This window comes from Natrix helvetica (assembly GCF_964273705.1).
Source record: "Natrix helvetica genome assembly, chromosome: 2".
Taxonomy (NCBI): domain Eukaryota; kingdom Metazoa; phylum Chordata; class Lepidosauria; order Squamata; family Natricidae; genus Natrix; species Natrix helvetica.
Genome location: NC_138552.1, coordinates 92,723,853 through 92,795,941, shown reverse-complemented (window position 1 = coordinate 92,795,941; position 72,089 = coordinate 92,723,853). Strand labels below are relative to the sequence as shown.

The 72,089-nt window shown below is 40.6% G+C and overlaps 1 protein-coding gene across 1 annotated transcript; it reads right to left on the bottom strand.

The window, feature by feature from the left end:
• Positions 1-11,673: 11,673 nt before the first annotated feature.
• On the bottom strand, positions 11,674-69,009 carry UGCG (UDP-glucose ceramide glucosyltransferase). Its single transcript, XM_081940915.1, has 9 exons — positions 68,325-69,009; positions 48,280-48,421; positions 36,859-36,961; positions 34,717-34,818; positions 33,425-33,537; positions 23,562-23,740; positions 17,652-17,738; positions 16,111-16,300; positions 11,674-14,225 (listed from the first exon to the last, which is right to left on the bottom strand). Exons 1-9 carry the CDS (start codon positions 68,420-68,422, stop codon positions 14,055-14,057), a joined length of 1,185 nt encoding a protein of 394 aa, XP_081797041.1. The 5' UTR covers positions 68,423-69,009; the 3' UTR covers positions 11,674-14,054.
• Positions 69,010-72,089: the final 3,080 nt, after the last annotated feature.

Sequence of the window (72,089 nt, the reverse complement as noted above, 5' to 3'; positions counted from 1 at the left end):
GGCAGTGGCTTGTTGATCATGTGACTGGGCAGGCGTAGCTTCATGGTCATGTGACTGGTTGGTCATGTGATTGGGTGGGCGTAGCTGGTTGGTCGTGTGACTGGATGGGCATGGCCAACTTGATATCACTCAGTCAAGAAAGCCCTAACTGGCCTCTCCTCGCCTCAAAAGCCTCAAAGAGATACAATTTCTCTGTTTATTTTTTTACTTCTTTTGAACATCCAAAATATACTATTTAATCCTGTGCCATATGTGTATATATATATTAGATAGCATAGAGTGTGTATAGGCACACAAAAATATATATTATCTACTCTATATAGATTACATCTACTCTATATATCTACTCTACTCTATACAGAGAGAGAGCTCTTCTAACACTACACACATTCAACCTCACTTACTGCATTACACATTCAGAGTCCACTTTCTGCCACACATTTAACTGTAACTTCTGTACATTAGAACATTACATATGCCTTCAGATGTTCTTCCCTAGCCTGCACATGATTGTTAGATCCAGGAGATGTCATTGACTGAGTAAAATGTGGTGAAACTCACTTAACAACGCTCCTGCTTAGCAACCATAATGTTGGGCTCAATGGTGGTCATAAATCAAGGATTACCTCTGCCTTCCTCTGCATGGCAGCCTTTCCTAGTAAACTCCTCCTCCTTTCTGGCATTTCCTCTCTGTTAGAGGAACCAAAATAATCCAGACAATATAACGTTTACCGCTGGAGCAGGGGATTAGACTAGATAGCCTCTAAAGTCCCTGCTAAGCTTGCTATTCTATGATTCTGTAAGGATCTTCTGCTGGAACAGGGGCTTGGACTAAATCAGTGGTGGCAGCCTTTTTGGCACCAAGTGTTAGATTGGGTAATGGATAGGCACACACAGGCTTAATGGTAACAATAGCTCTTCATTAAGTACAACAACTAAGAACAATCCAGCGAAGGTTGAGTCTGACAGCAGCCCTTTTATAGGGAGTTGTCAGACCCTTTGACCAATGGGATTAAACCTCTGTTCCCGCCAGAACAGAGGACCTTGGTGGAAACCACTGTAGTTAGAACAAGCATCTAACACCGAGTGTCCAAACTGCAACCCAAAACCCACTTATTTATCGCAAAGTGCCAACATGTCAATGTAACCTGAATAATGTTTTACTACCTAAAATGATGATAAGAAAGGCAAACAAAGGAGACAAACCAGGACATCATTGTGTATGTTGCTCAAGAGTGTCCTCAAAGGTATGGTAAAAAAGATTCAAGATGATCTCCATGACAATATGACAGAAGCCTTGCCCCTTATTTTTTTATGTGAATATACATAACATACATTTAAAAATGGGTGGAATTTCAATTGCACCATCTTTATTTTTTTTTTAAACCATACCCCTGTGGACACCTCTGTTTCTGAGTTGCACATTTTTGTTTAATATGTCAGACCAAAAACGTAGGCATAATGGCATTTACATGTGCATTTTTTTTGTCTCTCCCAGCAACTAACCTAAAAAAGACACTTTGTTCTCCTTAGATAATGCAAACAGGAAGTTAAGGAGACAGGGATAGAAATACTCTCATCCTAATAGTGCATATTCAGGACTTTCAATGCATATACAATTCAGATTCTGTATGTGCTCTGCATTAGTTGAATTAAAAGCAGTTGTCCACATAAGGGATGTACAAGCAAAGCAAATTTCAGGGGTGGTGGTGGAATGAGTCATGTTTTAAACCTCTAGGTCACAATCCCTGTCAAACAGGTCAAAAAATGATCCCGTTTAAAGCCCTGGTCCATTTCATTATTCCAATTCATTAAATACAGTCCATTTACAGTAAGTAAAAAAAGCCCATTATGACTCCAGGAAATTTCCTCCTCTGTGTAGGAATCTTGTGAAACTCCAAGGTGTCTGAAAGCATCACACATTTTCAAGTGTGTGCTCCTTTGTCTTCTTGTCGCACTGTTTTTCCCTCCAGAGCCGAACTCCATAACCAGAGCTTTCCTCTTTTCTCACAGTATTACCTTTCAGGTTTGTTGCTCAAAGCTGGAACTTCAGTCCAAGTGAAATGTTCAGGGCTCCACTGATTTAGATAATATCTGTTTTAGTGGGATTCCCCAGCTGCTCAGAGAAATCAAGGATCTACTTAAGGCTAGCCTGCAGAGAGCTTCGATCCTGGGTTCAGTAGCCCAACATTTGGGTACCAACTTTTGCATGCTGTTCATAGATTCAGGAAGGCCTACGCCGTGCAATTGGAAACTTGCACAACAGCTACCAAGAATTCTTGACTTTGAGCCAACCTGTTTTTCCTTTCCTACACAGCTTTTTGCTTGCAGCTGGCAACATTAGAGTATTCCAGTAGCTTCTCTCCAATATCTTCACTTCCAATTTCCTTCCTTCCTTCCTTCTCATTTTGCACAATGCATAGTTCTAATTTTTATTAATCTAGCTGGAAGGCAAGTTCATGGGTTTGTTTCATGTATATTCTGTACACACACATTCTCATTCTCTCTCTCTCTCTCTCTCTCTCTCTCTCTCTCTCTCTCTCTCTCTCTCTCACACACACACACACACACACACACACACACTCTCTCTCTCTCACACACACACACACACTCTTATTCTTTTCCCCATCATCTTTGTATTTTTTAATCCCCAAATCAAGAATTCATCAATTCTATCTTTTCTTCTTTCAACAAAATCCATATATGGTTTCCAGTCTTATGTGCTTTTTCTTCTCTGACCGGACTTGTCAGCTTAGCCATTTCTGCAACTTCAGTTAATTTTGTAATCCAATCTTCTACTGTATTTCATTGCCTTTCCAACTTTTTGCATATGGTAATCTTTCCAGTTTCCACATACAATATGAATTTCCCCTATTTCTTTTCTAATTCCATTCCATAAAACCCAATGGAAATAATTGTAGTTTCATTGTGATGTTCAGAGGTGGGTTACTGTCGGTTTGGCTTGGATCGGGCGAACCGGTAGTAGCGGCAACGGGAGGCTCCGTCCACCTGCCCGGACACTTTTGTGCATGCACGCAAGCAAGCATGGGTCCACAAGCGAACTGGTAGTAAAAACAATAGAAACCACCACTGGTGATGTTAAATCACAATATCTTTTGGATCGTTGTATGGATTGGAAGGCAGATCCATGGTTTAAAGTGAAGGGCTGTGGGCTTGACATAGTAAAAGAGAAATGGATGGGATAAAAGCAGGAAATGGTCTTTGCAGTAATGTTCTTCCTCACCTTCCAAATTGAGAAATAATTATAGATTGGCGTTATTCTCAGACTGTACTGCTGAAATGGCCTTTATACAGGGGTGGGATTCTACCGGTTCGGACCGGTTTGGGTGAACCGGTAGCTCCGACAATCAGCTGGGAGTGAACCGGTTCCCGCCAACAATCAGATCGACCCGCCTGCCCTCCCACACTATTTTCCTACCTTTATCTTCTCAGCTGATTCACGCGGCAGACCAGATTGCTGCATGAATCAGCTGTGTTACTCCTCCGAAGAAACCTGGAAGTGAAGATTTCTTCAAACTGCACACACGTGTGAAATCATGCAATCACCGAACCGGTTATTAAACTGGGAGGATCCCACCACTGCCTTTATAGTCCTAACACATCTGGAGGACACCAGTTTGGAGAAGAGTGGAAGTTTACATTTGTTAGGAAAACAAAAAAGTGAAATCATGTGGCAATGTGGCAATTCACGCAGAATTTGAGACATGCCAATATTCATAAAACATTCAACAAAAAGCAACATTTAACCTCAGAAAAAAATTATGTTCAGTGAACATTTTAGGGAACATTGTTTTAAACGGAACTGTTCCATTTGAGAAAGAAGTGGTTTTCCACAGGAAAGAAGAAATGACTAACATTCCAGTCTTCACTTGTCAGAGGTTTACATACTTCTGCCCCTGAAAATAAATACATTTTCCCAACCTCTTAGATGTGAAGAGCCCTGAAGAGGCAGTGACTTTCCAGTCTATGCACAGCTGATGCTTCAAACAGCATCCATGACTAAACACAAACATTTGCTCTACACAGCTGCTATAAGACTGGAGAAACCCAGGAAGCAGAATTACAGAAGGGAGAGAGAAGCTGCTTGTATTCCAAACAAACATCAAAATTTGTGAGACAAAAATCAGAGATAAACTTGTTGATCTCCCAATTCCCTCATTCCAAATTATATAGGTTTTGCTGGCTCTATATTTGATCATCAGTGCCTGAATTGTTCCTACAAGTACTACAAAGCTTTCATAGAAGAAAAGGTTATATGTATGAGTTGTCCCATGAAATGTAACTGCTAGTTTCAGCCAGTCGATTAAATCAAGGTACCCAGTGTTGACTGTAAGGATACACCTGAATTGTGACCTTGACACCCAAGGCCTAATCTCAATCAACATAGGTTTAATCTCCTGCCTCTGTAGTTTGTTCATTTTTGCAGGGAGGGGGAAGGGTGTTGGTATCTACCTGATATGCCTCTTCTAGTAGAGTGGAGATAGCATCCATGTATGGATTAACACTGTCCGTTCTCTAATTGGACTGAGTCTGATTAATAATTAATTAACAACCTTTATAAACTGCCCCTGTGAGTGACTCCACCCAGCTTTTGGCAAAGAAAGACAGACTCCTCGTGATATCCAAACTCCAACTTTAGCAATCAACAATTTGCCTTGTCAAACCAGAATAACAAGAAGAACTATGTACACATTTCGATAGGGCAACACCCCCACCCCCCTGATTTGGCAAAGAGGGCTAGTCTCCCTACAGGGAGGAGCTGGATGCTATCTCCACTCTATTAGAAGAGGCGTATCAGGTAGGTACCAACGCCTTTTTTCAATAGAGGTGGAGATAGCATCCATGCATGGGACATACCCAAGCTAGTCCCCGTCGGGAGGGGGGGAGACTGGTTGCTCTACCAGTCCGAATGCACCGCTTGTAGCACTCTACGGCCAAAGGTTGCATCCGCCGAAGCAAACTTGTCCAGTTTATAATTGCTGATAAAGGGTGAGGGCCCTGCATACCTCTCCCAAGGAAGCCTGTGTATTCCATGCTGTAATGGTGGCTGAGCTCCTGGTTGAGTGGGCCATGACCCCCTGGGGGACTGGCTCCTGAATGGAAGAGTAGGCCGTGGCGATGCACTTCTTTACCCACCTGCCTATGGTAGTGACCGACACCTTCTACCCCAGGGATGAGGGCTGGAAGGAAACAAAGAGACTTTTGGTCTTCTGGAACTCCAATGTCCGGTGAATATAGATTTTAAGGGCATGCCTGACATTGAGTTTATGCCACTGTTTCTCCAATGGCCTGGTTGGGGACGGGCAGAAGTCCAGCAATACAATCTCTTGTGCCCAATGGAACCATGTGCTGACCTTGGGCCTAAACGAGGGGTCCAGCCTAAGCACCACTCTGTCCCCATGAAAGGTACACAAGTCCTCTCTAACCGATAAGGCCTGAATTTCTGATATCCTCCTGGAGGAGATGGCAACCAAGAAAGACACTTTTAGGGTGAGGAATTGTAGTGGAATCTTACAAAGGGGTTCGAACGGTGACCTGGTTAGGGCTATGAGAACCTTTGACAGATCCCACATGGGGTACCTGTGCACTGTAGGCAGTTTGAGGTTGGTAGCCCCCTTCAAAAACGTCCGGACCACCAGGTGTTGAGATAGTGATTTATCCCCTCCCCAGGACAATAGGGTAGTCAACCTGCCTCCTAAGTGTATTGGGCAACAACCCTTTGTCTAAACCGTCCTGAAGAAACTCTAGGACCTGGGGGATCAATGAAGAGGTAGGTGTCCCTATCAGAGCACCAGGCAACAAAAATTCACCAGGTCACATTGTAAATATGGTCCATAGAAGGCCGTCTGGATGCCTGTATAATGTCAATGATCCTGGCCAAAAATCTGTCAAGTCTTAGATTGTCCCACTCAATCGCCAGGCAGTCAACTGGAGCCATTGAGGGCCTGGGTGCTCCAGTGACCCCTGATTGAGGGATACCCTGTCCGGTGGGATTTTCCAGGGTCTCTCCATGGACAATGTCTGGAGGTCTGCAAACCATGGCTGGCGTGGCTAGTGCAGGGCAATGAGAATGACTTCTGCTTTGGATGAGATGATCTTGTGCACGACCTTTGTTAACAGTGGAAGTGGTGAAAAGGCGTATAGGAGACCCTGGGGCCAGGGCCAGCAAAGGGCATCCATCCCCTCTGCACCTGTTGTGGGAAACCTCATAAGGTATCTGGGCAGCTATGAATTGGCTGGAGAGGCCAACAGGCCCTTGACCAGAACCCCGAATCGACGTGTGATCTCCTGGAAGAGAGAAGGGTGAAGTCTCCATTCTGCCTGGTCAAGGGTGGACCAGCTGAGCCAGTCTGCTCTGATGTTTTCAACCCAGAGATGTGCTCAGCTGAGATGGAAAGGAGGTTATCCTCTGCTCAGCGGCCCAGTTCGCTTGCCTCCCTCATCAGCTGCCTTGACCTGATGCCCCCCTGCCTGTTCACATGTGTCTTGGCTGTTATATTATCGGTCAGAACTAGGACATGCCGCCCACTTGATGAAGTGGCCGAAGTGCTGGAGGGCGAGGCGTATGGCCCTGAGTGCCAGGAGGTTAATACTTTGTGTAGCTTCCTCAGTGGTCCACCGGCCCTGTGCAATATGTGTGTCGAGGTGGGCACCCCAACCATAGGGACTCACGTCTGTGGTGATCATCCACGTCTGTGGTGAGTCTATCTTCCACCCTAAAGTGGCACCCTTTATCGATTGCAGGAGACTTCCACCAACACAAGGATTGAATAACCTCCCTTGGCAAGGTGACTCTAGCCAGAGAAGTGCTTCTCTGCTTCTTTTGGAAGGGTAGGAGGAACCATTGTATGTCCCTGGTGTGTAGTCTAGCCCAGGGCACAATGGAGATGGTTGAGACCATCTTTTCCAGCAGCTTAGATAGAGTAGCCAGTGATACCCTACTCTCCAGCTCTGAGTCACCAGGTGGCGTAGACTGTCCCACCTCTCTTCAGAGAGGAAAACCTGTTCCGCCCTCATGTCAATCCAAGCCTCCAGGTGCATGATCCGAGTGGTGGGAGTAAAGTGACTCTTGGCTCTATTAATGGAAAATCCATGGGATTGGAGCATCTGAATAGTGGTGTCTAGATCGAACCTGGCCCTATCCACCGAACATGATAGCAATAAAATACCATCAAGATAAGACAGTATCCAGATGGGGACAGTCCTTAAATGCGCTGTCAGGAGGATAGGAACATGCAAGTACGCCTCCATTAAGTCAATGGACGTAAGGTAGTCCCCTTGTCTGACCCCCTCCAAAATTGATTGCAATGAGTGCATTTTAAACCTTCGGCATTTCAAGTATTTAATGACACGTTTCAAATCCAAAATAGCCCTCCAACCCCCTGAGGACTTGGGGATAATGAACAAAACTGAATAGAACCCTTCATGACATTGGTCATCCGGCACCGCTTGGATGGCCTCGATCTCCAAGAGATGCCGAATGGCTGAGCTCATCAAGAGCTGTTGTTGCCTATTGCTTGAAACTGGGGATCAAATGGAGAGGAGAGGAACTCAAGGGCTAACCCAGCTCTAACTGTGGAACTGACCCAATGGTTCAATGTAGTGGACTCCCACTAGTCTGCAAAGTGCAGTAATCTCCCGCCAATGGGAAACTGATCCTGAGAATGATCATGGTTTACGGTAGTATCGGTTCCCCTACCTTGAAAGGGCTGTTTGGTCTGATTGCCCTTCTGCTGATGGTAGGGTTGCTGCCACTGGCCGAAACTCCCTTGTGATCTGAAACAGGGGGAGGTATAATTTTGAATTTGGAAGGAACCCTCCTATTCCTGCTGCCTAAAGGGCTGTCTCCTGGGGTAGGGACCAGAGCGGTTAGACCCTCTCTTGTAATTAATGGGTAAAACCTTATGCTTATCCTTTCCTTCTATTAGTAATGGTGTGAGGGAATCCCCGAATAGATCCCCCCTTTGTACAGTTCGGATGCAAGCTGCCACTTGTATCTCAGGTCAGTCTGCCACTGGCGTAACTACAGGAGTCTGCATGAAGCCACGGAGGACGCCATGGCCCATGAGGCGAATCTTGTGGCACTCAGGGTTGCACCGGCAGAAAATTGTACCGCAGCCACAATCTTATTTTTCTGCTGGGGTGCCACCGCTTCCACAACTCCTTTGAAGTTGTCAGGCTGTAAGACGTCGGGAGGCAGTGCCGGCTGGGCACCCTGTAGCCTCGCAGACTAAGCTGCGGAAAAAATGGCTGTCAGAAGCAGGTGGAGGTTTTCACTCTAGGGACCGTGGCACTCGAGGAAGGATCAATCTGAGCTGGTAAGAAAGGTCAATGACCGTCCCCCTCCACCTGCAGCTCGAGGCTAAATGGTAACACTCAGCAAGCTTCTCTCAGATAGCTCCCACGCCCCTAAGGGTCAGATATTTTGGCTCTGCTGTCACCAGCCCACTATATCTTCTTCCACAACTACTTACAGTCAATCTCAAAATCAATGCTGATTAATTCGATTTTAACTAATTCCAAGTACAGGAGATACTAGATAACACAATTGTCCAGAGTGGACTGAGTCGAAAACTGGATGGAGGGGCAGGTTATAAAGGTTGTTAACTAATTATTAATCAGACTCAGTCCAATCAGAGAACGGACAGTGTTAACCCATACATGGATGCTATCTCCACCTCTATTGATTGTAGTTTCAGGTTGCCAATTAGAGTTTACTACAGGCAGCAGCAAGTGGATAGACATTCTTCTGAGAAGGGGAAGCTGTTGTGGCCCACCAGCTGCCGGCAGAGCTGGCGGCAGACTCAGACGGTGACGCGGTTGGGGAGAAACTTGGGCCAGTCCTGGAGTCTGGGGAAGGCTCTGATGAGTGCTCTGCATCGGAGGCAGAGATGGGGTCAGGGCCATCCAACATTTATCAGCTGCCTTTGGAGTCAGACAAAAGTGGAGAAGAACAACTGGAGCCTGCTCCAGATGTCTGTACGTGCAGAGCTGTAAGGAGAAGGGAGCAACTAAGGAACAGGGGTAGACTCAGAAGTAAAGGCACAAGTGGATGCTGAATGGCCCCTCATATAGGAAATAAAGGGGAGTGGTGTTTGCAGGAGATAATTAGTTTGCTTATTATTGTGAAGATTTGCTTATCTGAGTTCATGCCTCACAGAGGCTCCTTGTCAGGTATTTCATTGTACAGAGTTGCGACTGGAAGCTCTAGGCCTGGCAACTATCCAAGGACTGATAAGGTCTGTTTTTGCAATTAAACCTTAAAAGGCTTATTGCCAGGACTTTTCTGGATGTGAATCCCAGGAATTCACATTAAACAAATAAAAAGGGTTTTTGGGGGGACAAAGAGTCTGTTTAATGATTCTGTTAAACCTGGGTCAGAACAAAAGCAAAGAGAGATGACAGAATACGGAGTAGGCTTTGCAATCAAAACCTCAGCTGAAGAACATCTCTACTCTACTCACTGGAATAAACAAACATACAGGAAAGTTCTCGACTTAAAACACTTTGCTTTGTGACCATTCAAAGTTACAATGGCACTGAAAAAAGTGACCTATGAACATTCTTCAGAGTGAAGACCTTTGAAACATCTGCATAACCATGTAATCAAAATTGAGGTGCTTGGCACCTGGCTCATGCTTATGACTGTTGCTGTGTTCCAAGGTCATGTGATCATCTTCTGCGACCTTCTGACAAGCAAAGTCAACGGGCAAGCCAGATTCACTTGGCAACTGAATTATTAACATCAACTGCAGTGATTCCCTTAACAATTGTGGCAAGAAAGATCATAAAATGGGACAAAACCAATGTCTCATTGGTCTGTACACAAGTCTCATGGGTCCACATGAAGACTAAGATGATTTCTACGAAGGCCTGGACCAGAATATTCAAACCATCAACAACAAACTCATTAATTTGGATAAGTTCAATGCTAGAATGGAGACCGACATTGACAATTATGATGGAGTTCTTGGAAAGCATGGGATGGGAAAACTAAACAGCAATGGCTTGCTGCTTCTGAGCAAGTGTACTGAGCACAATCTGTGCATTGCTAACATATGTTCAGATTTGCAAATAAGTGCAAAACAATCCCAGGTCCATGTATCACCACCTACTTGACTATGTCACAGTATGTCAGCATATCCTTAAAGGTGTCACTTAGCCCATGCATGGTGCTGAGTACTGGACATATCCCAGGCTGGTCTGTTCAGTCTTCAACCTGTGTACATAGTCCCATTACGCCATAGGGAACCAAAGGCTGTCAGAACATCATTCAACATCAGCAGACTGCAAGATGCAGGCCACGTCTAAAGTTTTCAAGTTGCATTTAATGGAAAACCCTCTGACAATCTACCACTTGTAAGGTCTGTTCTGAAAAGTGGAGAGAGTTTAAAGATGTCATCATGCAGACTACATCAAGTGTACTCAATTTGAAAAGCCAGATGCCCCACGAATAGTTTCATGGAAACCACGAGACCATTACAGTAGCCCTCTGGAGCAAGAATGTACAGACTGGCCATCATATATCTCAAAGAAAGATATGTTTAAACATCTACAGTCCAAAGAATAGGTGGAACTGTGAGAAATGCAGGACTAGTAGTGGCAGAGGAAGGCAGAGCAGGTGAAATGCTATGAAGAGATGCATCTGATTAGAGAGTTTTTCAGCACTGAAGTTCTGCAGTCTGGAGTGCAAAATTCCATGCCTTAAGGAACTAAAATGTGCATATCATGTATAACATCCATGGCCAGGAAGATCTTTCATCAGCATGAACTAACAAACTGTGTGTCCATACTTAGAGAAGAGATATTTATCTTCCACAACTCATGCACTGATAACCTGGACAATTGCAACATATTCATATTCAAAAATGTATCAGGAATTGCAAGTGGTCCGAATGTACCTCTTTAAGGCCCTAAATTATTTCTATGTTGAAAAAGCCCCATTTGTCTTCCAAGCCCAATTCAAAGTGTTCACAATGTTGTATGAATCCATTCATGACTTAGGTACAAAAATAGGTTGGCCTCCTTCTGCCCTGTCATACAGTATCTACACTCATGAATGGTGTACCTCTTTCTGGTCTTGGTGCTGTAGATAAAATTTGACCAAAATGACTCTTTCTGTTTTGTTCCATGGTGGAGTCTATATTATGGAACAAACTGCCACTCAGGTTGAAGTAAGCCCTATCCTCGTTAGCAGTTTTTTAAAAACTTGAAACATTTATTTAACCAAGCCTTTTGGTTTAACCCTGTATGCTTTACATCTAATATGCTTTTAATACTGTACTGACATGTTATTTTTGTAGGTCATGCAGAGCCATTAACACACTGGAAGTATAAAAAAGTATAAAACAAACAAGTAGCTTACACATTTCCAATGATTGGAAATAACATTGACACATCTCCAACTGTAAATGTTTGTCTATATTTTAGGGACACCGTGTGTGTGTGTGTGTGTGTGTGTGTGTGTGTGTGTACACACACGCATGCACAAACATATACAGATAAACTTTAAGATAGATCATATTTGATGTAATTATTGAGTGCATTTTTATAGAAATGAGAATGATAACGTCACAAGATGAAAAGCACTGATCTCCATATGAGAAGCATTCACAGGATATTAAATGAAAATAAAAGCAATAAATAAAAGCATTTTTTCAAACCATGTGATTGTATTCAAAATTTATTTTTAAACAAAACAAGACAGTCTTAAATAAACATGGTATTCTTAACATGTTGACAGACAATTCTAGATTAAGTATTTTGAACCATTGCTCTGTTCTGTCAGTGCCCTCCTACAATATTTGAAGGTTTTTTTTTCAAAATCAACCCAGATTTCTTATACAAGAAATTAAGTTGTTTATTAAGGTGAAGCATCAGTTTCCTTTAAATCATAAAGGTTTCACTAATGCGCGCGCACACACACACACACACATTCATACTTCTCTTACATAGTTCTTCATAGGTCTCTCACACAGACATATGTGCACACACATACATACACTGAATTCTGCCCAGCCTTTTTGGTTTTTGTATTACACTGCACATGCTGATCAGCATCAAGCCAAGTCAGCTAAGCTTCACTTTAACGGTGCAATGGATGGCGTCAACCAAACTTCATAGAACAAACAGAAATATATCAATATCATAAGCAAAATTAAGCTAGGTATCAGTGATAACAACCAACATGATAAAAACACAACTGGAATGGCTCATAACCAGACTAGTTTGCAATATGCAACCTTCCTCAGGAAGCAGCTCTTCCTGATTCACATGTAAAGAATGAAACATGCATTAAAAGCCTTTGTTCAAGGGAAAAGATGCCCTTCAAAACAATTTCTGTAATGTCATAAGGCAAACAAAGCTCTGGGGAATGTTTCATAGGATTTGTCTGCACACAAAAATGTGCGTGCTCAAACACGCACTCTATTACTTTACAGTGTGTGTATACCAGACAATTAAATGCACTGGCTCAGTAAATTGGAAAAAGATCCAATTCCATAAATACTCATAATTATTGCTAAATTGCTACAAATTATGCTCTTTATCACAGAAGTGTTACAACCAAGGACCTAAAGCTGTCTTACTGGTAACGCATTTTGCAAATGTCCTTTATGGTGATAACATGCCATGCCCACATTTTTGAGGGGGAGGGGGAGGAGAAGCAACATAAGTACAAATACAAAAGAAAAACAAAAGGCTTAATGCAGTGCCCCTCTTAATTTGCTTTGTGATCAAAGTCACATTTAAACAAGTCCAGTTCACCATGTTAAGAGCAATCCAATAATAGGTGGGAGAACAAACGGAATTAAAAGGGGTGGGGGGTGAGGAGAGAGAAACAGCATGCATTTACAAATTGGTTATTATCTAGTCTTTTTTCTTTTAGCAATTACAGCTTGAATACAAAAACCCAATTGAAAGACCAGATTTAATAGAAGGAAAAATTCCAAAAGAAGATCCAGTTGATAATTAAAGCTTACAAGTTCAAATCAGTAACAGCAAATTCACTTTGCCTTTTAATATACTGACATCTATTGCAATTTGATACTTAAGGATGACTAGTGTAGACAGAAAGATGCCCACTTTAAAAAAAGATAATAAATACCTGCTTCATGAAGTTACATTCTTAAGACAGTAAGAAAATAGGTCATATGTGAAATGTTTCTGAAATGCATTCCCTCTCCCCATAACTATCAAATGTTCACTTACAGAGAAACAAAACACCCCTTTAAAAAGTCAGAATGGGAATGGAGAAGATTAGCTAGGCTAATTACAGCACAGTGATTAAAATGGTTCGAGACAGAACCAGTTAGAGTTGGCCAAAAGATGCCCCCCATTGAAGCACTAATTCTTCCCACGTTCCATATCAAACTTCTGGCTCACTGCAGAGAGACCAAAATAATTTAATCTGTATATACCCAGACAGAGATACACATTTTGCTATTCCTAAAGCCAAGTTATCTATTCATATTTGCTCTGCAGCAACCACAAGAGGTAGGCATAGATCATCTAAAAAGCTTCTCTCCTTGTGCCCTACCACTTGTGCTTTCCAAAGCTAACCATTCTTGTATTTACATGGTTAGCCTTTTAATGGATGCAGTCCAATGACCAGAAGACCATTTGGGACAAACGCATAGCTGTGCTTGGTATACATCCCATAGATTTTTCAGTGGATCTATGCAGAATTTATTCCCAGTGAATTATGTCCTTTGATTAATAGAGAGTAGCTTTTGCTATACTGAAAGATGCTGTTTGTAGAACTTGCTGCAGAACATTCCTAAGAAAAATGAATCCTGGAACCAATCCTCTTGATTTGATTTTGTACATAAAAACAAGGTACCATTTGGCCAAGACTATAGATGTATTTTTTTTCACAGATGCAAGTGCCATGCAAAATAAATTAGAGAACAGATATGAAAACATACAGGTAATAAAACTATTGAAGGTAGATCTTTTAAAAGCATATATATAAACATAATTTGTAATATTTTCTCTTTTCTTTTTTCTTGAAATACACAGTCACAAAGCTGTGGCTATACATCAAGGATCTCTTCTGCAGTGCCTCCACAGCGTAATCTGTAGCGTCCTGTCCTCCAGCTAATAGTAGGATCCCACAAAGCTGAGAGGAAAATGTATATCGTCATGGATTCTCTGATGAACCATGCTACTGCATAGTCAAGTTTTGAAAAACACAGAGCACTGCCCTGGGGGATTATATTAACAGAAGTTCATAATTAGTAACAATTTCACCAACCAAATTAAATATTTACTTAATAAGCTTAAATTAAAAAAGATTACTATAAGAGGCAGAAAAAATAAGTAGCTTAGGAGTTACATTTTAACTATTATTTCTAATACTCCAGGCAAATCCGTAACTCATATTTTTAAGAAACAACAATTCTAAATCAAGTTAATTAGGAACTAAAGACTCTATTAGAATCTTTAATAAAAGTATGTATGACAACAGTTTTAGTTTTACATAGACTAATTAGTATCCTGAAAACATTGCATAGATCATTCAACATGGTGCTTTCACAAGAACTGCTCTACATTTGTGGTACAGAGGGGCCAAATACAGGTAGTTCTTGACTCATGACCATAACTGGGACCAAACTTTCCATTGCTAAGCAAGGCAGTTGTTAAATGAGTCATGCCTGATTCTACTACCTTTTTGCCATGGTTGTTAAGCAAATCATTGCATTTGTTAAGAGAATCTGGCTTCTTCTGTTGACTTAGCTTCTCAGAAACTAGCTCCAATGATTGCAAATGATGATTATGCTGGTTGCTAAGTGTCTGAGTTTTAATCATGTGACGGTGGTGGTGGTGGTGCTTTGTGACTGTTAAGTGTGAGAACCAGTTGTAAGTCACTTTTTATAGTATCACTGATTAGTCATAAACAAATGATTGTAAGTTGAGGACTACCTGTAACTGCAGCCAAAAAGCACACTCCTCCCCCAAAGTCTTCTGGGTACATAAATGAATCACCAGAAGACAATTCTACTATACCAGCTTCATGTTATGGACTCAAAGGGACATGCTGAAGGACTACATAGTCCTGTTTCTACAATGTAATCAATAGAGGTAGTCCTCAACTTATGACCACAATTCAGCCCAAAACTCATGTTGTTAAGTGATAAATTTGTTAAGTGAGTTTTTTCCCAATTTACAACTTTTCTCGCCACATTTTGTTAAGTAAATCACTGCAGTTCTTAAATTAGGAATAGGGTTGTTAATTGAATCTGGTTTCCCCATTTACTTTGCTTGACGGAAGGTCGCAAAAGGGGATCACATGAGCCCCGGAGATTGCAACAATCATAAATGTGAGTCAGTTGTCAAGCAGCCAAATGTCAAACATGTGACCATAGGGATGCTGCAACAGTCATAAGTGTGAAAAATGGTCATAAATCACTTTTTTCAGTGCGGTTATAATTTTGAATAGTCACTAAATGAACAGTTTTAAGTTAAGGACTATGTATACATGCATAATTAATCATTGTGGCATTATTTGCTTAAATTCCCCACCCAGATTTCAGATACCTAACCCCCAGTATCAGCTTTTATGACATTCCTTCTCTGTTCCAGAGATTTTTAACTCTCCAGATTTTGTGAAGGAGGAGGGGGAACAGACAGCATAAGAAAGAAAAGGAATTAAGCAAAAATTTAGGTGTCTTCAACAGAAGATCTTTCCACTTAGATAATATCCCCATTGATTACAGTCCAAATACCCCTTACATTAGATGCTCACTATTACTCTTAATAACAGAAATTATCCAATTTTATATAGGACAGATTGCTAACTCAAATTTCTGGCTCATTTAATTCAAAAATGTTAGATGATGTGTTTGAGAATATTTGTGAACCTCAATCCTTCATATCAATCAAATGGTTAAATGTTTTAAAATTGCATGAAACTGTGCTATTAAAGACACAAAAATACATTAGTATTTGCATTTTGCATAGTCTTCATTCTAAATTTACAGATACACTTAAAATGTTATATTAATTTTAAAATATTCATGCAAAAAAGCGTGGTAATTAATTTACAAAAGAAATTCTATTATATCTGAGTCTCCATTCAGTATAACCTACCTGGACAGCCCTGAGTTGAATGTAGTCAAATATAAACCATGCCAAACAATGACACATAAAAAACACCATTATGTCCCATCTGAACATATGATGAACTGCCCATCCAATAATCAAACTTGCAACAAAGCATTCTGAGATTGGCTCACAGATTATTGTGGCTGGAAGCATGTTAATCCGTAGTTTGGCCCACCTATATTTAAGAAATTAAAAAAAAATTAAACAGGGGAAAGTAATATCTATTACTGCATTCAGAAATTGATAAATGAAAGTTCATTTTAAAAGACTTCTGCTGATCTGTGGGAAATCTGATACAAAATGGATTTTTTCAAAGCTGGGTGTTCTTTCTTTATTAAGCATTAAAGATAAGACTGCAATTTTATTTATTCTTACTTAGGAGAGGACACTACAGAATACTCTGGATCTCAGTGCTGGACTATAAGAATTGGAGTTAGAGTAACACTGGATTAAAAGGCAAATGAGATTAGAATCCCTTAAAGGGTAACATTTTCAGTCTGACAACTAGTTAACTCATTTTATTTTATGGATTACATTGTACTAATAGTTGGATTTTAACAGGTTGCAGCATTTTTTCTTAAATAAAATATATGATTAGATAAAACTAGATTGATGTAGATCTAATAAATGTTACATCAGTAGATGAATTTGAGGAAAAAGGGGGGACTATAATAGAGTGACAGATCTATAAACAATAATTCATCTGCTGAAAATCTAACTCAAATCCTAACATCAAGGAAAATCTGCTGAAACCAGACTTTTCTAAGACAAATATCACATCCAGATACAATCAAAATCATTATGCTATGACTCATACATGATTGCTTTTTAAATGTTCAAAAATTAAAATGCATACGTAGTAAAAACCAACTTAGAACATAGGAGTCATTGCTTTGATGTAATTGTGTCCACACACACCACCATCAAACCTTTTCATTTATGAGTTCACATAATACCAACAAAATTCAACATAATACAGTATGTGTTTATCTTACAATGCAGAAGGTACTTGATTTTGTCTTCTGAATGGACATTTTGTATCTCGTTTCATTCCCAGCATAATTTTGTGTCTGCCTTTACTTGGTGAATCTCAAAGTTTTAGTTACAAAAAAATAAAATAAAAGAATAGATATCCTTCACGCCTAAACTGCTTGTACATTTCTCTATATGAAACAAAGGTGATTCGCCTAAGCTAGTTATGACTGGCATGCAGCTGGCCATTGCATTAGTAGTGCATATAAAGACCAGTTTCATCTGACCTGACTTGAAAGCCAAACTCTCGAGTCTAGATATTAATTACAAAATCAAACAAAATAGAGAACATTTCAAAAAAATTGAAATATTTATTAATACATGGCTGCCACAATTTTAGGCATACATTAACAAAAATAAAATCACAATAAGCTTCCAAAAATGAATAGAATTATATATTTTATTAGTTTTGAATGGAACTTCTTTGACCTAAATCATACACAAAATTGAAGGTGTCAATAAATGAAATAATAAAAAGTCGGATCTTTTTTTACCTTATCATTCTGGACTGAAACTGTGAAATTGAATAAGAGCCAGAGTTTTGCATTGCAACTTGTGAAGCCATTTGAAATTTCCAACCTCTGAAAAAAGGAATATAACCAAAGTAAATAATCTCATCATTGAAGGATGTTGGTTAGTCTTTTTTTCTTCAAACATTGGAAAGGTACTGTCACAGTGCTATAGATTTGACCCTAAAAGCCATGCTATACAAACAAACTAGAATGGTGGTGTGTGTCATACATTTCTAATGCTCTTAGAAGAGCAGCTCTAAGAAAAAAAACAAAAACATAAAACCATAGGCACAGTTTAAATATTCCTTAAATACAAGTTTTCTGTTTAACATGTAACTTTTCTATATTTCACATAGTTTATATGTGAGTGGCCATATAAACTTGTTTAATGAATAAAACAAATAAATATAATCAAAATATAAAGATACTGTGTGATAAAACACAGGACCAGTATCATGCTTATTTCTTCCAATCATCCTGTTAACTAGAAAAACCTAAATAAAGTTTCAGATTTCTTTGAAAAATAAATGAGACAAATTCCTCTCAAATGCACGAGAGCTTTAGCTAGGTGCTGTAAATAATTATGTGAATGACCATTGGCTTACCTGAAGGGTCCTTTTCTGGGTGCTGCGGAGGAGAGTCCAAACATGGGTTAAATACAGCCAATCTGCCCAGGACTGAATTGAAACTTTAAGCCACGCCTCTGGTGCTGACTAATCCTCAGATTTCTTTCAATGAAGGCGTGGACAATGAGCGCTGAGAAGTTCAGGAACCAAGTCAATGAAGACCGTAAAAAAATATCCACAAGTCCAGAAGAAATCATATGACAAATGGCGGAGCAGACCCCAGGTGGGGTTGGACTCTGCTTCGCAGCACCCAGAAAAGGACCTTTCAGGTAAGCCAATGGTCATTTTCCCGGGTGCTGCTCTGGAGAGTCCAAGCATGGGACGTACCCAAGCTAAATGTCACTAGGGCGGGAAGTGGAAGCATCCAGGGTCTCTCCGCTGGTATGAATGCCCTGGAGAACTTGCCTCCCAAATGCCCCCTCCACAGAAGCAAATTTGTCCAGACTGTAGTCTCGAACAAAGGGAGACAAAGAAGTCCACATGGCAGCCTTGCAAATCTCCTCTATTGGTGCCTGGGTAACCCAGGCCACCGTGGTGGCGGCGCTTCTGGTAGAATGTACGGTGATATGGTGTGGTACCAGAATAGATTGAAGAACGCGAGCCGAGGTAATACAGATGTGTAGCCAATGTCTGATGGTCTGAGAAGAAACTTTGCGGCCTGGGATGCAGGTTGAAATGAGACAAAGGTGATTCAGAGCAACGGAAGGAAGCCGTACATTTGATGTACTTATGTAACGCTCTATGAACATCAAGCATGTGCCACTTTTTCTCTTTGGGATGTTTGGGGTGCAGACAAAAATCAATGACCTCCTGGGCCCGGTGAAACCAAGAGTTGATCTTGGGTATAAATGCTGGGTCCAAACGGAGGATTAGTCTGTCAGGTTATATCAAGCATATGTCCTCGCGAATTGACAGTACTGCCAGTTCAGAAATTTGCCGTGCCGACGTGATGGCAATCAAAAAGTCTGTCTTAAATGTCAGATGTTTGAGGCTGGCCGATTGGAGAGGTTCAAAGGGCAGGCCAAGAGAGCCCGTAACACCACAATGAGATCCCGTGAGGAGTACCTGTAAACGACCGGAGACTCAGGTTCCCACCTTCCCAGGCGCTCTCTCTCTTCCATCAGGGACCTGGAGCGAGTGCCCCCCTGGCGGTTTATGTGTGCCTGAGTGGCTACATTGTCCGTTAGGATTCTCACGTGATGCCCCTTGATGTTGTCTTGGAAGTGAGCTAGTGCGAGCTACACCACTCTCAATTCTAACCAGTTGATGCTGTGGGACGCTTCAGGCATTGACCATCTGCCTTGCGCAATCTGGTTATGGAGATGAGTGCCCCAGCCATAGACTGGCATCCGTCATGATGGTGAGATGGTCTGGCTCTTTGAAGAGGGTGCCCTTCGACAGCGCGGGGGACAGCCACCACTGGAGGGACTGACGTACCTTTGGTGAGACCCAAACTAGCTGTTAAGAGTCGCTCATGTTGGCCCTCTGGTAGGGCAGGAGGAGCTATTGTAGGTGTCGAAGGCGTGCCCAAGATATTATTGACAGGCATAAAATCATCTTGCCGAGGAGTTGTGACAGCTGCACGATCAATGCCTGTGATGACTGTAGTACCTGCAACAACTGGCTTCTGATGCTTGCCAACCGCTCTGGCGACAGGAAGACCTGGCAACTGGTGATGTCGATGATGGCGCCCAGGTGCTACAGCCTGGTGGTCAGATGCAGATGACTCTTTTCCTTGTTGATGGAGAACCTGTGATGTTGGAGGGTTCGCAGTGTGTATTGCAAGTCTTGTACCGCTTGTTGCCGTGATGTTGACTGGACGAGGACGTCGTCCAGGTAGCAATGCAGGCGCACTGGGCGAGATCTCAGGAAGGCCGCCACCGCAGCTAGGTTCGAGGTGCCAAGGAAAAGCTGAATGGCAGAGCCCTGTACTGATAGTGGCGGCCTGCATAAAAGAATCTCAGGAACCTGCAGTGAGCTTTGCGAATGGGGATGTGGAGGTAGGCCTCCTTGAGATCTATGGATTTTAAGAGAACTCCCAGTCTGATGCAATCCAGAATTGACTGAAGGGACTGCATCTTGAACCTCCATTATGCTATTTGATGGTTTAGCTTTGTTAGATCGAGGATCCCCCTCCACCCCCTGGAGTTCTTTGGGACAAGGAAGACTATTGAATAAGACCCTGTCCTTTCCTGACCTGGTGGAACTGATTCTATGGCGTTTACGTCTCTGAGGTGAAGGATCTCCAGTTCCATGAGAGCCCTCTTGACCGGACAGGAGGGAGTTGGACACCAAACGAAGTGTTGGGGGGGGGGGAATGAATTCTAAGGTTAAACCTATGCGTATCGTCTGAAGGACCCACTCATCCGATGTGATCCGCTCCCATTGGGCGTGGAACAGCTGGGGACACCCTCCTATGGGAGCCATCCGCTGATGGTCACTTATAACGTCTGAAGGGTCTGGAACTGGACCCTCCACGATAGGGATGTTTAGAGAAGGACTATTGACGATTTCTGCCATGAAGGGGCTGAGAGTCCTGGGACCTATCCCGTTGGAAGGAACTGGAGGTAGATGGCTGCTCCAAGTTCCAAAAGGGCTGCCTCCTTTTGTCTGGGAATGCTTGCGGTCAGATTTTTTATTGACCGAAGGCATGACCTTCTTTTTTGTCCTTATTTCCAACAAGGACAGGATCTAGGGCCTCTCCAAAAAGCTTGCCGCCCTTAAAGGGAGCTGAGGCAACTTCCACTTGGAGCGCATATCCGCGTTCCAATGCCTGAGCCATAAGAGGCACCTGGTGGTGACATTAGAGGCCAGGGATCTAGAGGCAACTTAGCAGCATTCAGGGTGGCGTAGCAGTGTACTCTGTCACTGCGATAATTTTGTTAACATCCTGCCTTAATTTGGCATCTTCAGCCGGGAGCTTGGGCAGGAGCTATCTTAGCCAGAAAACCCCGCCCTGGACAGAAAAAACGCAGAAGCGGAAGTTTTAATGGCCCAAGCCATCACCTAATGAGTCTTCTGGCAGGCGTTCTCGGCCCTTTTGTCCTCCCCTTTGAGCCCTTCTAATAGTTCAGGAGGTGCACTGAATTGGAAGTGAGTGCCGCCACAGGCATGCCCACGGGAGGCAATTTCAGTAAGTCTTTCAGACTTGGATCAACCGTGTACAATTTGTTGTCATTGCCACTAGGAGTAGCAAGGGTGTCTGGCTGCGCCCACTGTTTTTGCACTACATTGAGAAACAATTTTGGACCCGGCACAATTTCCTGAGTAGGTTCTGGCTCCTCAGAGAGTCCCTCACTGAGGTCCTCCAGTGCAGGAGCAGCCGGTGCCAGGGTGCTAGTACCCAAGGTGGTCGAGGCTTTAGCCTTGTTCAAAATAGTCTTGAAATGAGCATATTTGAACAAGCCAGAAAAGCCCGGCATGTCGGGAACAGCAGCCTCATCCCTGGAGATTCTGGTTCTAGCCCCGGACCGAGGTCCTCCTCCCAGTCAGAGTCCTCACTGGCCAGGGATGAGTGCAATGACTGAGGGAGCTGGGCCTGAGCAACATCTTGTGCAGGCCCTGGGGTCAGGGGTGGGTGGGATTTGCGCGGGCGCTTGGCCCGTTGCAACATGCCAGCTTCTATCCCTTGGGAAACGGCCCTGGCAATGACATCCTGCATTTCTACAGAAAGATTGGGTCCCCTATCTTCCGGGGAGTGAGCTCCTGGTGGGGGCTGAATGGCCAGTTGTTGGGGTGCAAGGAACCCCACTGTGACCAGCTCCTCTTCAGGATCAGAAGGACATGCAAATAGGTCTGCTCGATCAGCCATAGAAGGCCCAGGGGAGCCTGCCATTGCAATGGAATCTGCAGAGGAGAATTCCTGGCCTTCATCCTCACTCTCCAACATTGGAGGATCCTGACCAGGCTGAACCCCGGGCGAGTGATCCCCATGGGAAACAGGCCCGGAAGGCTGGGCCTGTAGTTGAGTAGTAGAAAATTTCTAAAGCCTTTTGGCGTCTGATGGCATCTCTGTCTAAGCCCGAACTCTGCTTAGTCCCCTGCCTAGAGTAAGGCTTGCTTGCTCTGATGGCCTCCCTGGCTGCCTTGCCAGCCTGTCTGGTACAGGCCCTGCTGGTGGAGGGACCGCACGTCCCTGCGGATGTCCCAGCAGGGCTACAATCACAGCGGGATCGCTGCGATCGTGCTGGCATCGGCACTCCGACCCACGAGCCTTTCCCAACAGCAGCCTGCAGCCTCATGGCGCCCGAGCGAACCCAGGACATCTGAGATGCTAAAATTGGTGAGAACTAGGGAATTAGGGTAAAAGGAAAACTCACCAAGCCTGCTCCAATAATCAGGAAGAAGAAGATAAATTTGGTAGTAAAATAGAAAAATAGAGAGTCCAAGCAATCACTTAGCAATTAAGAGAAACTGGAAGCGCGTCCACTGGGCTAGCTGAATTGAAAAAATCTGAGGATTAGTCAGCACCAGAGTTGTGGCTTAAAGTTTCAATTCAGTCCTGGGCAGATTGGCTGTATTTAACCCATGCTTGGACTCTCCAGAGAAGCACCCAGGAAAAAATAATGTAACTGTACAGAAAATAAATTATGATAGCTTGGCCTTAGTGTCAGAAAAAAAGGAACTTCCTATTTGCAACTTCATTTTGATGAAAAAAATTCTAAACATGATTGGAGAAGAATCAGTTTAATTGGTATAATTTCCCCTCTGGGAAGGAAACAATACATATTTTTAAGGTTATAGAATAATTCATAAATGATTTCTGAGTTGGGAGGAGAACATCTAAATAATTCTCCAACATCCCTTATTGCAATAGTTTACGCCAGAGGTCTCAAAATTGCATTCCGAGAGCCACTCTGTAATTTACTCATACACATATTGCCAAGAGACCAGCATTAAATATAAGAAAAATATTTGTTTTGCAGTAATTTAATTTAATAAATTTATTTTTACATGCACGCAGTTGTATTTTTGAAATTTATTTACTCAAAACTTTGATATTACTATATGAAAAAGCTTTAGTGTTGCAGCCTTTGGACTAGCAAATGAGTGCTCAGGTAGCACTCATAACAATTTAAATTTGAAATCCTTAGTTCATAGACTAGTTTACTGTTTTAATGGCATAGTGACATGGGTAAGTGACAATTTTTACTTTTTTTAAACCCTTAATAATATGTTCTAAACTCTACTGTACAAACAAGTAAAAACATGGCAGATTATGATAAACACTAAAGGCGAACTTTTCCTGAGAACATTAACGTCATACCTGTCAGCTATTGCTTTAGCCATAAAGTAATCTTCAGCAATATACTGTGCAAAAGCTATAAGTCCTCCAGCTTGGTCCAAAACATCTTTTCTCATCAAGCAAGACATCCCTGTTACACATTTAAAGCCAGTTATATGAGCAGAAATGTATGTCCTTGGATGGGAAGTACCAAAATATACCTTTAAAAAAAAACATGCCTTGGTCATGGTTCTATAGTGTCCTTTATTTATTACATTTAACATTTGCCATAGACTTTTAAATATCTACTTGCACAAACATACAGAGGTAGCACAGTCTTGTAAAGATATGTAGTAAATGTTTGAGCTTCCTTGGATTTTACTAGCCATTTGTAACATCTTGCTCATCTTGTTTACAAAAGAACTTTCTCATTATGCAGTCATTCTTATTTAATGCAAATTGCAATATCCAAATAAAGATTGCCATTGCTTCTGTATTGATATGAAAGTAGATTATCTTAAAACTGATGTTCTGAAGAGTATTTTGTCACTACTTCTGTTAGTGAACATACACTATATTGCCAAAAGTATTCGCTCACCTGCCTTTACTCACATATGAACTTACTGTGACATCCCATTCCTAATCCATAGGGTTCAATATGACATCGGTCCACCCTTTGCAGCTATAACAGCTTCAACTCTTCTTGGAAGGCTGTCCACAAGGTTCAGGAGTGTGTTTATGGGAATTTTTGACCATTCTTCCAGAAGCGCATTTGTGAGGTCACACACTGATGTTGGATGAGTTTACGTGGTCTACCACTTCGTGGCTGAGTTGCTGTTGTTCCCAAACACTTCCACATTCTTATAATACAGCTGACAGTTGACTGTGGAATATTTAGGAGCGAGGAAATTTCACGATTGGATTTGTTGCACAGGTGGCATCCTATCACAGTTCCACGCTGGAATTCACTGAGCTCCTGAGAGCGACCCATTCTTTCACAAATGTTTGTAAAAACAGTCTGCATGCCTAGGTATTTGATTTTATACACCTGTGATTGGAACACCTGATTCTGATTATTTGGATGGGTGAGCAAATACTTTTGGCAATATAGTGTATATAAATGGATGATTATTCATCTACCTACTTCACACAAAGTGAGCCCATAACATAAAACAGTTGTATGAATTTATCTACATTGCCACTTTTCAGTTTTTCTGTTCATCTAGAAGTCTCCCCCCCCCCCCTTGGTATTAGTTAAATGACTACAAGGTCAATGTAAGTACAATAGAAATTATGGGTACAGCAGTAAAAGGGAAAAAAACAGGAGAAAGACAACACGAATGCAATAAACAGTATTACAAATATTTTGCTTCAATACTATTTTTTTCTAATCCAATAACAATAAACTATTTCTTTGCATTATATATGATGTTTCTACTTGAATTAGCAAACAAAAATGTTGTGGCAGTAAGCACTATTCAATTCAGCATTAAGGCGTAAAATTAACAAAGCAAAAAAGACTGAAATTTCAAATCAAGAAAGCAATATCTGCTCAGGAATTAACTACAAACAATTGATTCCTTTATTGTCAATATGCCATTGTATATGAATTAAGGCTGCTATATGTGCCACTTAGGAAATGGGCATTGGTTCGTACCTGATGAGCTCATTTTCTGGTAGAGAAGAGACAGCAGCCAGACTGGTATGCTCTGTCCATTAACCAATCGGACTGAGTCTACACTTATGATGTCATTGGGTCCTTGTGGCTCCTCCCCAGTTTCAGATGAAGGAAAACTGTAGACTCAAGTGAGAATTGTGAGCAAAAAGTGAAAGTCCAACTTGTAATGATGTATGAAGACTGTGGGAGATGCCCAGGTGGCCGCCCAGCAGACTTCTTCCAAGGTGGCTTGAGTGGTTCAAGCTGCAGATGTCGCAGCGCTGCGTGTAGAGTGAGCTGTAATGTTTGCAGGGACCTGTATGGATTGAAGTTCATAAGACAGTTTAATACAGGCTCTTATCCAGCGCCCCAGACTAGACAATGAAGCCTTGGTACCCAAGGAGGCCTGGCGAAAGGAGATGAAGAGAGCTTCCGAGTGGCGGAACAAAGCAGTGCGGTCGATGTAGATCTTGAGGGCACGACGTACGTCAAGCGTGTGCCACTTGCGCTCCCTTTCATGATGGGAAGATGGACAGAAATCAGGTAAGGTCAACTCCTGACCTTGGTGGAAACAGCTATTGACCTTCGGTATGATTGTCGGGTCCAGTCTTAAGACAACTCGGTCTGGATGGAACACACACAAGTCATGCCTGACTGAAAGAGCAGCCAAATCAGAAATACGTCTGGCTAGGGTTACAACCACCAAAAACAGCTTTTTAAAGGACAACAGTTTCAAAGAAGTGGACCTCATAGGTTCAAAGGGTGCGGAAGTCAAAGCCTCTAGGACATGAGGCAAGTCCGAAGTCGGATATCTATGTGTGGAAGGGGGACGCAGGTTGGACGCTCCACGGAGAAATCTCTGGATCAAGGGGTGAGAAGGCAGATGTTCGGATGCCAGGCCGTCCAGAACAGAGGCCAGAGCAGCCACCTGTTGGCGTAGCATGTTAGGGGTAAGTCCCTGATCAAGCCCCCTCTGCAGGAAGTCCAATATCTGCAGAATGGATGCCCTAAGTGGGTCAACAGTCTGGTTGGAACACCACAGAGCAAAGGTCTGCCACGTGGCATCATAAATGCGATTAATAGAGCTTCTGTGTGATGCCTGAATGGTAGCAATGACGTCGAGGGAGATGTTATCGGCTGTTAAGGCTTGCCGCTCAATCGCCATGTGGTTAACTGCAGCCACTGGGGGTCAGGATGTGCCATAGGGTGGAGATAGACAGAGACACTAGGTCGGCATACCAACGCCGGCATGGCCAATTCAGCGCTAGCACCAACAGTTCTGCCTCCTGCTCCAGCATTTTTTGAATTACCCTCTGAATGAGGGGAAGGGGAGGAAATGCGTACAGGAGACCCCTGGGCCACTGGCATCTGACAGCGTCTACTCCTTCTGCCATGGGGTCCATGAACCTTGAGTAATATCTGGGTACCTGGTTGTTGTCTGCTGTCGTGAACAGGTCTAGGACTGGGAGGCCGAACCGTATTGTCAGTCGATGGAAGCGGCTTGGATGGATGTTCCACTCTGCCTGATCTATCGTTGTCTGGTTCAGCCAGTCTGCTTGGATATTGGAGACCCCTGAGATGTGTTCTGCCCTGAGAGATGACAGGTGAGATTCCGCCCACTGGCACAACAGGTTGGATTCCTGCATCTGGGACCAGGACGAGTTCCCCCCTGTCTGTTTATGTGTGCCTTGGTTGTGGTATTGTCCGTGAGGACTAATATGTGACGGGCCTGAACTCTGTGGTGGAAGTGTCTGAGGGCGAGGCGAACTGCCTGCAATTCTAGCCAATTTATGCTGTTTTGGCTCTCTTCGAGGGACAACTGACCCTGAGCCGCTAGGTCCTACATGTGTGCCCCCCATCCTGTCAGACTTGCATCTGTCGTAAGTATGAGACGGCATGGCTCTCTGAACAAGGTCCCTTGAAAAATCCTCGGGGACTGCCACCATTTGAGAAAGTGTAATACCTGTCTGGGAAGGGGGACCTGAGAGGAGAGCTGGTCCTGTCGGCCCTTTGATGTGGAAGCATGAACCATTGAAGGCTCCTGCTGTGTAACCTGGCCCACCCAACAATCCCGAAGCAGGATTCCATCTTGCCCAAGACTTGGGAGAGAAGGGATGCCTTCCGTAGACATAGCACCTTTCTGACAAGTTCCCTCAGACTGAGAATGCGGTCGTTGGATAGGAACACCCTCTCCACCATGGTGTTTATCAAGACCCCGAGGTAGAGAAGGCGAGTGCTGGGAACGAGGTGACTTTTTTTGAGATTCACCCCAAACCCGTGATTCCGCAAGGTGTGAATGGTGAGGGCGATATCTCTTTCTGCCTAAACCAGAGACCTGGACAACAAGAGGATGTCGTCCAGATAACAGAGAATCTGAACTGGGGATGACCTGATGTGGGCGGCTAGTGCTGCCAGTACCTTTGTGAATACCCTGGGGGCAGAGGATAGACCGAACGGAAGAGCTCGGTACTGGAAGTGCCTCCCCCCATAGGAGAAGCGGAGATATTTTCGGTGGTCTATGAAGATGATATGAAGGTAAGCTTCGGTCAAGTCTACCGACGTGAGGAAGTCGCCTTTCCTGACTGCCTGGAGGATGGTGTGCAGAGAATGCATTTTGAACTGCCGATAGACAATGTGGCGGTTCAATGTTTTTCATTTCATTTTCATTTTATTGGATTTGTTAACCGCTCCCTCTCCCCAAGGGGACTCGGGGCGGTGTACAGACAGAATAAAATACATTATATACAACAATTACAAAACCCCATAAAAACAAATTAAACACAGGTCTGTACAATAGTGCAAAAATTAATCAGTGATAAAACCAAATTAAAATACCCCAAAATTTAAAATAACCGGCCAGGAGAGTCGAGGGATTAGATCATAATTGTGATTGGGCCAGGCCAGCTAATTGGAACAGGTGGATCTTGAGTTTCTTACGGAAGGAGCGGAGATCAGTAATGGTTCTAATATCAGGGGGGAGGTCGTTCCAGAGGGTCGGGCCCATCACAGAGAAGGCCCTACTCCTGGGCGTCGCCCGCCAGCATTGCTTGGCGGACGGCACCTGGAGGAGTCCCTCTCTGTGAGAGCGAATTGGTCGCAGGGATGTATGGGGTAGGATGCGATCCCGCAAATAACTAGGTCCTGAGCCATGGAGCGCTTTAAAGGTGAGAATCAACACCTTGAAACGCACCCGAAAAGCCACAGGTAGCCAGTGCAGCTCGCGCAGGAGAGGTGTTACATGGGAGTACCTACTACTCCCCATAATTGCCCGCGCGGCCGCATTCTGGACCAGCTGAAGCCTTCGGGTGCATCTCAAGGGGAGCCCCATGTAGAGAGCATTGCAGTATCTAAAATTGCTCTCCAGAATTCTTCGGTACCACAAACAGGCGGGAATAAAAACCCTGCCCTTCCTGAGGATCACTTCTGGTTCCTGTAGGTGACGGACGTGTTGTCCGCTGCTGGTCTCCCTGGTGGACTCCGTTCAGGAGCACAGGGGGTCCTGGAGGGGTCTCCTGCCACAGGGCGGCTTGCTGGAATCCCCCAGACTCGGCAGCAGCTGGCGGGGGTGTTTCCAGCCTCACCCCATGAGCTGGGGAGCGGGGGGGGGGCATGAAACAGCTGCTGGCTGTCTGCCCTTTCACCGAATGGGCTCTGGGAGGAAAGAGTTAAGCGAAAGAAGAGCGGCTGAAATGCCGGTGGGGAGAGATCCACCCTAATCTCCTTAATCATCGCTAACAGATAAGCAGCAGACTATTGTAAGTTTTTGTTCAATCCATTTGAAACTGGAAGATTAGAGGGGGGTGTTTCTTTCTCTTTACCCCCCCCCCTCAGACAAAGCGGCATTTGAATTCTCTCTCTATATACTGGAATGGAGAGAGAATAAAGGCTGACTTGCCAGTTGTACTAACTATCTAAGAATGATTGATATCACAGCTGCAAGAGGTGACTGCTGAGCTGTTTTCTTAAAAGGAATTTTTTTTTATGGAACTCCTTGTTCTTCTCCCTGCGAAAGGAGGAGCCAAGATGGCGACCCTCCGTCTTTGGTTTTGTACCTTTAAATGAAGCCTGCCTTTCGAAACTACCTTTGGGGGGAAAAATATCTGGCAATTGTATTAATACCCCCTCTGAAGGTGCTCTGAATCTCTCCCGTTACGTGGTCTTCCTGATTAATTCTGACTATTTGACTTTTACTCTTTCTGATGTACCTTCGTTCCTTGGAACTGTGAAGGAGAACTAACTTTTTACTTTTGGATTTGCCTGTCACCTGGGACCGACACAGCTGTGTGCTCCACTGACACCATTCTCTTTGTAAAAGACTTATCACCTCTGAACGCAGATAAATGGGGCCCAAAAAACCTCCAACGGGCAAGTCATTATCGGCTCCTGCCTCTGCCACCTCCAGTCCAAGCATGCAGCAGACGAAGATTACTTCATTGTTACAACAAGAAGGGACTGGAGAGAGCTCAAAAAAACTATCTGTTAACCAAATGTTTCAGGAAATTATGAGGGGTCAAAATGAGTTGAAAAAAGAGGTGACAGATCTTAAAGATGAACTCAGAGCTGTACAACAACATTTAACAGAAAATAAACAAAGAATTGGGGTCTTGGAGGAGGGGGCAGCTGGATTGGGGGAGGAGGTTAAGGCAGTCCGGAAGGGAAATTTAGAATTGGAAAATTTTATGGCAAAAATAGAACCTGAAATAATGTTCTTTTTTCTCAGATTCCAGAACCTACCAGAGACAGAAAGTGAAGATCTTAAGGATATTATGAGTACAATTTTAGCAGAATATATTAAGATAAATAAAGAACAGTTGTGGTGGGATATGGATCTGGTTTACAGGATTAATTCAGCATATGCTAGAACACACAATGTTCCAAGGGAGGTACATGTTAAGTTTCTTAGGAAGACCACGAGGGATGAAGTGCTAGGGGCCCAAAGGGAGGGACCATTAAAATATAAAGATAAAGAAATTACCATCCTTAAGCAAATTCCAAAAAAAATAAGGCGAAAAAGGAGAAAGTATTCCTCCTTATCAAAGAAATTATACAATAAAGGAGTTTGGTTTAGATGGTTATTGCCAGAGGGAATGTTGATCTTTTGGGAGGGAAACAGAATTTGAATTAATACAGTGGAGGAGGCTGAAGCCTTTATTAAAAAACATAGTTCTCTTCTAGAGGACGAAAATAGGGGAGGTGGTGAAAAGGTAGTAATGTGCAAGATATGAAGGAGGGGGGGGGCTGTGGCTCCATCTGGGGACAGGGAGGAGGGAGCAATATCGAAAAGGCTCAGGTCACAAAAATAAATGTATTTGAAATATTATGATAATTATTGATATACTAGAAAGTGACAAAGAAAGAGATGATTGAACATATGGTTGATATAATGCAAAACAAGATTCTATTTATGCTTATCTTTTATACGTTGTTTTTAACATTATAAAAATTGTGAGATTTGGGGGGATTTCTACCACTAGCACGGAATCTGCCAACATTTTCTTTGTACCCTTTTTACCTTTCCCTATAAATGTTCAAAAACCAATAAAATTCTTTTTTAAAAAAACCCTGCCCTTCCTGATGGGGAGGAACCGGTTGGATGGTCCGGATCTCCAACCAGTGCTGAATGGCCTGTTCCATCAGTGCCCTCTTGCGAGGACACCGAGAGACTGGGCATGGCACGAAGTGTTCCTGGGGGATGGAGAGGAATTCTAGCATGAGACCAAATTGTCTGTTGTGGTCTCCTCCCAGCGGTGGGCAAAGAACGCCAGGCGGCCTCCGATCGGAAGAGAGTCCAGATAGTCATTTCCTACGTGAAAAATGGTGGTTGCCTCTTCCACGGTAAGATTTCTTGGAGGAGAAACGTTGTGTGTTTCTACTGGACCTGTCCTGGTGAGATCCCTGTCTGGGAGTGTAGGATTGGCGTTGTGGAAGCCCCAGCCTGATAGTTTTTGACTAAAGTTTGATCTGACCTTTTCTCCTCAGGCTTGAGAACCTCCTTAGGGGCTCCAGAGACCACAGTAGGTGAAGACAGGGCTGCAACCGGTGCATCCACTAGGGGAGTCTCGAAGAACTTGGTGAGGTCTGGTGCAATGTTGTAGAGATGTTTGTCAAGGTTGGTCGGCTGTGGGCCCGTGCCTGGAGACTCCCACTGCTTCTGGATGACGTTCAGGAATATCTTGGGAACAGGGATCACCTCTTTTTCCACTGTGGGTTTGGTGAATGGGGTACTGGAAACCTCAGTTGAAGCTGGTTCTGCCAGTTTATCCTGTGAAGTCGAAGCTGAAGCAGAAGATGGTAAGTTAGCAGCTTTAATGGCCTTAAGAAGAAGGGACTTGAAATGATCAGTTTTGAATAATCCGGTAAAGGAAGGGGTATCTGGGGTGACCACCTCCTCATCAGACAGGTCTAAGCCCCGCAGGTTATCTTGCTCCCCGCCAATTGAGACCTGAGAAGTAGAGGCAGAGGGATCAGGTTGCTGAGCCGCAGCAGATTTATGCTTATGGCCATGTGATGGAGCAAGTTGGGGTTGCTGTTGTAGACCAGCAGCCATGACTTGTTAAATGGTTTCAGCAATGATGGTTTCCATATCAGCAGGAGAGGTGTACATGGTGTGGGGGGCCCCAGAGCCATGTGTAACCGGGAGGGAAGCCTGTTCAAAGGTGCGCTCCCTATTGAGAGGGACATCAAATAAATTGTCTCTGTTGCCAGGTTCCATCGAAGACAAGGACTCCGAAGAAGACAATTCCACTTCTAAATAGGCCGGGGGGGGTCAGGACCCATGGGAGGCAAGACAGGTGGAGCTGGGGACGCCACTTGGTGACCCTCGGAGGGAGGGAGGGAGGGCTGGGCAGTTAGAATATGTTGTTGTTTTTGGGCCCTCTGAAATTCTTTCTCAAGGGCCTTCTGCCTGTGTTCTTCTGCCTTGGTAGTCGCTTTAGAGACCTTGGGGTTTACTCCTGAGGAAGGGGCCTCTTTGGCTTGCCTCTTCCTGCTGCTCATTGCCCCTGATGGCCCTGCCTCCTCTAATCCTGCATTCGTATCCATAGCTGGATCAGCCATTTCCCCAAACATAAATCAACACCCCAATAAGATAGGCAGTGGTCTCACCCGTTTGCTGGCCAGGCGCTCCTGATTCGGTCCACCTGTGGTGATCCTGCATTGCTGGGCTCTCCAAACGGCTGCTGTAGAGTTCGCATCTTTTTTTAAAGCATCCAAAATGATTGACTTTTTTCCTCTGAGGCTTTTCCGAGCCTCAAAATGGACGCCACTATCTTTGCGGGCTTTTCCAACCCGCAAAATGGCCACCGATACTAAGTGTGGCCAGGTGATCTGCAGAATGGCCATTGGACTCGCCTGGAACCGCTGCATGCGAAATGGCCAATCGCACGTCCCTCCGAGTGCCCAGAATCAAGGGGCGCCACAGGGAAATAGCCGTGAGCCATAGCTCGTGAGCTGGCCGATCTGATTGCAAGGCAGGCTTCCTGAGCGAACTCGTGGCCACAGGCAATCAGACAGCTGAGGAGAGGCAGCCAGAGATCAGTTTTGAATTTCCTTCCAATTTGTAGAATATTTAAAGGAACAACAAAAAGTTTTGGAAAAATTCACCATTTAAAAGATATAATTAAATAATTTGGAGGACAGATCAATTCTCACAGCCAGTCCAGGTTGGACTGAGTCTGAAACTGAGGAGGAGCCACAAGGGCCCGATGACATCATAAGTAGAGGCAGAGGGACCAGTCTGGCTGCTGTCTCTATGATAACAGGAAAACTATGAGTTCATGCAATTCTTTATAAAGATGTTGGTTCATCCAAATTTTAAAAATTGCTACATCTGTGGTACTAGCAATGTATTAAAATTCAAGAACTCCAAAGAAGTTATTAAATGCTGCAAGCAATGGTCTCCTACAAAAATATAGGCTACAATGAATGAATCATCAGAAGAAGGAGGGAATGCAAATAAGTCTTTTCACTCAAAGCTATTAGAAAGCTCTACATGGAAAATGCTACATGGAAAAGTAATAAACGTTTTGCATAATAAACTGTCAGCAAAGTATTGATAGTTAAATACCACTATTCACAAATATCAGACTATCTAGAGTTAATATATGAAGACATGGAACCAATTTTACTACAGTAGCGAATATTTTTTGTAGTAAAATGTTTGCATTTACTGATTTTTTTCAGCTTTAAACTATTATAATTTACAAAAATTTAAGCCTATGAAACTGAGCAAACATAAATGAAAACTTACCTGTTCTAGGGTGGCAGCAAAGCCCTGTCTATCTGTTACATAAGGCAGACCATGAACCAAACCCACTTTTTCAGACATTTGATTGGCCATATCTGTTAGTGTATCTGGGTTAACTGAAAATAAGAACAGTGGTTAACATCAATGGCTTAATTTTTTAAAAAGTTACTCTCAAGTAGTTAGGTTACTACCTCACAGTATGAAATCTTATTATTTAACCAACAAAAAAAAATCCAATGTAATTTCCTAGTTCTGGCTACTTTGCTGAACATTATAAAAGTGAGGGAGATTAATTTTTTGTTACAGAGTCCTAATGTGACTTGATAACTCAGTAATTATAGGAGTAATCAGAGTCTGAAGAATAAATAACATCCACCTGAGGTAGTTGCTATCCTGCAAATAGCAAATACAAGGATTGAAAGGGAAAAAACACTTGTGGGAGTTCCCCAATGATTTGCCTCCAAGACATCTTACTTGGAATCTGAAAGAGATCCTGTTCCATCTAGATACATAAATGGAAAGTTGGCATACATTATTATATTTATATCCTGCCTTTATTTTTAGATTGCTCAAACAGGTATACATAATGCTCCTGCCTCCTATTTTCCTCAAAATAATCATCTTGTGAGATGGATTGGTCTGACATAGAGTGTGATTGTCCCAAGTATACTCAGCTGCCTTTCATGCCTAGGATAGGATTAGAACTAGCACTTTGCCCTCTCCATCAAACTAGCTCTAGCTTCATTTTTATTAAGAATTATTTTCTTTGAAATAAAGATGAAGCTACACAAGTAATTATTGTGCAATGACTTGTCTAGAAACATGCCAACCCTTCTAGGATAGATAGACATTCAGACATATTGTAGAGCTCAACTGGGAGACTACGCAGGATTGCAAGAAGCAACCTCAACAGTTTGTCTCCTCAGTTTTTTCCTAATTAATACAATGGATATTTAGAACAGTAATTTCCATCAGTGATTTTGAGAACAGGCATTCTTCCCTCAATGGCTGCCTGCTAGGGAGTGACTTAAAAGTCTCCAAAAGCTCCAAAACTTTCAAACAACAATATGACAGTATTTGCCTCATATGTTTCATGTTACCTTTGACTCTTACACCTTGTGCCTATGAGAATGACTATAACTCCATTTCCACAAAATTTGTAATGTCCTCTTGGCAGAATGTAATTTTATTAAGTGAATGATACCATTTAATATTATGATGTTACTTATTTCAATAGCTTGCAATCAGGACCCTTTCCAAAAGAACATTCTGTAGTGCTGAAAGAAATCACTTACCTCTAATGCCACTATCACAGATCCATATGAGATCGTATTTGGCAACTTCATATGCTGGCATCAAATTGTTGATCTTTGGATTTATTCCAACTTTTTTACCACCTTAAAAATAACATTTAAGTTGTTAGTCATTACCACTATCAAAAAATAAATATTGTGCAAACTCTATATCTCTGAATGTATTCCTCCATCCATTTCCTATTCAAAGTTGCTTGAAAAAGTTAAGGTTCCTCTATTCAAATGGCACGTTTCACTGTATCTACAAGAGAACAGAACCTGACATAGCCTCTACAATGGTCTAAAATTAAACATGGTACCCTTCTGCAAATTTGACTGTATACTTCGTATTTATCTGCAGTTGTTTATAGGTTCAAAATATGAAAATAATGAATATAGTAGATTCAGAAGTTTGGATGTCTTTTCAGTCAGTAGTTTGTAACCTCTCATTTTGCAGAAATAAGCTTCCAAATGTTTATAGTAGCTAACTAAAATACTTTCTGTTGTTGCTTTTAGATTTAGTCTTCTAGCTCAGAAATTTTCTTAGGTCTCGTAGCATGCATTGCATGCTTAAGATTTCTTTATACATTTTAAATAATATTAAAAACTGGCAGCTTAAACTTTCCTGTAAGTACATCATGGTGCTACGTTTTGGACTATTATTTTCTGAAATATCCAACTTTTTTCAGCCTCAGCTTCGTGAATGACTGTGGGATACCAGCTCCTATGGGTTCTTAATATTTAGTCAAACCCACTCTTCCTTCTACCTACACAGTATTTCCTGTGATAGAAGCTATCACATAACCACTAAGCAAAACAAAGTCACTCCCACGCTTAGTGGTTGGCAAAGCTTTTCAAACATTTCAAATTAATCAGTTTTCTTTTGCATACTTTGCACTGTGAATGAGATCAGAGATCAGAGAAGAGATATCACTTGCTAAGTTTCTCATGCAGGTCCCTACAATCCTGTACTGTGAAGATGTGAACAAGTCCAGTGGCAGTTAAACTTGTCAGCAGCTCATTGCAGTGGTCTGTGAGTTCTGCTTTGCAGACTTATCTGGTTTTCATTTCTAATATCATTGTTTCTTAATGTCAAGATCTTGGTTTGACCTCAATTGATCCATGTAACTTCCACTTAACTTTTCTCATAGCTGAAAATGCTAGACCTTTTGCTTTGTATGAGCGAATTACCTTCACTTTCATATACTCCAAAAGCTGCTTAAAAGAGGTCTATGATTGTTGAAAGCAGAAAGAGGAATCACAACTTGAGAAGTAAGGACTGTCATTCATCTGTATAAGTGTTTTAATCTACTTAACTGTACATCTAATGAGTCAATCATCTTTTGAGACCTTATTAACAACTTTACAGTAAAAACAAAATTGCACTGAGTCAACTGAAAATGTTCAACTTTCATACATGCTATAGTCATAGTAAGTATATACAAGACTGAACTGTGTTTAATTCTACACCATGTAGAGGTAATGTTAAATTCTGTTCATTTAGTATTCATTGAAACATTCAGTTTCATCAGGGTGTCTTAAGTTTTGTCTGCAACTAAGCATACACACACACACACACACACACACACACACACACTATAAATAACACTGAGGTAAATATTTGTGCCTGTGGTCTTAGGCTCTTCACTTGGCAACTTTATCAGAATTCTTGCCCATGATCTGAAGAATGATGTTCTGCTACAAAAGTCTAATATGTATAAGCTATAGGTTTAACAGGAATAAGCAAATGCACTGTTTAGTAATTCTTATTTGGTTTCTTCTGCAAAGGTCAGCAAAACAAACCAAGAAACCTTCACATAGATTTTACTTAAAGGCATATCCAAACTGTTCTTTCTTGGGTCACTTAGTAATTTTAGTCCCTCCACTTTCTCTTAGCTCAAATTACCACACAGAGCTATTGCTATGTACATATATTCATTAGCATATAATAATATAACTTCTCATTTGTCTAGCCAGTCCTGTTCTCAGAAGGAGCCAAGCAAGAAAAACGTATGGTAATAACATGCCACCAGCACACTAGTTAGAATATTAACTTATTATTCCAGATTTCTCTCCCTACTTCAGTTGGTTCTTTATCAACTTCAAGCAATTATTAAAAAGGAATTTTATAACTTTTCTTCTTACCTATAAATAATCTTGCATCAATGTTGGGGTATTTTCCAAGCAGCTTTTTACACACATCAATTGCAGGATCATCATGATCTTGCACACAAAGAAGCACTTCATACTAGGAACAGAGAGAAACAATGCAAGATGTTATATTTGCTAATTTAGCAAATGAATTTATCAACAGTTCTTACCAATTTTGGACCATTTACAATATACTAGCAAATAATATAATAACAAAACTCTAAAAGTCCCTAAAAGTTTAAGAAAATATTTTGAGTCCCTCCTGAACTTTAATAAGGGGATGTCTCAATTCCAATTGATGTTTATTCTATAAATTAAGCCTCATAACAGAAAAAGGAAAATAGTACATATTTCTATAACAAAGCCTGCAAAAGACACTCCATGAGTTATTTGAGATCATAGGATGGATAAAACAGGAGGAATACTTCTGCAGATAGCGTCAACCAAAGTCTTCTAAGGCTTTGAAAGCATTTTTTTCAGCACAAGTTATATTGGAAACAATTCAATAAAGATTCCTGGATTTTCACAATTATATTTTTATATGTCCCTAACATTTAAACAATACTTCTTTGCTTTAGGAATCTATTAAAAAGTGTGATTTAATAAGCACAAATGTGATTTCAAAGGAAGTTTCAATTGCTATCAATTTATATTTCTATAATTTGTCCTTTAATTTCTTGGTTTAGAATTTGGTTATATTGCTGAAGGAATTTAAGCAATACATTTTCTGTAAGTATTTAGGGTATTAAATGCTGAATATGTATTAATGGGAGTTGGATTAAAAGACAAGCATGTTTTTACTATTAGAGGAGGAAACATCAATAACCTGCATCATGCCTATTAGCCAAATATGCAAAAGATCTGCAAACTCTAGTAATAAAGATTAAGGAGCAAGCTGAACTAAAATTAAATAGAAAGACCAAATTCATGGCAACAGGTAGAACCAGCCTCAAAATTAGCAATGAAGATTCACCGTAAATGAACAAGCAGTCAAGAAATATGTCACAGCCTAGCAATAGCAATAGACTTATATACTGCCTCATAGTGCTGTGCAGGCTTCTCTAAACATTCTACAGAGTAAGCATATTGCTCCCAACAATCTGGGTCCTGATTTTACCAATCTAAGGATGGAAGACTAAATCAACTTGAGTCCGCCAACTCTGCTGGCAGTCAGCAGAATTAGCCTGCAATACTGCATCTAACACTGTGCCACCACAGCTTTTCAATGGCACTGTGTAGAGCAGCCATGAAGGTTTGGAAAAAATATTCAGGTGCCAAACAGATGTATTCTAGAAAAATCAAATTGTACAAGGTATGGTATTCCCTGTGATACTCTAAGGAAGTGAAACTTGGACTTCAAAGTAGGATAGGAAAATTATAAATGCTCCTAAATTTAGAGGTTTTGGAAAATACTTCTGAGAATACCATAGCTAGACAAGAAAACTAATCAATGGATCATTAAACAAATTGACCCGGACTTCTGATTCAAAGAAAAAATAACCAGGCTCAAATTATACTACTTTGAGCACATTATAGAAAGATTTGGCTCTTTGGAAAAGTCATAATGCTGGGAAAGGTGAAATGAAAGAGAATAAGAGGAACAAGAGAAATAAGGTGAATGGACTCAGTTACAATGGTGATGAGTATCTATGGAGAGTCTCAATCAGCAGGTGATGATTGTCCTAAAGGTGCCTTTCAAAAGGCAACTGGACTTTCTTGGTTTTTTTCCTTGAAAACGTTTCACTTCTCATCCAAGAAGATTCTTTAGTTTGGACTGAATGGTGAGGAATTCTATCTGTTGGTCAAGCACTCGGTCCTTAGCTCTCAGAGAGTTTCTGAAGTCATTTGGGGGTTTATCTGTACCCTCAAGGTCACCTGAATCATCTGAAGTGACATCATAGATACTAATAAAACACACAAAACAGAAGGACAAAGACAAATGAGAGGGGCTAGTGACATGTTAGGGAACTGATTGATGGCAGAGAAATCTGTCAGACAGAGCACTTATCTAACAGAAAATAATGTCCATCCCCCCAAAGGACTAAATTTTGTGGTAACACCAGAATAACTACCAATTGCAGATCTCATCACAGCAACATAGTCAGCTATCAGGAACAGTAAACCGGTAGAACCAGAGGCAGAACAATTAAAGATGAGGGTATCTATAGCCCTCGCCAGTACTAAAACACCCCCTTCAAACCTCACAGATGAGCAATGATGTCCCTAAGAAGAGACCCAAGCATCACCATCTTGCAAGCTGATAAAGGAAGATGCACAACTATCCTGAACACATGACTACAAGACCAAGGTGAACAATTTTCCGAAGGACACTTAAAAAGGTCATCAATTTCCTGAAACAACTACTGAAGGACAATGCCATTGACAAGCCATAATACTACTATCTGTACCAGGCATATATGGACTCCCCAAAATCCACAAACAGGGAACTCCACTCAGACCAATTATCAGCAACATCAACTCAGTCACTTTCAAAACACTGCAAAACATCTAAACACTTTATTAGCTCCTCTGGTTGGCAGCATCATCTATCATATCGACAACTCAGAGGACTTTGTCAGCAAGGTTTGAAAACTAAAATTGGACCGGGATGAGACATTGCTTTCTTATAATATCACTTCACTCTTCACCTGCATTCAAATGAAGCTGTCATGGTAGTGAAGAAACTATTGCTACTAGACAGAACATTAGGAGACAGAACTAATCTCAGTCCAGACCACGTATGTACCATGCTGGACCTCTGCCTGATCACTACCTATTTTAAATACAATGAAGGTTTCAACACACTAAGACACAGTTGCACCCTGGGTTCACCTTTGACCCCCACTGTGGCCCAATTCCTAAATGGGAGAAGTAGAAACCAAAGCCCTAAACTCCTTCACAGGCATTCTACCCACTCACTAGTATAGGCATGTGGATGATATTTGGGTCAAGATTAAAACACAGGAAGTGAAAGATTTTACCAAACACATCAACACTTTGGACAGATATATTAAGTTCACACAGGAAGGTGTTAAGGAAAATAGTCTGGCCTTCTGAACCGTGCACTATACATTAAGGAAGACAGAAGCCTCAATATCGAAATATACAATAAACCAATGGTGGGTTGCAGGCGGTACGCCCCAGTATGGGCATACCGGAGCCTGCCCGGAGCACCGGGTACTGTTCCGGTACAGTGTTCCGGAGGGCCCGCCTTCCCTCCCTCGCTCCTTACTGGTCTTTAAAGTCTTCGGTGCTTCCGTGCATGCGCATGGCGGGTACAGTGCCTGCACGGCACTCCACTGAGCAGCTGAAGCGTGGATTACGCCAGGCCCGTTCCAACCATACCAGCTGGAACGGGATCCGGAACCCACCACTGCAATAAACCCTCACGCACAGATCAGTATTTACGTTTTGATTTTCACCACCCACTGGAGGTAGTTTTCAACTTACAACCATGATTTGAATCCAAAATGTATGTTGCTAAGTGAGATATTTTTGCCCCATTTTACAACCTTCCTTGTCACAGTTGTTAAGTGAATCACTGCAGTAACATTACTAACACGTATGTTAAATGAATCTGACCTTCCCATTGACTTTGCTTGGCAGAAGATCGCAAAAGGTGATCACATGATCTTGGGACTCTGCAACTGTCATAAAGATGAGTCAGCTGCCAACTATCTGAATTTTGATCACGTGACTATGTGGATGCTGCAACAATTGTAAGTGTGAAAAATGGTCATTAAGTCACTTTTTCAGTGATGTTGCAACTTTGAACTGTCGTTAAATGAACTGTTGTAAGTTGAGGACTACCTGTAGAAAATGGCAATGATTATCGGGCTGAAGGTATGCCAACCAGTAAAGAAGGAAAAGAAAAAGAACTAAAACACATCAAGAAAGCCCTCAGAATTTTTGGCTTCATGAAACCCAGAAAAGATTACATTAGGAGCTCCACAATAGACAAAAAGGAGAAAAGGAACAGCAATGTTGTCACTGCATATATTGGAGGAATATCTGAAAAGCTCAGCAGGATTTTCAAGTAACATATATGCACACTTTAAACTCAAGAATACATTCAGGCAAAAGCTTGTCCACCCCAAGGATAAAACACCCAGACACAAACTGAACAATATGGTATATGCAGTGCAATGCAGTGAGGCCATGCAGATCTGTACACTGGGAAAACAAAACAATCACTTCACAAATGTGTGGCACAACACATGAAAGCAAACCCAGCAGGACAAGATTCAGCAGTCCCTTTGCATCTTAAAGACCAAAGTCACTCTTTTGAAGACAACAAAGTTCACATTCTGGAGAGAGAGGACCATTGGTTTGAAAGATGAGCCAAAGAGGCCATCTATGCTAAAAACAAAAAGCCCTCTCTCAACAGAGGGAGAGGGATACCACAGGGATACCTATCTCCTGTCTATAACACAGTCCTTTCAGCAGCCCCAAGAAGGTTCCACACCCATTTGCACTCTGTTTCAGGTAACCATGAGGGTACAGATAAATCTCTAAGTGGCCTCAACAACTTTCAGAGAGCTAAGGACCAGATGACTACAAAGGAATATAAATCTTTCCATTCCCCACCACTTAGTCAGAACTGAAGAAGCTTCTTGGATGAGAAAACAGGCAAAAAAAACCCCAAGGAAGTCCAGTTGTCTTTTGAAAAACCTTTTTGGGAGAATGGCAATAAATACATCATTGGACGACACGGACAAGGCTAGGGATAGGTTGCCATGGAGAAATTTTATCTATGTGGTCACTAGAAGTTAAAAAAAAACTTGATGGCACATAATCAATCAATCAAATACTCTGGAATAACACTATAGTAAGCTTTCTATTTCAGAAAACAGAAAAATATTTCCTTTTTTTGAGAAAGTTTCATCCATTTTGCAAATATAGCCAACATACACCTTTCATTATCACAGAGAAAACAGTTGCTTCCATCTCTGGCCATTGGGGGCGAGCAACTGGCCCCCATGGAACAGGCGCGCAATTTGGGCGTCCTCCTAGATGCCTGGCTGTCCATGAATGACCATGTAACAGCCGTGGCAAGGGGGGCGTTCCACCAGGTCCGCCTGGTGCGCCAATTGCGCCCCTTATTGGACCGGGATGCCTTGCGCACAGTCACCCATGCGCTAGTGACGTCTCGCCTGGACTACTGCAATGCTCTCTACATGGGGCTTCCCTTGAGATGCACTCGGAGACTACAGTGGTTCAGAATGCGGCCGCGCGGGTGATTATGGGGAGGACTAGGTTCTCCCATGTAACACCTCTCCTGCGCGAGCTGCACTGGCTTCCTGTGGTCTATCGGGTGCGTTTCAAGGTTTTGATTACGATCTTTAAAGCGCTCCATGGCATAGGACCTAGTTATTTGCGGGATCGCATCCTGCCCCATACATCCCTACGACCAATCCGCTCACACAGAGAGGGACTTCTCCGGGTGCCGTCCGCTAAACAGTGTCCGGGGGCGACACCCAGGAGCAGGGCCTTCTCTGTGATGGGCCCAGCCCTGTGGAATGACCTCCCCCTTGACATCAGGATTACTTCCGATCTCCGCTCCTTCCGTGTAAAGCTCAAGACCCACCTCTTTCAATTATCTGGCCTGGCTCAACCGTAGTTTATCCTCCTCCTGACAGTCCTTTTTAAATTGTATTTTATCATGGGATATTTTAATGGCTAATTTTAATTTTCTATTATTATTATTATTAATGTGATATATGTTTTGATTACTACCTCCTCCATGTATGTATATGTATGTATATGTGTGTATCTGTATGTCTATATGTATGTATGTATTTTTTATTGTACGCTGCCCCGAGTCCCTTGCGGAGAGGGAGCAGCTAACAAATTAAAAATTTGAATTTGATTTGAGGAAAACATTACTTCCTTTTCATACAGAGTAGAATACAAAGTTATATATAAGACACATATATGCAAAGTTGCAAGATATATAACCAGATTTAACCACAATGAAATTCCATTTGATATGTTAAAAGGCTTTTTTATACGGTTCTGTAAAACTTAGCTTTTGATTATTAATCTTCCCATAACAGGAAAAAATCCATTAATGAGTAATATTTCAACTTAATTTAACATATGAATCATCTGCTCAATGGAAAATAATGCTTTAAAGTATCATTCAAATTATTGTGCTACATTATTGAAAAAAATGTACATTATTGAAAAAAATATAATTACATTCAGTTCAAATAAAATACCATGCAAGAAGGAAGTGAACTTCCAAGCTAATCATTAATAAATACTTCATAATCTCAACGTTGTTAAGTAGAAAGACTGGAAGGTTGAACTGTATGATTTTCTCTAATCCTGCTTGCTATCCAATCAAAATATTTATGCACTTCAAAAATACTTACAAGATAGTTTAGAATCAAATTGGATAAACTATGCACTTTTTTTCCATATCATAAAGATGGCTATTAACACAAACCAGATTAAGCTTTATACTACTACAATATCATGAGATTCTAACAGGTGCACTATGAAGATAAAATCAAACTAATGAAACTTCAACATGTTTTAGCACATACTATAATGCGTATGAAGACAACAGCTTTAGAAATAATTGCAGACTCTGATAAGACTTTCTCTTTTTACAAGCTAAATATTTCACTTTGCTTGCCACATATGGAGCAATGTCTCCAACAAGACTTAAGATTCAGACATGAATGAGATTCAGAGATATATGTACAGATGGTGATCTTCCAGACAGCTTGGCCTTAAGCCATTTAGAGTTTTAAAATATTAAACTCACAACACTGTGAAATGAGCCTGGAAATTAGGCTAGGAATCACTATAACTATAATTGGAAGATGAAGTTCCAATAATTGTCTTGTGCTTTATTTTGAACCAATTATAATTTCCAAATATTCTTTAAAAGTCAATCTCATATACTACATTCTTAAAGATTTCCAAAGAGAGAGTGACAGACCAGCAATTTTCATGTTGATCTGGTTGCAGTTGAAATATCAGTTGAAATTAATAAAAGATTATTTGGGCCATAATAGTTTTAGAATCTGAATTTACAGTATGATAAAATACATCCCAAATGAAAACCATGATATTAAGAGGAAGTTTAAAACTTTCCAGAAAGTTAAATATTGCTCAGCCAATTGAGTAATCACCTAACTATATATCCATTTTATTTGAATTAAATATCGTATTTGTTCATCCTTCTCCCATCCATTACCATTTCCAAGCATTGACTTCCATTGCCCTAATTGCATCTGCTAGGCAAAAAGAAAAAGAATTTGATATAGGTTCTTTTGGATATCAATATTTTTATTTCTACACATACACCCATCTTTTCTCCCTTCTTTCCTCTTTTCCTCTCTTTCTCCCACTCTCAAGACCTGAATGTCATATTTAAAACTCTACATGGCTAGGACTGGATTCTCTATAGGACTGCTTCAGGTCAACTGCCTCTGAGTCTCACCTACATAAGAATCATGGTGGGATTCTGAAAGCTGGCATTCTTGATTATTGCCCCCATGTTTTGAAATTCCATTCCCATGGCGATCTAGTCCGTCCCTTCACTCCAGACTTTCCAGAAAGCAGCTAAAATTTGTCGGTTCCATGTAACAGAGGAGGAGGGCATGCTGTGATGAAGGTCTGAAACTAGGAGGTGCATGACTTTGTCTGCTATTGATAGTTTGGATATTGCCATTAATTCAGTTTACATTACATTTGGATTTCTTTATTATTTTTCAGGGTTGTATTTTTTGTTTTTGATTGTCAGCTACTCAGATTCTTTGAGAACAGAGGGCATACAAATAAAATAAGACAATCAATCACTCAATGGTATTAGCAATAATTCCATGCACCACTTCCTGGAAATGGCCCATTAGAGCAGAGCTGAGTCCCTGATCTGGCCACTAGTGTTTCCTCACACCCAACTCAGTATATACCTAGAAGAATACCAGGAGTGATAGCATAAAATAGTGCCAAGAAGTCCAGGAAACACATTTTTCTTAAAATCATTTGGGAAAACACAACACTTGCTTCTTGTTTCAAGCATGCTTTCATAGAGTCTGAGTCTCCTCAATTTCTCAAGAATGCCATACACCCTTCTGAACTTAGCAAACTATTCCTTCTCAACTAAATTAACAAATGAAACAAATGTTTGAGCACACAAAGACTCTGGCACAAACAACTGAAATTCAGCCAACAGAAAGGCACTATCTTCCAAAAATATGTATATTCACACAAACAAAAAAATCTTAAAATAACCCATTTTTCTAAAACACTATTTTTTCAAGGATGCAGTACAAAATTAACTGTCTTAATTACCTATTATTTCATATTCATATTAATTCTATATTTTTCATAATTATTGATATCTCAGAGAATAACTAAAAAGCTGTGCTGTAAACTTCATTATATTGGTAATGAAAAAGGATGGAGGATATTTATATGTAATAAATGGTTGTCCCAATATCATTTTAGTTTATGATATCAGCAGAAAAATGGATTTAAAGATGTTAATATGTGGTAGAATATATATATATTAAAATTTGGCATTTATCAATGCTTCCCCCCTCCCTTTTCTCTCATATGTTTTGGGTATTTCTGTTAAGAATTATTCATGTAGAATAGAATAGAATAGAATAGAATAGAAGAGAAGAAGAGAAGAGAAGAGAAGAGAAGAGCATAGAATAGAGTAGAATAATGTAATTTCAACCTGTTTCATGACATGCTAAAATAAATATTAGCACACTCAGCTCCATATATAATATATTATTTGTTTTGTTGCTCCCATTTTTGGAATAACAAAAGTAGCTTTGGAAACATTGCTTCAGTCATTGTTCACGGATTAAAGAATACTGTCCTTCTGCTAAATAAATAAAAGTTTTTTATTCACTACAGTTCAATAACTGGTTAGTTTATAAAACTCTTGATTTAAAACATCCGCTACTTACAACTATTTGTTTGGCACAGAACACTACATATATATATATATATAATTTCTAAAATGTTGCTTTAGAACCAACATTTACCAATAATCATTGAATGATTCCTAAAATCCCTTGCCATTTATCATGCTGCCTGTGGTTGATAAAAAGTGTAGATCTAGAGGGCAAAGTTTGTCTTTCCTAACCTAACAACAGAGTCCTATTTATTTGTTATTATACTATATGCTTTATTTAGGGATTTTCTTACTGGAGTTATTCAAGTTATTTTTAACACCTCCTTTTCTCTTACCTTTTTCAAATGGAAGACAATGACCCATTTGCAGCCTAAAAAATCAATTTAATCTAGTTCTATTACTTGAATTCCAAAAGCAATATTGTAACTAAAACATCTACACATTTTAAATAACCCTGGGGATTGGCCAATGATTACAACTTATCTCAGATAATATTAATCAAGGCAATATTAATTAAGGTGCTGCTTAAGTTTGGTAAACTCTTATTGAATTTTCAATGTTTGCATAAATGTGACCCAAAATGTAATATGTTGTTGATCCAAGCCCTAAAACCAGATAAAAAGAACCCAATTAAACAAATTACTCAAAAACTTTATATTTGTGATGCTTGATAAAGTTGATAAACCATGCTTTTATGGAACTGCAAACAAGAAGAAGGTGCAATGGATATTTAATGTGATGGGATTTATAATACAAATAGATCTGATTGGTAACTTATTCCATAAGGAAGAACAGATATTAAATCAGAAAACTGATTTGGATAATTTTTTCTTCTGAATATACAAAAAAAATTGCTAAGAGACAAATGTGTCAAAGTCCTAAAGAATTTTTACTTTGAAACACAGATAAACAATAAATTACCTCTGGGACTTTTTCTGAAGAAATCAAAGAATATTTTTAAAAAATCAAAGATGATTTATGAGATTTCTTCAATTAGGTTTTAAAAAAGAAAATAGTTATATTCTGGTTGTCCTTACTGGACTTTTATGGATAAAGACTGATTTACAAAGCATTTGGACTATGTTTTCTTTCTTTAAGAAATGAACTATGAGATGATGACAGATTATGAAGAAAATAGTTATATCTGGTTGCCCTTACTGGACTTTTGCTGATAAAGATTAATTAACATAGCATTTGTTTTGGTTTTCCTTAACTAAGCGATGAGCTATGGAGAGAAGAGAGATTATGTTTTATTTAGAGATGGTGATAAACTATTAAAAATGTTTTTACCTGCTGGGATGAAGAGAGAAACTATTTTATTCTTTACATGTGTAATGCACAATACATACTTTGTAAAAAATTATACTTGCTCATTTATTCATTGAGGAAAATGGTCCTCAAATAGTAGAATTTTTACTTCCTTAATTTTGAAGCTTTCTAAATATTAGAATGCTTATATTTTGAAATGATTATGAATCAACTATGTATCAAGGTTTATAACATTACAATAAAAAGGGGGGAGCCAGTTTGGTGTAAGAAACTGTGAGTTTTAATCCTCCCTTTGTCATGAAATACAGCTAGGTGACTTCAGGCCAATCCCACTTCACAGAACTGTTACTGTAAGAAAAAATAAAACTGAAGAGTATTATACTATATACTTTTACTGCCTCGAGCGATAAAGGATTACAAATCTAATAATCATTGTTGACAAATGGATTGCCCCTTCCTTTGTCCTCTGAATTATTCTGAAAATTGGCACCCTCCAGGAATTTATAGCAATAGCATTTAGGCTTATGTATCACCCCATAGCCCTTTACAGCATTCTTTGGGTGGTTTACAATGCCAGCATATTGCCCTCAATAATCTGGATTCTCATTTTACCAATCTCAGAAGAATGGAAGGCTGAGACAACCTTGAGCTCTGCCAGGATCAAACTCTAGACTGTGGCAGAGCTTGGCTGCAATACCACACTTTACCCACTGTGCCAGCGGGGTCCTTTTATTTATGAGCATAATTGGCTTAATTTACGAGTGTAGTGTACTTAACAGTACCAATTATTTCAAAATTATAAATACCTTGTATCATCATATATATTAAATATGATATAATGCTAATTATACAGAAATCAATTAACGGGAAAGAAATGAATATTCATCTCAGAAACCCAATCCACTGGCAAATCTGTAGTCCTGAAGATATTATTAAATTATATCCTCCTGTGGTTATTTGGTTGTTTTTGGTGCCTTTGAGTTAGTGTTTATCCCTCGCGACAAGTCCCTCCAGTTTTCTTTGCAATAATTTTCAGAAATGGATTGCCATTGCCTTCTTCCTAGGACTGAGACAGATAGAGGATTGGCCTAAGGTTGCTCAGCTGGCTTTGTGCGTAAGGTGCAACTAGAACACATGGTCTCCGATGTAGCCTGCACCAAACTGGGTCTCTATCATGCATTAAACTATTTTATTGATCAAGATAACAAAAACACAGAAAGCTATATTTTTTGTTCATTAAAAAGCACTTTGATACATACTTTGGGATAATCCAATTCAAAGAAGGTTTCCAAGTTGTTAATAAGGTTAGGATCAACACCTTTTAAAGGCTTCAAAAGGGAAACACCTGGAAGCTTGCTATATGGTTGTTTATCTGTTGCTTTCTTGTTGATTTGTAGGTGCCTAAAAGAAAAAAGCGCCATTTAAGAAATGCAAGAGTAAAATGATAATTAAACTTTAAACACTCCTACACAAATATTCATGTTTGCCTTGTCACAGTTTCATTGCTGGGGAAAAATGCAGTAGCAACTTCTAAGCATACAGATCTACTCTAACTAAGATACAAAAAAAAATTAAAGGAAACCTTATGCAAAAATATGTAATAATGCTGTAAGTCAAAACATTGATATTTTCACATCCATTCCATATTTCTGATTGCACATGTCCTGAAGATGAAAGGGAGAAATAGATGAACAGATCAAATATTTTTATTTTATTCTAGCAGTCTATATTTGAGAGACACATACAAATACGACATTTCTAATCTCCTGTGTCAGAAATTAACATACTGTAATTCAAATAGACAAAAAAATAGAAAATAACTCCTTCATTCACTCCATCATCCCGAGAAAAATCCCTCGTTGTCATATTTCACTCAAAATAAATCCAAACAAGGAATTTTCTGTTACAGAACAATAGTTTAGGATATTCTACTGGCAAATCTACTCAATTCACGTTAATCATTAAACCCTACCCTACCCTCTTCTTCAGAGTAGTAGTTTAGTACCAAGAATGTGTAAAACACTTGAAAACAAACAATTTCAAAGTTGAAACACTTCATTTTTAATATGAACAGATTATGAATTTTTCAAAATACCTTGAAATATCTGTCACCAGCTCAAAACACTTCCAAAATGCTAAAAAAATGTCTTGCATTCCCTCAAGGAAACTATTTTGCACTCAGAACTGAGGTGGTTTTAAATTTAATTAGAATGAAAAATATATTAAACATCTCTATTTAGCAATACCTGCAAATATGAACAATGGATATAAGAGTACCACAAAGAATAGTCCACACTTATAAAATTTATACTGATGTTCAATTTTTGTTAAAAATATAGATTTATGCATGTGTATGTAATTTTATATTAATGTTACAATATTACAGGTGCTTGCTTATAAAATAGACATGCATGATTGAGGCATATTTCAACCCAGCTATTATTGATTGATCCCCCCAAATATAAGCAAGATTGTATATAATTAGTATTTGAATAGGAGGCCACCAGAAAATGCAGAACTATAGTCTAGACTGGGAAGGTGAAATCAATCTTGGAAGAAGACAGTGAAAACTCTTTCAATATTTCTGCCAAGGAAATTACATAGAGCAGGTGTTACGCTCAACTGGAAGAGACCTGTATTTTTTATTTCCATATAAATCACATGTACATGCTAAAAGAACAATTACTGAGAATACCAGAATGAACTTGGACACATTTTAACAAACATCACAAATTGCATTATGTATGTACTTTAGATGGGAATTAGGGCAATAACAATCTTAATTTCTTCCGGCCAACCAAGAATCTTTTTCAGAGCTATGTTGATGTGCTCTTCTCTTTTTAGCTTAAGTGGAGCTTTACTAAAATCCCTCTGAGTCAAAGATTATGCTTTTGCTGCACTGGGGCCTCTGAACCTACCACCCACATGCTACAGTACATTACATTTACAAACATGAAAGTGGAGGAAGCTACAGATACCAAATTAGTTAACTGATTGTATCAGTCTTTCTCATTCCAGCCCTCTCCAAGCTGGCTTGGAGTTGTAGTACTCCAATTCAACTAGCAGATGCCAGGTTGGAAGACTGGATAGTTAAAACAGCTATTTTTATCTCAGGTTTCACCTTAGCCAGCTTCCCAGGCATTTAATGATCCCTATATTTAGAAAAAAAATTACAGGCCAGTTACAACCAAGCAATACCCAAGTGAGCCAATATGCATTGTTTTATATACTAATAATATATACTAATCATAATCAATCCATATCAGAACTGGTAATCCCTGATAACTTGTACTACTCCTGAACATCAGTAGAATACTTTTCCTTTCAACTAATTAAATGCAGTCTTTGCTACCCTGAGGTGATGACATTTCTTCCTTACAACACTCTGCAAGTCTGTTAGAGAAAGCACTTTCCCACATACCTAGTAGATAACCCATACTTAAACCACAAGTTTATTTTCTCAAAACTGAATCCTGTTCTCTCAGCAATTCTCATCTGCCAGGGCACCATAATTATATTTCTTAACTCTTTTGCCACAAGCAAGCTGTTTTGTACACTTATTCCATCTGATGGTTTTATTTTTTTCACTTAATGTAGAAAAATATTGAAAGGAATTTCTTCTACGTATGAAACAAAATTTCATTTTAATTAAGATCTTTAAAAATATACTAAGCTGCATGTGTTACACTCATAGGTCTATCTAGCTCACTGTAATCTATAATAAAAAAATATATTTTGTAGCTCTAGTTGCAGATGCCCAGGACTAAACCTAGAAATATCTATATCAATAGGTCTAATGTCAGGCTAGAGGCCTCCCTGCGCAAAATATGGGCTTATTTTCTACTTTTTTCCCATTTGCTCTTTTCACCTGCTATAGCAACTTAAGCAGTTGTCCATTTATATTATTTGAAAGCTACTTTCTCTTTGAATATTAATGGTATGTGCATTAAAATGTAATAGTGCAAAAAAGCAGGCTTTTTATCCATTTTAGCCACAGATATTGAATCCAAATCAGATAAGCTACTCCATCTTCATTAGAGGAGAGCAAGGAAACACAAAATGCCTCTGTTTGTGGCATTTATAGATATTGGTTCCTTTGGTTAGGAATCAAGAAGTTTCATGAATGACTGGACATTCTCATTCACAGAGAGTTCATACAGTGGTGAAAGGAAGTTTGTTAATTCTTCAGAACAACCTGAATCCTACAGTAGTGTGACCTACAATTTAATGTGAGCTTCAGCTACGTCCTATTAATAAATATTTGAAGGAGAATAGATTAGTGCTTGGAGAAGATACATTAATTTACTGAGAGTAAAAACTGCAGCACAGGCTGGTTTTTTTTCTAGGCTAGTGGTTGCTTTTTTCTTACAGCATACAGCATTCATTCCTTTTTGCTGAATCTGCTTCTCTTTTCTCCACTTCACCAACTTTTGGTATCTGGCCAGATTTATGATTTGCACCAGGGATCAGCAAACTAAAGCCCAACAGCCAAATCCAAACCATTTCCTGTTTGTCTGAAGTCCTCAAGCTAGGGATGGACAAGTAGGTGGCAGATATTAACTAGGCCAAAATCCCAGGGAGAAGAGCAAGCCAAGAGGCAAAGGGCTAGAGCAAGGTATCTGGGACAGCAGGCTATCAATGGCCTTCTTGCTGGCACTCCTGTGCTGTTTTATACTACACAAACTCTTATATTAGTCAACAGCATTTGTCTTTTCTCCAGTAAGCTTTTTCTCTGTAAGCTTTACAAGCCCATTCATTTACTACGCTCTCTTTAATGCCTTACCCTCAGCAACACCTTACGTCCAAGTAACTGTAGAAAGCAAGCACTGTTTAATTTAACTTTTCAAAAACAATACTAGGAGCTATAAAGCACGTCTACAGTTTAGGAACTGCAAAACGATTTTCAGACAGCTATAGTCTGATTGCCTTTTAACACACGTTACAGGAAAAATTGCCAGGTAGTTAGCCTGCTTCATTCATTCAATGTCTCAGAATGAGAATATATCTATATCTTTATCTATTAACTATACACCTAGTCATATAGCTATGCATCTGTATAGCTTTAGTAATATTTTGCTAGGGTTTATCACAGCATGTATACACACACAAATATACACACTGCAAGGTAATAATAACACTCAATTTTTTCCTCTACCCGCAATAGCCATCAATTCTAATATTTTTTTGGAAGTGGCTCCAGGGATTAAGAGTGGGATCAAACCCTGAGGACTTCTTAGTCTAAGGGCGTAGGGCTAGAACCTGCTCCAATATCAAACAAACCTGGCCATATGGGAAAGAGAATGACTGTAATTGAGCCCGGAATTACAATCATAAATTGTGCCAACTGTACTGCAATTGTTAACTAAATCCTTATCTGCAATTGGTGTTTTTTGTCGGAAAGTAGACATAATGCTACTTTCCTCCTCCACCACCACCCGGTAAATCATGGACAAATGATTGCGGGATGCTTTAAGTGGCCATAAATGTAGGCTGGTGGTCAAACACTCAAAATGCAATCACATGACTGTGGGGGGTGGAGGATTGGTACTTCAAATCTGAGTCATAAGTACTTGTTTTGGGACGAACAATTGCTGAATAACAGGTCATAAATCGAGGACTACCTGTATCTACGTGCCTGGGAAACTTAGGGCATTCTGCACAAAAGAAGAGGGAATGTTGAACTGAATAGTCATCTACATTCTGCTTTTCTTATTGAAATGCAGGAGGAAGTGGTTTTTCACATTCCCTCCCCCGCCCACTGTAATCCTTGGCTTGATCCTGATAAATTTCAAAAAGAGAGGAAGCAATTCAGTCACATTTCCTCTGAAGATATCATTGCATCATCACAGTACCAACTGAAGATAACCTTTATTGTTGTTTTCTTTCTGTGAACACACTGACACACATTTTTAAAAAATGTAATTCTGATGCTCACTCTCAAAAGAATATACCAGCGATGGCGAACTTTTTTTGGCTCACGTGCCATAAGTGGGGGGAGCGCAGGGGGGTCGTGTGCAGGGGTGCTGCACCCATAATGCAATGTGCAACCCCCCCAGTGCGCATGCACGCACTACAGGTGCGACCCCCCATTTTTGCATGCTTTTTCCCCCTCCCCAGGCTCCAGAGACTTTATAGGATCATGGGAAGGGCGAAAACAGCCCCCCGCCCCCTCCAGAAGCCCTCCGGAGGCTTCAGGGACTTTCAGGAGGCTTCCCTGAAGCCTCCAAAGCAGTCAAAACGACCCTCCGAGCAAACCGGAAGTCACTGCCGGTTTGCTCAGCGGGTCGTTTTAAGCGCTCCGAAGGCTTCAGGGACCTTCAAGAGGCTTCCCTATAGCCACCGGAGCGCTCAAAACAGCCCTCCAAGCAAACAGGAAGTCCGTTCCCAAACTTCTGGTTTGCCCGTAGGGCCATTTTTGTGCTCTGGAGGCTTCAGGGAAGCTCATTAAGCCTCCAGAGGGCCTCCAGGGGGAGGCAGGGGAGGCTCTTTTCGCCCTCCCCAGGCTTCTATAAAGCCTCTGGAGTCTGGGGAGGGCGAAAAATGGCTTTAAAAAAGGGTGAACTCAGCTGGCCAGTGCACGCATGGACGCTGGCCAGCTGACAAGGCAGCGCCTCACGTGCCCTGACAAATGGCTCCGCGTGCCACCAGTGGCACGCGTGCCATAGGTTCACCATCACTGGAATATACAGTAGTAGCCAAAATTGTGGAAACCTTTTGGGGAAGGTATACAGTATTTTTGAGATTTGATGGCTAATAACACCACTTTTTTATAAGTATCATAAAATTATATATCACTGGAAAGATAATTTAATCAAGAATGTAATGCAATAACTTTTATGAATGATTTTCTATTAGAATAGGAGCTTTTTTCATGGAATTCTAGATTTTAGGCCAAATTTCTGCAGTCTGCACCGAACAGTCCTTTGCACTCAACTTTACATTGCATTGTGCCATTTCATCTTGTACACACAAATGATTTTCTTCTGTCACGTAGGCACAGTCTCTTCATTCTTCTATCATTGCTTGCTGTTGTGAACCTTTTCCTGCCTTTACCAGTGAGCTTTTGTAATGACTGAGTCTCCTTATACCTCTTCAAAAACTTAGAAATGTCACCTTTGGTTAAGTTTCTGCCAATTTTTCTTCTAATTTCTTTATAACTGTAACCTTACTCTCTTAATAATACTATTTTACATCACTTTCTGGGTGACCAGTCAATTCTTTACACCATTACTTTAATTTTATTATGTTTTACAAGCTCACTAAATGAAAGAACACAAAAAAAACCCAACCAACTTGATAGTGATCGCATAACACGCTGACAAATGTCCTCCTCTCAGCTTCAATACATGACATCAATAACTGAATCCTACTGTGATCTGATTGGCTCATTGCCTAAACAAGATGGCACCTGATTGGCTCTCTAAACATTCATGCTCATTGGCTACAATCAGATGAAGGAAAGCTACCTGATATCAACCTAAGCAAGTTGTGTTTCCTTTTTCTGGTTATTTGGCTATATCTTTTCATAGAATACAGATAATTGAACAAACTTTGTTATATTACATTCTTGACTAAATTATCTTTCCATTGATATATAATCTTATGGTACTACTCCAAAAATAAAAGTGGTGTTATTAGCCATCAAATCTCAAAAATACACTTTTCTGATTGGATTAACCTAACAGAGGATAGAATATTGAATATTGAATGTTATGACCTGGTATATGGCTGGCATGCTTATCTAATCGTGTTTGGATCGTGTTGGGCCTTTGCGGCCTCTGACCCGGTGTCGATCCCGGATGGCTCCCTGGTTTACCGAGGAGCTCCGGGAGATGAAACGCCGGAAAAGACGCCTAGAGAGTGGCTGGAGGGCCAGCCGGTCCGAATCTGATCGAACACTAGTAAGAATTTATATTAAATCCTACTTAGTGGCGATAGAAGCAGCAAAACGGCAATATTTTTCCGCTCTTATCGCGTCCGCAGATAACCGCCCAGCCGCCCTGTTTAGGGTGACCCGCTCCTTACTTAACCAAGGAACTGGGGAAGACCCCTTGCAGGGTAGGGCTGAAGATTTTGTTCAGTATCTGCAGGATAAAATCGCTCAGATCCGGACAGGCTTGGACTCTGACTGGGTAGATTCGGGCGAGCCGACGGGGATGATTCTTGAGACTATCTGGGATGGGTTTGACCCTGTGACCCCTGAAGGCATGGACAGGATTATGGGGGGACTCAGTGCTGCCACTTGTGTGCTGGACCCGTGTCCCTCTTGGTTAGTTTCGGCTTCCCGGGAGGTAACACGAGGCTGGCTCCAGGCAATTACCAACGCTTCATTGAGAGAGGGGTTCTTTCCCACCTCCTTGAAGGAGGCGGTGGTGAGGCCCCTCCTCAAGAAGCCTTCCCTGGACCCAGCTTCTTTAGCCAACTATCGTCCGGTCTCCAACCTTCGCTTTGTAGAGAAGGTTGTCGAGAGTGTGATAGCACGTCAGCTTCCCCAGTACCTGGATGAAGCTGTCTACCTGGATCCGTTTCAGTCGGGTTTCAGGCCCGGGTACAGCACGGAGACGGCACTGGTCGCATTGGTCGATGATCTCTGGCGGGCCCAGGACAGGGGCTGTTCCTCTGTCCTGGTCCTATTAGACCTCTCGGCGGCTTTCGATACCATCGACCATGGTATCCTACTGCGACGACTCGGGGGGTTGGGAGTGGGGGGCACCGTTTTACGGTGGTTCTCCTCCTATCTGTCGGATCGGTCGCAGTTTGTGTTGACTGGAGGGCAGAGATCAACCCCCAGGCGCGTCACTTGTGGGGTGCCCCAGAGGTCGGTTCTCTCACCCCTCCTGTTCAACATATACATGAAACCGCTGGGCGAGATCATCCATGGTTTTGGGGTACGGTATCATCAATATGCTGATGATACCCAACTTTTCATCTCTACCCCAAACCACCCAAATGATGCCCTCGACGTGATGTCCCGATGCCTGGAGGCTGTGCGGATCTGGATGGGGAGGAACAGACTCAAGCTCAATCCCTCCAAGACTGAGTGGCTGTGGTTCCCGGCATCCCGATTTGTACATCTTGTTCCATCTTTGATGATAGGGGGAGAAAATTTAGCCCCCTCAGAGAAGGCTCACAATCTGGGAGTCCTCCTGGATACGCGGCTTAGTTTAGAAGAACACCTGACGGCCGTGACCAGGGGGGCCTTTTACCAGGTTCGCCTGGTACGCCAGTTGCGCCACTTCCTGGATCGGGATGCTCTGTGCACAGTCACTCATGCCCTCGTCCTTTCTCGCCTGGACTACTGCAATGCTCTCTACATGGGGCTGCCCTTGAAGAGCACCCAGAGGCTTCAGCTGGTCCAGAATGCGGCCGCGCAGGTTGTCATGGGGGTACCTAGGTGCTCCCATGTCACACCCCTTTTAGGCGGCCTGCACTGGTTGCCGGTTGTTTTCCGGGTGCGATTCAAGGTACTAATTACGACCTTTAAAGCGCTCCATGGCTTAGGCCCAGGGTACCTGCGAGACCACCTACTGCCACCAGTAGCCTCCCACCATCCAGTACGATCCCACAGAGTTGGCCTCCTCAGGGTGCCGTCGGCCAAGCAGTGTCGGCTGGTGACCCCCAGAGGGAGAGCCTTCTCTGTGGGAGCGCCTTCCCTCTGGAATGAGCTGCCCCCGGAGCTCCGCATAATCCCTGACCTCCGGTCCTTCCAACGGGCCCTAAAAAGTTGGCTTTTCCAGCAAGCCGGCCTGGCCTGTTAATGTTAATGTTAATTTTAATTTATTTTAAATGTACTGTTTCTTTTTTAAAAAAGAATCGGTTTGGTCTTTTTGGAATTGGGTTTAATCTTTTTTTAACTTTTGTGATGTGTGTTTTTAATGTTGTATGCTGCCCTGAGTCCTTTGGAGAAGGGCGGCATATAAATCCAAATAAACCTTAAACCTTAAAACCTAATATATGACAAGAAGGCCGACAAGATTTTTAAAAGTCATATTTTAAGGAATGCTTTACTGCGTGTCTGGGAAAAATATCAATATAGGCTAAATGACAAGATACCTATGTGGGGGATGCCCAGACACGCTATAGAGAACATAAGTATAGAACAAAAACAAGATGTAACTACATATGCAGAACTTCTTAGTATGGATAGAGGTGTACCAGTTAAAATCCTTGAATGCATTAAGAGACGAAAGGGTAATTTAAGCCTGGTTTCAGTATGGTCAGTTACAGACTAGATGGAAAAAAGACCAGAAATCTGGTATTATCCAAAATGAGGATAATTTGATAAAACAAATTAGGGACCAGGGTCAAATGCACATAAAAAGGTTGTATAATGTATTGATAGAAATAGACTCAGAAACAGAATTAGTTAAAGATTGTATGATAAAATGGGCACAAAATTTTGAAGAACCAATAGTGATGGAAACATGGGAAGAGATTTGGGTAAGAAATGTAAAATTTACACAAGCTCAGAACTTGAGAGAGAATTTCTACAAGATGCTGTACAGATGGCATCTAGATCCAAAAAGGTTAGCCTGTATGTATCCGAATCTACAATCTAAATGTTGGAGATGTGACTGTGTTGGTGCCACGTATTACCATATTTGGTGGACTTGTAAAAAAGTTAAAGCATTTTGGATAAAAATATGGTGGGTTATTCAAAATATTTTGAAAAAGAGGATAAAGTTCATGCCCCAGTTGTTTTTGTTAGGTATAGTTTCAGATTGTACTGTTATAGAGACTAATTTGATTTTGAACCTAACGACGGCAGCAAGATTGGCGCAATATTGGAAGAAGGAAGAGTTGCCCACTATCCAAGAATGGACGTTAAAAGTAGTAAACTTAGCAGAGTTTAAAAGTAGTAAACTTAGCAAAATTTCAGCGTATCTGAAGGACCACTCAGATGAGAAGTACAAGCTGGACTGGAGAAGATGGATTCACTATATTCAAAACAAATACCGGGCTAAAAAATTTCAGTTAGTTTGTGAATGAAGGCATAAGGAATGCTACAATTTATTCAAAGCTAGTTTAATAAAGGGGGAGTTAAAGCACAAGAATAGTAACATGTTAAAATTAGTTAGCTTATGTTAGCGTATGGTTGTTAAATATTTATACCCTGTATTTTGCTCTGGGAGGTCGGGGGGAGGGAGGGAGGGAAGAGGGAAGGGTAAGGGGGGTAATAATTGTAAAACTTATTAAAAATTTTAAGAATAAAAAGAAAAGCCCTCAAAAAATAAAAGACGGGGGGGGGAATACACTTTTTCCAAAATTTTCACCACACACATACACACCACACACATAAATGCACATACATATACATATGCTACACACACACACACACACGCACACACACACACACACACACTCTAATCACAGACCATTTAGAATACATAGCAGAAAAAAGTTTGAACAAGATGGATACTATATGGCCATGATAGTGAACCTATGGCATGCATTCCAGGGATGGCACACAGCATCCTCTCTGATGACACACAAGCCATTGCCCCAGTTCAACTCTACTGCGCATGCGCAGACACCTCTGCACGTGCCTTCCGCCAACCAGCTAATCTCTGCTGCACATGCATGGGGGGGGCGTGTTGGGTGGGCATGTGCAAATGTGCGGGACAAGTGGAACGTGTGTGTGTGTGAGTACATATGCAGGGGGTAGGGTGCATGGGGGAGCTGCACATGCATGTGCAGGGGGCATGCACGAGGACCACACACGGATTGCATTTTGGGGTTCAGGCCCATGCTTTGGACACTCAGTCCAGAAAAGGTTAGCCATCACTGCTATATGATATAAATCTAGTTGTTTTGCTTTATATACTGCGAAGCCTCCTTCCAGAAGATAATGAAGGAGGGAGTGCATTCCAGAGAAGTAAGAGGCAATCCTATCCAGATATTTTGTGTGAGAGAAATAGAATGAAGAGAGCCCCTCGGTAATAGTTCTCAAAGTATATAGTAGAAATGGTTAGTAGAATGCTTTGGTTTGGCAAGATTCTGTTTATAAGTATGGATCAATAAAGAGTCATCTTAGAAGAATCACCACCAGTCTGTCTTGGTTTTGGGGCCTGACATCTGTCAGCTAAGGAAATAGTGTCAAAGTTCAATGAAAAATTATTGTGAACTTATGATTAGTTGTTTCAGTAACAAGTTTGACACTTAGATATGTAACTTAAAATCCTCTAGTACATCTTTATATAAGAAGTTCTTCACTATCCCTATATAGACTAGCCTTGGTCTTTTGAAGAGCAAAGTGGATTGAGGTCAGAGAGAAAACATCACCTCTGTAATCAGATTTGTTTCAAGATTTACAACCAGGTAGATATTACCTGTATTATTAGTTACAAGGCACTTTCATACATATCATTTTAAGAAAGATTGGCCCAGATTCTAATGTAAAATGGTCAGATAGTTAAATTGGTATTCCTTTTACCTGAATAAAGTCACCTTTTTTCAGCTATTGCTGAGATGTTAGTAAGCTTTTATACCAATCCTGGAACTGTGTATTTTACAAAATCACTACCTCTTATTAAAAATAGAAAACATACCTTAACAAATTAAATATATTATCTACTAGAAACATATGTTTCCACTACAAAATGGAACTTTTTTTTTGCTAAGCAACTTTCAGTGAAACATCCAATCAGATGTACATTATTCCATTATTTGCAGTATTGCTCTAGGTCTAGGAAGTATATATCCTAGAAATGCCAGACATCAGTCTGCTTGGAAATAAAAACCTTGATTAGGTAATTTTTGACTTCTAACTCTAAGACATATATTGAAAAATTGACATATGGAGACTGCAGAGGATATAGGCTTTGAAGCCCAGTTTAATCTCCAAAGCTCTATAAAATTTGGCACCTACCGTATATGCTCACACTATTGTTTCTCCCAAATGGAAATAATCTGCCCTGTACAACCATTTTAAAAAGGGTTTGTGAGAGTCTCCTCCCACTCCCAGTTTGAAAATAAACAGGAGCCCAGGGACTTGCTTTCCCAATGGTGGTCTCCTTATACTGGAATACCTGGGATATGGGAAATTTCCACCTTGCTTGTATTTCACTTAGCAGTTATGAACTTATTCTTCCAACAGGCTTTAGGATAGAAGGTAATTTTTTTAGTCATTCATATACAGATATGAATTTTACAAACTCAATTTACAAACATTCATTTAGTGACCGTGAATAGGATAGGATAGGATAGAATAGAATAGAATAGAATAGAATAGAATTCTTTATTGGCCAAGTATGATGGACACACAAGGAATTTGTATTTGTTACAAAGGTTACCAAAGCACTGAAAAAAGTGACTTATGACTCGTTTTCTCACTTACAACTGTTGCAGCATCTCCATGGTCTCATGATTAAAACTTTGACACTTGGCAACTAGCTTGTATTTATGACACAGCTGTGCTGTCCCTGAGTCAAGTGCTCACCATTTGTAACCTTTTCCAGCAGCTTCCAGAAAGCAAACTCAATGGGGGAAGCCAGATTTGCTTAACCACCGCATGATTCATTTAACAACTACAGTTAACTAAACAACTTAATAACTACAGTTACACTTAACCACTGTGACAAAAAGTTTGCAAAATGGGGCAAAGCTCACTTAACAACTGCCTTGTTAGCAATGGAAACTTTGGGATCAATTGTAGTCATAAGTCAAGGACTACCTGGATATGTATTCTTATATTGAACATATATGTATTGATTAAGGAGAAAATATTGTATCTACGCAGATTTTCAAATATTTACCATACAGCCAATTTGGTGTAGTGGTTAAGACACCAGGCTAGAAACCAAGAGACTGTGAATTCTAGTCTCGCCTTAGCCATTAAATCCACCTGAGTGACTTTGGGCATTCATTCTCATCCCAACTCATAGGATTGTTATTGAGGGGAAAATAGGAAGTGGAAAGGGTGTTGGATATAACGCCGCCTTGCGTTATTTGTAAAAATAACAAAGATTGGAGATTGTATGCATGCATGTATGTATGTATGTATGTATGTATGTATAAACTAATTGTCAAGATTAACATTGGGATGCCACATATGACAAGGAGATCAATGTAGTGTTAGATCTAGTACATACTAATAAGAAATGTCTGGTTAGTTAAAGGAGTCATCTACTATCTGCATTCCTACTCTCCTTCCTCTACTGTCTAAGAGAAGAAGAGAAAATAATACAATTTTCTTAGAATACTATGAAGATTGTATAATAAACCCTAAAAAGGCAAAGTGAGTTAGGAAGGGGTGGCAATAAAAATCGTGCCATTCCTTTTATCAAGATGAGTTAAAGTTTACAATTAAAGGGTTTTTTACAACTATCAGGAAATCAGAAGTCAGAGATCAGAAATCTTTTCTAATCTTGAAAAAAATAAGAGAGAGAAATAGAAAATCATATACTTTTGTGATGTTTGTATAATACCAATGTATGGCTAGATCTATTGCATTCAAAAAGAAGAAAACATTAAGGAATTATGACAAATGAGGCATCTACCAAAGTGGTAATGCAACACTAGTAACAGGATTGAAAAAAGAAATAAAGAAACTGGAATTATACAAAAATCAGATGAATAAAATAACATAGGAGCCAGATTAATACCAGATTAATAAAGCAAGGTCTTGTTTTCTTTTTACCTACAAAATATGTCTTGGGCCTTATTTTGAGGGGAGGGTTTATTGTTTTGGGGTTGCCAGGCTGCTGCTCTCTTGTGAGCGGGCTCCCAAAGAGCCAGGCACAGCCTCATGGGCAAATGGCTGTGTTGCGCTGTCGCAGCAGTGCAACACAACAGCCATGAAGCGACCACACTCACGAGCAGCCTTTCCAGCTGGGCACAGCGCCATTCACTGACCATAGGGTATTGCCAAGCCGTGTGATTGCCTGTTCACCGCCACCCGGCTCCCGCAGCTTGGCGCCTTCGAAATGCCAGTGAATGGCGCTCTGCACGGCTGGAGAGGGGGGTTGCGTAAGTGGCTGTTCCACTCTCGCTCACCTGCCTCCCAGCCTCATGATGCCCGAGCCAGCTTTCCCTGCAGAGCCAGGGCACCTCCTCTGCCGCCGCTGCCACCGCCATCCCAGCATGGCTTTTTCTGTGGCTTCCTAACTGAGTCTTCCAGCAGTGGCTGCTCTGGGCGTACGTTCTATGGTTGCATGCTCTGCCGGCAGCTAGTCCACAACCATAGAGCGCCCTGAGCGGCAGCAAACAGGCACTCACAGCTTCAAGAAGATAATTTTAGAATCTACATAACGGCATCCCTGTTTGGATAAGAACAAAATCAAATTGTTTGCATAGTGGCAGAAAATGAAGAAATGAAATCCAGACAGCCAGGGGACTTTCAGTTGAAAGTTGTGAAACAAATCAGTGATCATTGGCCAGGTTATCTATGGGACCACCTCTCCCTAAGGATATCTACTTATCCACCCAGATCATATAGGATGGGCACACTTCTAATTCCTTCCCCTAAACATTGCTTAAATTTGATATAAGATGCATGGATAGATACAGTAAAAGTTACAAATAAATAAATAAAATCATAATTGAGGATAAATATACAGGTTAAACTTTAAAATTTTCAGAATGCAGATGTGCCCGCAAGATTTGGAGGACATACAGGTAGTCCTCAACTTACAACCATTTCTTTAGTAACTATTCAAAGTTACAGCAGCACTGAAAAAAGTGATTTATGACCATTTTTCATACTTACGACTGTTGCAGCAGCCTCATGACCCAAACTCAGATGCTAGGTAACTAGAATGTATTGATGGTTGCAGTGTCCCAGGGCCATGTGATCACCCTTTGCAGCCTTCTCACAAGCAATGGCGAAACCAAATTCACTTAGCAACTAGCTTAATGACTGCTGTGATTCATTTAACAACTGTGGCAAGAAAGGTCATAAAATGGGCAAAACAACTACTATGCTTAGAACTTTTTGGCTCATTTGTGATTCAGGACTTCTTGTATAGGTAGAATAAAAGAGAGCAATGAAAGGATCAATTCTGTACATTGTAGTTAGGCAAATAAAGAAGCTATGGGAAGAGATACAAGATTCTGCAAAAACAAAACCAGAAAAAATCTCAAAATTTCAAAGAGAAAAATATTCAAGTAGTTTTCTGAAAAATCTATCACAGTAGCCAAGGAAAGACTGGATGTGAAAGTCTTGAGAAATATTCCCCAACTGTCTGTTATGATTATATTTCAGCCTGTATTGTTTACTTTTGTTTAATGGTTTTTTAAAACCAATGTATGTTACCTTGAGTTATTTCAGTTAGGCAGCCTATATATTGAGGAGACACTGTCCAACGTCCAACATCATGCAAAAAAGAACAGTGAAAAATAGTTCAATCAGGAATATCAATGAATAAAGGGAAAAGAGAGAGAAATGAGATTTTTAAAAAATCACAAGAAAGTGTACAGCTAGGGCAAAAATAATCCAGAGTAATGACAAAAAAGCTCTAATAGGTTACATTAAATAAGGTTAAAAATACACAGAAATACAATACTGAAATTCTTTACAAACAAGAATGTAGAATGGCAGAAACGTTATATTCAAGAACCAACTCCACTAGAAAAAGATAATGTATGAGTCAATAGACCAGTTATCAAATATGGAAGCATCAAGCATACATAAACTATTCACTGAACTGTTTAAATCTGGAAGGCAAGAGTTTCTTTGTACTAACAGTCCAATATCAAATAAGATTAGAAATATTTTAACTCTTTTATTGCTGCTATTTGAACTAATATTGTTGCTTAGTTATATTTATTCTTGTGTTATAAACTGCCATAAATTAATTCACTAAGAACATGTGGTTATAAACCTGATAATAAATATACATGGAACAAGGCAGTTGGACTTAGAGAAAAAGGAGGCGGGAAGGCAAGTGAATACGCAAATTATTGAACCACTACATTAATTTAACATGCACACAATGTGTAATGTTAAGTTCTTACAAATAATAAAGCCATATATGGGGAGAGAAAATGACAGATGAACAGGCAAGTTTAGGAAAAGGGACACAAGGTCAGATCGATAGATCATAGAGAAAACAGAAATTTAAAAAGGAAGAGTTTTTTTTAAATGTCTGCAGCAAAGCTTTTGTTTTATGAAAGTGAAGTATATTAAGGAAAATACTACTTCAAAATCAAAGAAATATAATAGCTCAGAATTGGAAAGGGAGTACTTCAGAATATGTTTCCCATATCTGTTTAAACTTAGAGGAGAAATATAACAATAGTAATACTAGAAAAGGGCATATCTAGAATTAAAATACTAAAACATTGGTAGATATGCAAATGTTCCATTATTAACTGAAAATAAAGAAAACTTGTAAAATATAAATCGTTTAAATAAAAAGGAAACTAAAAATATTGGTTAATGTTCAGTATTAAAAATGCATATATTATTCAACCAGTATGCTTAGTGAGCATAACAGTTGATGCCAAATAAGTGAAGGTAGGACATACCTAGGAATGTGTCAATTATAAACACAAACAAGATCATGAAGAATGAGGATATTTCTATGATAACAAAGACCAGAACAGGTAAATCTATAGTTTTTTCACTGTAACATACAATTGTGAAATATTGAAGAATAAGAAATAACAGGAAATAAAGACATCTGCAAATGATAATGATGGATTTGAAAGTGATTACGAACTTGAATTGCAAGAAGAACCAATCTATATTTCTGGGTGAAATAATGTATGACTGCTATCTTGAAGTTATGATCAACAAATAGAAACTCACATATTTGATGTGATACAAGCAAATTATGGAGTAAGAAAAAAAGTTAAACCCCATGAATGGTACGGTTGAGGAAAGTAGAAAGTAGGAGAAACAATAGTTAAAACCAAAGTGATCACTGGAATGTCATTGGAGAAGCTATAAATTAACATTAAAAACAAATTGAGATAGTATTTATCTGCCTAGTCACCAAGAGCCATTTAAGTAACTATTAAATATTAAACACCTGATATAAATATTAAGTTGGAGCAATTATTTTCCTGAAGTTGTACTCCAAAACTGTTTTGTCATTCACTACTTTATAGAACAGTAGAGAAGAATGCAAGAAATAAATTACATTAGAAATATATAAACAGTTGCATTTACAAATCTCCATTTTATCAACAGTAACTGCCCTACACTTCTCTCAAATATTGCTACATAAATAAAATCTTAAACAGAACGCTATTGGATAACACTCTTTCCCCAACTTCCTTCTTTTCAAAGAAAGTACCGCTGGCTGTTTTGCTTCATATAACGGAAAAGATACAGAGATCTATATATTTCCCCTATTGTAAGGGAGCTGTTCAGAGACTAAATAGAAATAGAGCATGAATGCTAAAAATCAAACAGGATCCATTCATTCACCCTCAAGCTGCTCCAGTGTAACACCTGCTTTTTATTTTAAACAGGCTACAGGAATACTGAAAGAAAATCTCTTTCTTACAACCATGCACACGTACATTAATAATCAGTTAAATCAGTTTGGGGATCAAGGATATTGAGGAAGGTGTATGCTATGATCTCTGACCTCCAAATGCATTGAACTTTGCTAGTCAGTATGCGTGCAAAGGTGGGGAATATGTAATGAATGTAGAAGTATAGCCACTTTGACTGAGGGTGTGTGAATAAATGCCTTAACACTAAATTTCCTTTGCAGCTATCTTGCCTTACCACAAATTTGTTTTAATTATGTCCTTCAACTAATCCAGTATTAGGAGAATATTTTTATTCCATTACTTCCCAGTAGAGAAGCATTGTACATTTATTTCAAATTAGATATGCTCTGTTTGAATTTTAAAAAAATGTGATAGTGATGGTTAAATTGGACTTAGAACTAAGCTGCTTATAGTACCATGCTAGAGAAATCAATCCATTCCATGCATTACTTTTCTTTTTCTAAAATCAAAAGACTTCAAATAACTGACAGTTATGAAATAAAGGATCAGATAAATAATGCAAGTGTGTAAATCTTTACACACAAAATACTATTTCCTAATAGACTCATTATATAAATTTGTAAAAATTTATTCAAAACATGTTTTTAAAATCAGCATCTTAATTCCTCATGCAATATATATTTATTTCAACCAACTGTCTTACACAAAAACAATCATCTTATTCTTTATACAGTAGATATGCCACTAGCTGTTAAGGGAAAGATGTAGAGGTTACTGTGCTACATAGTATACTAAAGCTATTTGTATCTACTGTTACATTTTTTGCTCTGCTCTATAGGTATTACAATATGTATTGTCTCCTGAAACACTGTATATAAATTTCTTCTTTGCAGATTTCAAACAAATCTAGTCAAAATGATTGCATCATTGTTTAACTAATAAATCCTATAATAATCTCCATGTTATAAAACCCTGATTGAAATTCAGGCATATACAGATTTAATGTTCTTAATTTTCTGCATGGAATAAATGGTTTCTCCTATCCTGTTACTACTACCTGCTTCCTTGTGCAAAGTTGCTATAGACAAAGACATAGGATTCAGTGGAAACATTACATTGTGCTTGAAGGAGGACAAACAATACAGCCACCAAGACAGTGGATAATTTAATTTTCCACATCAATATTCAAATTGCTAAGTATAAATCAGTTAATAAGGAATCATCTCCTTCTAAATATGATTGAGGTTAGATCTCTTTCTAACTAATCCTCTTTCCTTTCATAGAGGTTTTTAGGACTCAAGAGATTTACTAGATTTTTACACTACAAAAATGTGGTATATAATTGGAGAAATTAGATAGAAGTATCCCAGTCAAGTTATAAAAGCTAATTAACTTGTTTAAAGGAGAAGGGCCAAGAATTCCTTCAGAAGTCTAATTTCAAATTTATTATTGATTTTAAGAGTTAAAATATTATCAGTGCTTGAAACACTTGACACACAGTCATAGAAAAATCGGTTCAAAGGCCCCAAATGTTAGTGCCATCAAGAAATCATTGCATTTAGTTCCAAACATTTTGCATAAGGTGATTCATTATATCCAATAATTGGCAAGAAATTGAGATTTTATTTGTAAGAGTTCAAACTATGTCACAGTACATTTTCAGCATCTTCATCTTCTTCTACACATTCCAAATATCTCAACTGCCAATTATTAACACCTTCCCAAGAAATCTGTTGCTAACTAATTTCTACAAACTTATTTCATAATTTAAGAATATTTAAATAAGCATTTATTCATCTGCCCATTGCAACACAGCTACTGTAGAAATCTGACAAACTGAAACGATGGGATTATGTCACACATCTTAAATTAATCATGCATTAATATACTGCTTGCATAATAAAAAACCAGTCTCCAGTTTCAATGATCCTTAAAATCAACTTAAAAGTTAAATCCATTTAGGCTTAACTCTCACTTTTAAAATACCATAGCTCCCTGAATAGTTTAACAACAAGGAACCTGCAATTCTAGATTTTAAACACTAAAACTGGGAGACACAAACATGGTCTGCTAAGTACCGTATGTGGGGGGAGGCATCAAATATGGCATTTATCTGGGGGAGAGAGAGATAAGCTATCCGCGGCAAATAAAATGCCACTACTTCGTTACATTATAGCAAAGCAAGCGCCAGATCTACCTCTGAATCCTGGCGATATGTATGAATTAGACTAGAGGCTACTGTAATGCTTCCTCGTGGGTCCGCCGGCTTAAAGCAGGTAGACAAAAAAGGCAGCCCATAGAGCTCAGCATGGCAAGTAGTACCGGATTTAAAAGCATACCCCTCCCTTTACAAGGCAAGAAACGCAGGGATTCGTATTGATCAGCAGTTGCAAATCTGTATGACTTGCCCTTTTTCTAGGTTGCTCTCCCAAAGCAAAGGTCGGGCCAGTTCCCCCCAAAGGACAGGAGGAAATAGGAAGCGCCAGGCGCTTTTAGCCCACCAGCCGGATTGCAACTGTCAGACGGGGATGACGAGGAGCGCCGGAGAGCGCCCCAATGGGGGGCGGGGAGGTAAAGCGGAAAAGGGGGGGCTGGGGGAGAAAGCTGTGGACGCGGTACATGGCAGGAGGGGTGGGGGGGCAGTGCGGCATGGACGAGCAGTGGTGGTTCCCGCACCCCCACGACGAGCAAGGCAGGTGCGTCGCCTCTCAGCTTGGGAGGTTTGGGTGGGTGGGAGGTTTGGGTTGGCAAAGCGCGGAGGCGCCGGATAGAAGAGAAGCAGCGCAATGGAGGGGGAGGGGAGAGGGGGAGAACGACCCCCCCTCCACAGTTTCCGCGCGCGGGGGGGGCGATTCGGGGAGCGGGGGTCGAGGTGCAGCAGCCGAGAGGCCCGACTTACGTGTAGATGATGGACATGAAGTGCATGAGCCACAGGACCACGAACAGGATGAGCCCGAAGACGGCGAGTCCTTCCAGGGCCAGATCCAGCATCGCCATCTCCACCCGGCCACAGGGGGAGGGGGGGAGAGGGAGGGGGGGAGAGAGCGAGAGAGCGAGGGAGAGAGAGAAAGCTCTCGGACAAGCCGAAGCGGCGGCTGCGGAGGCTAGATAAGCGAGGCTCCGCCCCCCTCGTTGGCTACCCTCACGCTCCCCCTCAGAAGCGACCGCCTTCGTTTCCTTTTCTTGCCTTCCTTCTCTTCCACGAGCCCCCTTGTCGCCCCGCCCTCCTCCGTTCTCTCTCTCGCTCTCTCGGCTGCCCTTCCACCCGGCAAGCGGCTACTCCTCCTGACAGACTGCTTCGCGCTCTACCGGCCCCCACCGCGGCGTTCGCTTCCTTCGCCGCCGCCGTCGTCGTTTGCCGCCGCTCGCTCACGTTCTCCTCTCTCATACACACACACACTCATACATAAAGCAAACCGCCTGGGCTCGCGCGGAGGAGCTGCTCAGGCCCCGCCCTGCGACTGTCATCTGCTGAAGCCACGCCCCAACACACCCCTCGCTCTCGCTCTCGCTCTCTCTCTTTCTCTCAGGCTTTGACGCCGCGCTCCTTCTCCGGGAAGCGTGGTCCCGTTAAATCCGCCGTCAGGGTGTGCTTGGGGAATGGGAGGGGGTAAAAAAAAAAAAAACAGAAGGTGAATCAGGATGTGGCGGGAAGGCAGGAAGAGGCGATGTCGTCATTTATTATAAAAGGGGTGGAGAAGTTGCACTATGAGGAGGGTCAGGACGCCGCTCTGTCCTTTCCCTCCTTACAAAGAAAAAAAAAGGAGGGGGGGTGTGGCGGCGTGCAAGGGGAAGAAAACTACCCTTTCTCTTTATTTCACCTCGGGAGCCACAAAGCAGCCGCATCGCCTATCCTCCGTTGCCCGCCCACTCAACCCCTCCGCCAAATACATAAAGGGAAGCACAACGTTTTTGTCCCTTGTAACCCAAACTCTGTAATGCCCCCGTTAACACCCTCCACTGAAACGAATCGCCAGCAAAAGGCAAACCCAAAATGTCACAGCTTGGAAACACACAAACATACACACACCAAGAGTCCAGCAGCTTTATTGACAAACGGAATCCCGCTGGGTTCTCCTGTAATGCAGACTGCTGTGCAAAAATTCAAACAAACAGTTGTTAATTCCTGCACCATTCAGCTGCACAGATTATTGATCCCTCCTCTCGTGTCCTCTTCCATAATTCTTACGGTTGTAGGACAGGCTGTTGCTTTTCGTCCAACAACAGGAGAAATTGCATGGGTGTCCAAAGTAGAAAGAACCGTGGAAACCCTGATAAAGTTGACACTGTGAGATGTGTTTGTGTGTGTGTAAAACATTTGAATGTGAGAACATTAGTAATTTTAAGAAGGAAAAACTTAAAATGTCTACATTCAATCTTTTTGTGGAAGGTAATACTTTAAAAAAATGTATCAAAATAATCAAAAACTGAAATTCATCAAATCATCTAAAATGCTCTTGTGTACATTTTTCATCCATTGTTTCTTTCTCAGTTTTCTGAAAAAAGATTTTAAAAAAGATTACTCTCCAATATTTTGTTAATCTGATAATTGATTAATCCTAAACAAAACAGACAATCATATAATACAGTACTATATTTATATTATTGTTCACTTAATCCATGTTTCTTGAAAAAAAATCAAGGAAATGCTATACCACATATTCTAGGTAGCATGTTGAAATCCCATCCCACACTTTTTAAATGTTTTCAAAAGAACATGTGTTTGCTTTAATAATAAAGAGATTTATTTGCTTTTAATTATTAAAATGGACATAGTTCTTCTAACATTACTGATTGTTATATTTGACATATAGTTTATGTTTTTTCATTATTTTAAAACTTTTACCTATTTTATTAATTTTTGTTTAAACATTTGAAATTATTTTCGTAAAAATACATTACTATGGTGTGTTTCTGTGAACTGACATTAGTGTATTTTCACTGAAAATTAACATGAATTACATCAATTAACATTTTCTACACTTTTTGTATAAAATTTAGTACTGAATTATACTAAACCATTTTAAAATACTAGATTATTTTAAATACTGTAAAATTATATATCCTTCCAGCTCTCTTTTGTTTATGTTTAATTTGACCTGTTTAACCTAATATGTGTTAATCATGTTAAAGAATGATGCATTTCTCTTGTTTTATTTGAAGTTTTTTTTACATAGAATTTTAATTTTATGTATATACACTCATCCTCTGAAGAACAGCATGACAGGTGTTAAACCTTAAAATTACATATATTTTGGCATTTATATAAATCCCCAAAGTGGGTGAATGGGGAGAGAAAAGTATAAGGAGTGATCAGCATTCCATCCAGTTTTACAGGATTGTTGCCTTTTATTTGTACAAACAACACAGTTTATAAGGATTTTTTAAAATAAGAGACAAATATGGCAAGTTAGCGGAAGTTAGTATGATTAATCTCTTGCCCAGCATGACAATAACTGACCAACAATGAAGAGCTTCAAATTATGTTATTCTGATGCAGTATCACATGCTAAAGAAAATCATGTGTAAATTGGACTTTCTTGCTGATAATGCTGAAAAAAAAGTCAAAAGTTTGGATCTGTTGATGTTCGCTTGCTAATACTACCTCAAAGCTCTATACTTTACATTACTGTAATTCTTCAAGTACTTTTCTTTTTCTAAAGTCCTGACTGAGAAAATGATGCTTAATTACAGCCTTTGCAAATTGCATATACAAACTGTTCTCTGCATTCTCATGTTGCACCTCTTCAATCTTTTTTTTTAAGTATTTCAATTCTATGTTTCCCTTTTGGTTGTGAATCACCTCACCCTAAACCTAACTCTAACCCTAACTACTGACTTGCAAAATACATTTTTACAACTCAAAGAACATAAAATATAAGTCCACAACCTAAGTTGGATGATCAATAAATAAACCCACTAAAATGGGAAGGTAAGAAATGTTGTGGGTCCCATCCCTTAGTGAGATACATCTGGAAGGGCCTTCTTCATGGTGGCTCCCCCTCTCTGGAACATCCTTCCCAAGATTAGAATAGCCCCCAATCTAACACTCTTCCAGAAGACACTGAAGACCTGGTTCTGCCAGTGGGCCTGGGAACCCACAGCAGGATGGAGCCCATTAAATAGCTTGTGCAATGTGTTGTCACTGGAGTGGGGAGCTATTATATTATTTTATTAATTTATTATTTGATTATTTTCTTCTATTAATTTTATTTTATATATGTTTTTATATTCCTGTAAGCCGCCTTGAATCACGATGTGCAAATAGGCAGCAATATAAATGAGTAAATAATAATAATAAAAGACCTATTAAGGAGGTAGATTTTTTTCAAACATTTAGTGTCAGACCTGGAAGCCATCTTTTACATTGGGCCTTCAGGCCTGCCCCATTTTCTACTATGGGGAAATGGGAAGGGGGATTATATGGAGTATGGGTGATATATAGTCTAAATAACTTTCCTTTCTCAGAGTGTCAAGGACACCTTGCCCTGCAGCTGTGATGGGTGTGACTGGGAGGCATCTCCAGTTTTGATGGTGACTGATTGGGTCATGTAATGGACATGTGGGTGCTGGACAGGGATTTGAACTTTCATTTGGGTGGAGAAAACTTGGAAACTTTCAGATTCGGATTTTCCCAGATGTGCCAGTGTGACATCTCTAATAA

Coding starts and splice junctions, on each gene's coding strand:
- UGCG (XM_081940915.1), bottom strand. CDS start 68,422: ATGGCGATGCTGGATCTGGCCCTGGAAGGACTCGCCGTCTTCGGGCTC. Junction 33,538..34,716: donor CTGTGATAGTGGCATTAGAG/GTAAGTGATTTC, acceptor TCTTATTTTCAG/TTAACCCAGATACACTAACA. Junction 23,741..33,424: donor TTGCTGCCACCCTAGAACAG/GTAAGTTTTCAT, acceptor TTTTTTTTAAAG/GTATATTTTGGTACTTCCCA.